Raw genomic sequence first — 72089 nt, 5'->3', positions numbered from 1 at the left:
CACACTGAACTATCGAGTAGTCATCAGCTTTGCTCTGCCAGACGTTCATAACTTCTGGTGTTGCTCTTGCAGCAGGCCTGGCACCTAGCGGTGCTTCCAGGACGTAATTCTTCTGTGCAGCAATGAGGATAATCCTCAAGTTACGGACCCAGTCCGTGTAATTGCTACCATCATCTTTCAACTTTGCTTTCTCAAGGAACGCATTAAAATTCAACGGAACAACAGCACGGGCCATCTATCTACAATTAACATAGACAAGCAAGATACTATCAGGTACTAAGTTCATGATAAATTTAAGTTCTATTAATCATATTACTTAAGAACTCCCACTTAGATAGACATCCCTCTAATCATCTAAGTGATTACGTGATCCAAATCAACTAAACCATAACCGATCATCACGTGAAATGGAGTAGTTTTCAATGGTGAACACCACTATGTTGATCATATCTACTATATGATTCACGCTCGACCTTTCGGTCTCAGTGTTCCGAGGCCATATCTGCATATGCTAGGCTCGTCAAGTTTAACCTGAGTATTCTGCGTGTGCAAAACTGGCTTGCACCCGTTGTAGATGGACGTAGAGCTTATCACACCCGATCATCACGTGGTGTCTGGGCACGACGAACTTTGGCAACGGTGCATACTCAGGGAGAACACTTTTATCTTGAAATTTTAGTGAGAGATCATCTTATAATGCTACCGTCAATCAAAGCAAGATAAGATGCATAAAAGATAAACATCACATGCAATCAATATAAGTGATATGATATGGCCATAATCATCTTGTGCTTGTGATCTCCATCTCCGAAGCACCGTCATGATCACCATCGTCACCGGCGCGACACCTTGATCTCCATCGTAGCATCGTTGTCGTCTCGCCAACTATTGCTTTTACGACTATCGCTACCGCTTAGTGATAAAGTAAAACAATTACATGGCGATTGCATGGCATACAATAAAGCGACAACCATATGGCTCCTGCCAGTTGCCGATAACTCGGTTACAAAACATGATCATCTCATACAATAAAATATAGCATCACGTCTTGACCATATCACATCACAACATGCCCTGCAAAAACAAGTTAGACGTCCTCTACTTTGTTGTTGCAAGTTTTACGTGGCTGCTACGGGCTTAGCAAGAACCGTTCTTACCTACGCATCAAAACCACAATGATAGTTTGTCAAGTTGGTGCTGCTTTAACCTTCGCAAGGACCGGGCGTAGCCATACTCGGTTCAACTAAATTGAGAGAGACAGACACCCGCCAGTCACCTTTAAGCAACGAGTGCTCGCAACGGTGAAACCAGTCTCGCGTAAGCGTACGCGTAATGTCGGTCCGGGCCGCTTCATCTCACAATACCGCCGAACCAAAGTATGACATGCTGGTAAGCAGTATGACTTATATCGCCCACAACTCACTTGTGTTCTACTCGTGCATAACATCAACGCATAAAACCTGGCTCGGATGCCACTGTTGGGGAACGTAGTAATTTCAAAAAAATTCTACGCACACGCAAGATCATGGTGATGCATAGCAACGAGAGGGGAGAGTGTTGTCCACGTACCCTCGTAGACCGATAGCGGAAGCGTTTAACACAACACGGTTGATGTAGTCGTACGTCTTCACGATCCGACCGATCAAGTACCGAACTCACGGCACCTCCGAGTTCAGCACACGTTCAGCTCGATGACATCCCTCGAACTCCGATCCAGCCGAGTGTTGAGGGAGAGTTTCGTCAGCACGACGGCGTGGTGACAATGTTGATGTTCTACCGATGCAGGGCTTCGCCTAAGCATTGCTACGATATTATCGAGGTGTAATATGGTGGAGGGGGGCACCGCACACGGCTAAGAGATCAATGATCAATTGTGTGTATAGAGGTGCCCCCCTGCCCCCGTATATAAAGGAGCAAGGGGGGGGGGGTTCGGCCGGCCTAGAGGAGAGGCGCGCCAGGAGTCCTACTCCTACCGGGAGTAGGACTCCCCCCCCTTTTCCATGTTGGACTAGGAGAGAAAGGGGGAAGAGGTGGAGGGGAGGAAGGAAGGGGGGCGCCGCCCCCCTCTCCTTGTCCTATTCGGACTGGGGGGAAGGGGCGCACGGCCCTGCCCTGGCCTCCTCTCCTCTCTTCCACCTAGGCCCACTAAGGCCCATTAAGTTACTGGGGGGTTCCGGTAACCTCCCGCTACTCCGGAAAAATCCCGATTTCACCCGGAACACTTCCGATGTCCAAACATAGGCTTCCAATATATCAATCTTTATGTCTCGTCCATTTCGAGACTCCTCGTCATGTCCGTGATCACATCCGGGACTCCGAACAACCTTCGGTACATCAAAACATATAAACTCTTAATATAACTGTCATCGTAACGTTAAGCGTGCGGACCCTACGGGTTCGAGAACTATGTAGACATGACCGAGACACCTCTCCGGTCAATAACCAATAGCGGAACCTGGATGCTCATATTGGTTCCTGCATATTCTACGAAGATCTTTATCGGTCAGACCGCATAACAACATACGTTGTTCCCTTTGTCATCGGTATGTTACTTGCCCGAGATTCGGTCGTCGGTATCTCGATACCTAGTTCAATCTCGTTAACGGCAAGTCCCTTTACTCGTTCCGTAATACATCATCCCGTAACTAACTCATTAGTCACAATGCTTGCAAGCCTTAAAGTGATGTGTATTACTGAGTGGGCCCAGAGATACCTCTCCGACAATCGGAGTGACAAATCCTAATCTCGAAATACGCCAACCCAACAAGTACCTTTGAAGACACCTGTAGAGCACCTTTATAATCACTCAGTTACGTTGTGACGTTTGGTAGCACACAGAGTGTTCCTCCGGTAAATGGGAGTTGCATAATCTCATAGTCATAGGAACATGTATAAGTCATGAAGAAAGCAATAGCAACATACTAAACGATCGAGTGCTAAGCTAACGGAATGTGTCGTGGGATAGTGACGGCAGATGTCCTCGAGCTAGGACTTAGTCGTGGAGCCATCGCAACTAGGAAGCTTGAAGGGGTTATGCGGGACAAGGAACACGAGGGTTTATACTGGTTCGGCCCCTTACGGTGAAGGTAAAAGCCTACGTCCAGTTTGAGGTGTTATTGATTAGGGTTAAGATCGCCAGGGAGCTAAACAGCTATGCCCGGCTCTTGATGAGATTGTTGTCGCCCTTAAACCGCTGCCGGGTCGTCCCTTTATATAGTGAGGCTGACGCCCAGCAGCCCTTAGAGTCCCGGCCGGCTCATAAGAGTGTCCGGTCCGGACTCTCAATCCTACTTGCCTTACACTACAAGTTCTACTATAATAACGATTGTAACTATGGGCCTTAAGCCGTATCCGGGTCTCAGCCCATCTCTGGCCCATCGTCTTGAAACTTGGCTCCGGGCTTCTGGCAATGACCATTCGAGTAACCCGGCCCCTCCTGGCGGGTGACTCTAAGGTCTATATCCTCAACATTAGGCCCCAGATTGACTTGAGCCGGCTCATGTCAATCTTCAACTCTGCCAACAGAAAAAATCTCCGGCTTACCATTCGTGTGAAGGCCATAACCCGGAGTGACGTCATCCTCTGGACTCCGGATAATCCGCCGTGACGTCATCCTCCATTAAGTCCGTTTTTTACTCCGCCAGATCCGCAACGGATCTTTGCTTTTACTGTCCTTCCGAAAATCGAGGCGTCGTGAGGGGGAGATAACCACGCCATGGTCTCCTTGAATCTCGCGCCCACTTATGACTTCGCCTTATAAATAGGCCGGCCCAACGTGCTCTTCCCACGCTCTCTTTCTTCCTCCTCGCGCCGTCGCCCTTCTGCCCGAGCTCTACCACTGCCGCCGCCGTCGCGCCCTTGATCTTCATCAACCCGGCCGCTGCATCACCCTGACTCGGACCAGATAACGGCGGCGACTTCCGCTCTTCCCCAACTCCGGTGAGTCTCCTCTGCCTTGCTAGAACAGATCTGTGGTAGAGTTCGTCTGTGTTCTTCATGTTCGTCACCATAGCCACAAGCTTCGGTAGTCCTTGTTGCCACTGTACTTGGTTGATCTTTAACCTTGCATAGAACCACTGCGTTAGATGTTTGAGATCCATTTCATCTGCAAGAAACCCTCTTTTTACTGCATAAGAACTGTGTTCAGCCTCAAGAACTTCTCCTGCCTCTGTTTTTTAGGTCTAGAAAATTTTCATTTCACCCGACCATTTTGATCCAAAAAAGTTACTGCAATACGTGAAACCTGTTTTACCACACTTAACAAAAACTGCAGCCCTCGAATCTTGGCGGCTTACATTTCCGGCTTAAAGAAAACACACGCCGTAGAACTTCCCGGTTTAAAGAGAACCATGCTCTGTAGAATCCTCCGGCTTAACTGTAGTAAAGCCGTAAATAACCAATTTACTCTGAACCCCCTACGGCTTAAATAACCCACCGTATCTGAATATATATCATTAGTCCCCTTCATAAGCCGCCATCTTAGTTTGAATGATAATCTCCGGCTTACAATTAACCCGGACATTTTTCTCTTTATCATAGAGCACCAACCTTCACCATGCCTCCCAAGGCTCCCATCACTTGCAACTAGATGAGATCCAACGTCACTGACGAGACCCTGGCCAACTTCGTTAAGTCCGGATATCTGCCCAAGAAGGAAGTGATGTCCTACCGTGCCCCTGATCCGTCAGAAGAAAGACCACAGCCGAGGGACGGGGAGGTAGTGATCTTTGCAGACCATATGAGCCGGGGCTTCGCACCGCCCGGCTCAAAGTTCTTCAGGGACGTGCTCAACTTCTTTGACCTTCGGCCTCAGGATATAGGACCCAACTCCGTATCCAACATCTGCAACTTCCAAGTCTTTTGTGAAGTGTATCTTGGAGAAGAGCCGAGTCTGCTGCTCTTCAGAGAGCTGTTTTATTTAAACCGCCAAAATGAGTGTGCCAACGGGCCAAGTCTGGAATTAGGTAGCATCTCCATCCAGCGGCGTAGGGACTGTCTGTTTCCTTACGCAGAGCCGCCGAGCCACCCGAAGGACTGGAATATGACTTGGTTCTACTGCCAAGATACGTCCCCGGCTGATGAGAACCCGCTGCCCGGCTTTCGCCCAACACGCCTAGAGCCGACTCACCCGCTATCCGACAAACTGACTGCCGCGGAACGCCAGCCTCTGCTTCCAACGATCAACAAGATCAAGGCCCTGCTAGGCAACGGTCTGAACGGAATTGATCTGGTCCGGGTCTGGATCTCATGGCGGGTGATCCCATTGAGCCGCCGCCCCGGCTTAATGTGTGAGTACACCGGGCGAAAGGATGACCCGCAGAGGCACAGTCGCAATGATCTTCCAGAAGACGTTGCGGAGGAAGAGACCAAGGCTCTTCTAAACGAGAGCTTGGCAGACTGCGGAAGAACCGGGCTAGCCCCCTTCTGCAAGACCAATCCAGCCCCAGCGGTAAGCCGCTGACTTTAACTTTTCAACTTCTTTTACATATCACCTTGATCTGAACCGTTTTAAGAATTCATTACTGTATTTCTCAGGCTGATGACAAATTCTGGCGGGTCAAGTATGACCATGAGGCGGCCAAGAAGGCCAGGAAGGCGAAGAAAGCCGCCAAGAAAGCCGCCCCTCGCAAAAAGGGAAGCAGGCCCACTGCTTCGGAGCTACTGCAATTAAGCGACAGCTCCGAGTCAGAGGTAATCGTTAAACCTTTAAATTCTTGTCATATTTGTTGTTTGTTTATGTCCGCCTTATCAACATTTGCTTATTGACAGGATGACACCGGCGCCAATAACCCGGTGGTTGAAGAGGTAATGTCACTTTCCTCCGACTCGGAGCCTTTGCCACAGCTGAAAGTCTGAAGGGTAACCCGAAATGTAAGCTTTTCACATCCTTTAGCTCATCAAGACCCTCAATTTCTTTTGAAGCAGCAGGTTCACGAAAGCCGGCGTCACACCCGGGCCCGCAAAGACACCGACCTCCCCGCCGGGTTACCCGACGCAACCAGGAAGCGTCGTACTGAGGTTTTTCTCACCTGTACCCTTTTCATCCGTTGGCGGGTGTTATCCGTCAGCCACTCAACTCTTCTGACTCTAATTATCAGGAGACCTCCCCATCTTCGGGTGACTCCATGCAGTCAAGTCTGCCGGCCTTCAAGACTGCACTCGGGTAATAACAATCTCCTTACATTATCTGTCTGTACTTACTCTTTGTGTGCCTAACACTTCTGTTTTTTCAGTGCCCAGGCAAAGCTCACCAAAAGAGCAAAGAAAACCAGGTCAGCCGGAGTGCCAGACTTGCCTGACCCGGAGGCGACGGCTCAAGAACCGCCGGGTTCCTCCGCCCCCGAAGCCACCATTCCAATGGACACGGCGCCTGAAGCCCCTGCCCCGACTACCAAGGCAACGACCGAAGCGGCGGTTAACCCGGAGGCCTCCGGCTCAGCCCCTCCAGCAGACGACCCGGACGTGGTAATCACCCGGACGGAATTCGTTGAGCTGGGGAGACCGACCGCGTTGGCCAAGTGCTCCACGAAGGGGGAGTTACTGCAGCCCCACCGGGTGAACCTAGACCTCTCCGGCTACACCGACTTGAGCATTGGAGAGCTCGTCTCTGGCTACATCAACCAAGTCCACAAGAGCCGGGACGCCGAGGTTGCCATGGTTAACCAAATCCAACAAAAGTCCGAGGTAACCTACTGTTGTCTTCTTACTTTACTGCATAGTCTTGAATATGTTGTAGACTTAGATTCCGGCTTACTCAACTGAGCCGGCAGTATGCAGATAGATACATTCAATATGCATTAGCCCCCAAGTGCCAAGTGTCTTTGCTTGGAAAGCGCTTGGGACTTATATAATGACTATTAATAACCCGGAAATATATGCAGGCTATTGGCAAGAAATTAGAGTCGGATCTTGCGGATCTCAAGAGCCGGCTGAAGACACAGGAGATGGAGACCCGGAAGGCAAACGCCAAGTTCGTCTCCAGCATCGCCGCTCAAGAGAAGCTGAAGACCGAATTTGATGCTGAGCGGAAGGCCTGGGCTGAGGAGAAGGCCGCCCTGGTGACCCGGGCGGAACAGGCGGAGAAGGCGCTCTCTGAGAAAGCCGCCGAGCTCTCCGGCCTAAAGCGCCAGGTTTCCCAAATGGTAGCCGCCATCTTCGGTAAGTCGCCTCACCGGCTTTCATTAAGTCTGTATATGTCATGATTCATCCTTGTCACCGGCTTATCTGATCTTGTGAAACAGGTCCCAGGAGTGCCAACCTCAACCAGAGCGTGGTCACCAAGTTAAAGGTCGTGTACACCCTGGTGGAACAGCTCTACACCGGGTCACAGCGTGCCTTAGCTGTGGTGGCCCTATCCAACGAGGTGCTAACTCATCTGGCCGAAGTCCTGCGCCGGCTCGCTGTTCTGCCGCAGCGGATCCAGGAGCTACGACGGGCCTCCGCGAGAGCTGGAGCAATTGCCGCGCTGAGCCAGGCCAAAGCATTCCTGCCAGAGCTAGACCCGGCAGACATCGCCCTGGGTTACCCAAGCCTGAAGGAAGACGGCTCAGCCTTCGACCAGAAGGACTTCGCGGCATGTGTGAAGGCTGTACGCCTGGTGGCCACCCTCATCGGGAACGACACCGACTTAACCAAGTACCAGCCGGGTTATGATGCGGAGAATCAGAGGATTCCAAGCCCTCGCTATGAAGCCCTCAATCTGATCCCGCCGGCTCGTCAGCACACCTTCGCCCCGGAGATTGACCCGGCCGGGCTAATTGACGAAGAAGCCCAGTTCGAAGCTCTCAGCGGCATCAACTGGAAATCATCGACCTTCGAGGTCCTGGGATCAGCCGGAGGAGAAGACAGAAATGAGCCGGGGACTTCCACTCAGCAGGCGTCATAAGTTAGCTGGCGGGTTATCAAACATTGTTCCACCTTTTAGACTTGAAGAGTTATTGTAATAGAATAGGTGCAACAGTTTATCCCTGCCGTGCCATCGTGCACGGTTGAATGTGAAAGCTCTTTGAATTTGTCTCTTTGATGTTTCTCCGGGTCATAACCATCCCGTTGTTTTTCTCAACCTCAAAAGGTGTCTTTAAATATCTGCATAGAAAGGCAAATCACAGGTCTCGAGGCGGCTTACCGCCCTGAGAATCAGGTGTTTGAGATAGACAACCCGGAATATGAATCAAACAAAAGACTGGTCCTTAATTATACTCTGAACATAATCGTAACAATCACACTTAACGGCCTGTAGGTATACTGCCGGTTTTAGACAACCCGGGTAGTAAGGTTGACACCTTAACTCTGATTTACTTGCCTTGATGACACTCATGACGTGCAGCTAACACTGTAAACCAAAGTTAAGCCGGCAAGTGAGACCCGGTCATGCATACCTCAGGGTAAACTTGTGAAAAAGCAGAAGAGCTTAGGGGCTTCCGGTTCGAATACGACCAGAGACCCGGCCCAAAGGGGTTAAGACAAGATTCGGATACGATCATATAGCCCCGAGTGGGTGTGGCGATGCCAATCAAGAGGGTACCGACAGCTATGTTCTCTTTGGTTCGAATACGACCCATGTTTGAACAGGAAGCCCCCAAGTGATTCTTAAAATTGTTTAACGACGCTGATTCGAATACGATCTACGTCGGTTCTCAGAGGGGTTAAACTATGGTTCAAATATGACCAAAGGCAACCTCCCAATGAGCTCGGCACATTGCCAATCAAATGGGTATCGACAGCTATGTTCTCTTTGGTTCGAATATGACCCATGTTTGAACAGGAAGCCCCAAGTGACTTTACTGCTTACGGCTAGATTCGAATACGATCATAAGCCGGATCCTCCTTTAAGTCAGCATGTAAAAAACAACACACATATATTTGGAGGAGAGAAAAGGACAGAGGTCCTGCTTTATTGCTTATCATAATATATACATGGCTGAGATAAATATGTACACCACGAGAGCCGGTAGCTCAAGTGTAGTAAGGCCGAAGCTGAGCTATGTTCCACGGCCGACGGGTCTCTTCCTCAGACTTACGCGAATCTTTATGTTCCCGAATATCAATGAGGTAATATGACCCGTTGTGCAAGTTCTTGCTGACCACAAAAGGGCCCTTCCCAAGGTGGGGATAACTTGTGTGCATCTGTTTGATCCTGGATGAGCCGGAGCACAAGGTCGCCTTCCTGAAAGACCCGGGATTTGACCCGGCGGCTATGATAACGGCGCAGGTCTTGTTGGTAAATCGCTGAACGGGCTGCTGCCACATCACGTTGTTCGTCCAACAAGTCCAGAGCATCTTGGCGCGCCTGTTCATTATCCGTCTCAACATAAGCCGCCACGCGAGGTGAATCGTGACGGATGTCGTTGGGGAGGACTGCTTCTGCTCCATAAACCATGAAGAAAGGCGTGAAGCCTGTAGACCTGTTAGGAGTAGTGTTGATGCTCCATAAGACGGAGGGCAACTCCTCCACCCAACAACCCGGCGTCCGTTGCAAAGGGACCAAAAGCCGGGGTTTGATGCCCTTCAGAATCTCCTGGTTAGCTCTCTCAGCTTGACCATTGGATTGGGGGTGAGCCACTGAGGAAACATCAAGTCGGATATGCTCTCGTTGACAAAACTCTTCCATAGCGCCTTTGGATAGATTGGTGCCATTGTCAGTTATGATGCTATGCGGGAAGCCAAAGCGGAAAATCACCTTTTTCATAAACTGAACCGCCGTGGCTGCATCGCACTTGCTAACTGGCTCAGCCTCCACCCACTTCGTGAATTTGTCAACTGCCACCAAGAGGTGGGTCTTCTTATCCTTGGACCTTTTAAAAGGCCCAACCATATCAAGCCCCCAGACCGCAAAGGGCCAAGTGATTGGGATCATCCTCAACTCCTGAGCCGGCACATGAGCCCGTCGTGAGAACCTTTGGCAACCATCACATTTACTGACCAAGTCCTCTGCATCAGCGTGAGCCGTCAGCCAATAAAAACCATGACGGAAAGCCTTGGCCACAAGGGATTTTGAGCCGGCATGATGGCCACAATCCCCTTCATGGATCTCGCGCAAGATCTCTTGACCTTCCTCAGGGGAGATACAACGCTGAAATGCCCCTGAAACACTGCGATGATGCAACTCGCCGTCGATAACAATCATTGACTTAGTCCGCCGGGTTATTTGCCTGGCCAGAGTTTCATCCTCAGGCAACTCTCCCCGGGTTATATAAGCCAGATATGGCATTGTCCAATCTGGTATGACATGAAGAGCCGCCACCAGTCGTGCCTCCGGGTCAGGGATAGCCAAGTCCTCCTCTGTAGGCAACTTAACCGAGGGGTTATACAGGACATCCAGGAAAGTGTTAGGCGGCACCGGCTTGCGCTGAGAGCCTAGCCGGCTTAAAGCGTCAGCCGCCTCATTCTTCCTGCGATCAATGTGCTCCACTTGGTATCCCTGAAAATGCCCAGCAATGGCATCAACCTCGCAGCGATAAGCCGCCATGAGAGGATCCTTAGAATCCCAGGTGTCTGATACTTGTTGAGCCACCAAGTCTGAGTCACCAAAGCACCTTACCCGGCTTAAGCTCATCTCCTTAGCCACCCGAAGACCGTGGAGCAAAGCCTCGTACTCAGCCGCATCGTTAGTGCAAGGAAACATCAACTGTAGCACATAATGGAACTTGTCACCCTTAGGGGAAGCTAATACAACGCCAGCCCCCGAGCCCTCCAGCTGTCTGGACCCATCAAAATGAATAGTCCAATAAGTGTTATCTGGCTTTTGCTCAGGTACTTGTGACTCTGTCCAGTCATTGATAAAATCCACCAAGGCCTGAGATTTAACAGCAGTGCGTGGCATATATTTAAGGCCATGAGGCCCAAGTTCTATAGCCCACTTAGCAATTCTCCCTGTGGCCTCTCTGTTTTGAATAATATCACCAAGAGGGGCAGAACTGACCACAGTGATGGGATGACCCTGAAAATAATGCTTAAGCTTCCGGCTCGCCATGAACACACCATACACAAGCTTCTGCCAATGCGGGTACCGCTGCTTGGACTCAATGAGCACTTCGCTGACATAATAAACCGGCCGCTGAACCGGATGCTCCTTACCCGCCTCCTTGCGCTCCACCACAATAGCCACGCTGACGGCTCGTGCGTTTGCTGCCACATACAGTAGCAAGGGCTCCTTATCAACCGGAGCAGCAAGGACTGGGGGCTCTGCCAGCTGCCTTTTCAGATCCTCAAAGGCGGTATTAGCTGCATCATTCCAGACAAAGTTATCAGTTTTCTTCATCAACTGATATAAAGGCATGGCTTTCTCACCCAAACGGCTTATAAACCGGCTTAAAGCAGCGATGCGACCCGCCAAGCGTTGTACGTCATTTATGCACGCCGGCTTAGCTAGGGAGGTGATGGCCTTGATCTTCTCCGGGTTAGCCTCAATGCCTCTGTCAGAAACCAAGAAGCCCAATAGTTTGCCTGCCGGAACACCAAAAACACATTTGGCCGGGTTGAGCATCATCTTATAGACCCGGAGATTATCGAAGGTTTCCCTTAAGTCATCTATCAGGGTTTCCTCCTTGATGGATTTAACCACAATATCATCCACGTAAGCGTGAACATTGCGCCCGATCTGTTTATGAAGACAATTCTGTACACAACGCTGGTAAGTCACCTGTGCACACTTGAGTCCAAAGGGCATAGACACATAGCAGAAGGCTCCAAAGGGAGTGATGAACGCCGTCTTCTCCTGGTCCTTAACTGCCATCTTAATCTGATGATACCCGGAATAGGCATCCAAGAAACTTAAGCGTGCACAACCTGCCGTAGCATCAATGATTTGATCAATACGGGGGAGAGCAAAAGGATCAGCCGGACACGCCTTGTTCAAGTCCGTGTAGTCCACACACATCCGCCAGGTGCCGTTCTTCTTGAGCACGAGCACCGGGTTAGCCAACCACTCTGGGTGAAAGACTTCAACGATAAACCCGGCCGCCAAGAGCCGGGCCACTTCTTCACCAATAGCTTTTCGCCTCTCTTCATTAAACCGCCGAAGGAACTGTCTGACCGGCTTAAATTTCGGATCAACATTGAGAGTGTGCTCAGCGAGTTCTCTAGGTACACCTGGCATGTCAGAAGGTTTCCATGCGAAGATGTCCCTATTCTCACGGATGAACTCGATGAGCGCGCTTTCCTATTTCGGGTCCAGATTTGCACTGATGCTAAACTGCTGAGACGAGTCACCTGGAACAAAATCAACAAGTTTAGTCTCGCCAGCTGACTTAAATTTCATTGCTGGTTCATTCTCTGTGGTTGGCTTTTACAGAGAGGTCATATCTGTTGGGTCAACATTGTCTTTATAAAACTTCAACTCCTCTGTGGCGCAAACAGACTCTGCATAAGCTGCATCACCTTCCTCACACTCCAGAGCCACTTTCCGGCTGCCGTGAACCGTAATGGTCCCATTGTGACCCGGCATCTTGAGCTGTAAGTACACATAACACGGCCGTGCCATGAACTTGGCGTAAGCCAGCCGTCCAAATATAGCATGGTATGGACTTCTTATCTTGACCACCTCAAAGGTCAACTTCTCCACCCTGTAGTTGTTCTCATCACCAAAAGCCACTTCCAATTCGATCTTGCCAACTGGATAAGCCGGCTTACCGGGTACCACACCATGGAAGATAGTGTTTGACTGGCTGAGGTTCTTATCAACCAACCCCATACGGCGAAAAGTCTCATAATAGAGGATATTGATGCTGCTGCCTCCATCCATGAGTACCTTTGTGAACTTATAGCCTCCCAGCTGAGGAGCCACCACTAAGGCCAAGTGGCCCGGGTTATCCACCCGGGGAGGGTGATCCTCCCTACTCCACACTATAGGCTGCTCAGACCACCGTAAGTAGCGTGGAACTGCCGGCTCAACAGCATTAACAGCCCTCTTGTGAAGCTTCTGATCTCGTTTGCACAAACTGGTGGTGAACACATGATACTGTCCACCGCTAAGCTGCTTTGGGTTGGTCTGATAACCCCCTTGCTGCTGTTGGTGACCTTGACCCGACTGTTGATTGAAGCCCCCTTGACCGTTCTGAGGACCGGAATTTGAGCCGCCGCCCGGGCCATGAAAGCCACCGGCGCCTGAGCCGCCGGCACCTAAACCGCCACCCGGGCCATTGTAGTTTTTAAAGGCCTTCATGATAGCACAATCCTTCCACAGATGAGTCGATGGCTTCTCTCTAGAGCCGTGTCTCGGACAAGGTTCATTCAACAGCTGCTCCAGAGAAGGCCCTGACCCGCCGCCTCAGGGAGGGGGCCTCCCCTTGCGTCGCTGGTTATTACCTTGAGAGTTGGTGTTGGCTACAAACTCTAGGCTGCCATCGGCCTTACGCTTGCCTCCTTCTTGGTTCCCCGGGTTAAACTGAAGACCCTTGCCATTGCCGCTCTTCTTTCCCTTCCCTGTCCTTTCATCGTCTGAAGGGGGATCCTTGGTACCATCAGAATCGGCGTACTTGACAAGAGCCGCCATTAGGGTACCCATATCGGTGCAGTCGCGTTTAAGCCGCCCGAGTTTCATTTTAAGGGGCACAAAGCGACAGTTCTGTTCCAACATTAAGACTGCAGAGCCGGCATCCATCTTATCTGATGAATGTATGATCTCCTTGACCTGGCGAACCCAATGGGTCGTGGATTCACCCTCCTGCTGCTTACAGTTAGTCAAATCCACAATTGACATAGACTGCCTACAGGTATCTTTGATGTTTTGAATGAACCGGGCTTTCAGCTCAGCCCAAGACCCAATGGAGTTCGGTGGTAGCCCCTTCAACCACGTGCGGGCAGTCCCATCTAACATCATGGTGAAATATTTGGCCATGGCCGCCTCACTAACCTCCAGCAGTTCCATAGCCATCTCATAACTCTCAATCCAGGCTGCAGGCTGTAAGTCCGTTGTATAGTTAGGCACCTTCCTAGGGCCTTTGAAGTCCTTGGGCAGACGTTCATTACGGATAGCTGGCACCAAACAAGGGACACCCCCGGTCCTGGTAGGGATACTCACATCAACAGAAGTCGTTGGATAAGCCGGGGGGGTCTGGTAAGCCGTTAATTGAGGCACCTGCTCCGCCTCCTGCCGCGCTTGGTCTGCTGCGTAAAAAGCTCCATTATGAACCGGGCCATGGCCAAGGGGCGGGTCATGGCGTCGGACATTACTTGAGCCGGTTGCTGAGACCATGTGCCGGCTATAACTCGGGCTCTGGCCCGGACGAGGGGTCGAGTGGATCCTGTCCCAGCTGTAGGAGTACGCCTCTTGCTGTGCCAGAGCCGTCTGCAGGAGTTCCCTGACCCGGCGGGTTTCGATGGCTGCCGAAGAGTCGCCGTCAACGGGGAGAGCCGCCAGTCGTGCTGCCGCTGCCACCATGTTCTCCAGCGGGTTATCATAATGACCCGGGGGTATTGGCATATACTGAGGCGGGGCAGGGGGCACCTGGGGAGGCCCCATCACCCGTGGCTGAATAAGGGGTCCGGACCCGGGCGCAATGACCCCTGGCGGGTTACTAGACCCTGCACCCGGCGTGTTGAAGAGATTGCGTGGATCGTAAACCGGTGGGAGTCGAGACTGGGCCTTCTGATGCCTCCTTCTCATGACCTCGTTGGCCGCGTTCTGATCCATCGTGAGTTGGAAGGACTGCGCCTGAATCAGCTGAGTCCGGGCGTCGAGAGCCGCCCGCTCCGCAGCCAGCCTGATTCCTTCTGCTGCAAGATCCTCTTTAGCTTTTATTAGATCCAATTTCAACTGTGCCACCTCCGCATCATGCTGGGCTTGATCTGCCGGGTCAACCGTGGCGGTTAACAGGGCCGTCATCTTGTCCGTGAGATCCATCAGCACCTGAGCCGGAGAAGGCACCGGGTTTCCCGATCCAGCAGCGGGGTTCTGAACAGGCTGCGCACCAGCCATAAAAACTCCAACCTGACTTGGCGGCTCAAAAAGGTCCGGAATACTGTCGCCATCGGAACACCCCATGAGCCTACCATCTTGAAGTTGGTACAACGAGTTTGACTCATCGATGGCCGACTCGCCGTCAGAGCCGGCGGCCGCCTCATCACCGGACCCAGATGGATCAAAGGGCCCTCCATGGATGCATCCCACAAAAGCGCGCCTTAAGGCAGGCCGGGCCCGGGCGGGTCGTGCGCGCTGAGCCGTTTCGATGAGATCGGCGCGGAGATCCGGCTCGGGGCCCGGCTCACCAATCTTGCCAATGAAGACATGAATTCCGCCAAAGGGGACCCGGTACCCGTACTCAATTGAGCCGGCGTCGGGGCCCCAGTCCGCATCGTCGATGTAGAGCTTGCCGCGACGACTCTTGGTCATCCGGCCTACAGCGTATCCCTTGAGCCCTTCGAAGCTGCCCTTCAAGAACTCAAATCCGGCTCGGGGCCCGGCTCACCAATCTTGCCAATGAAGACATGAATTCCGCCAAAGGGGACCCGGTACCCGTACTCAATTGAGCCGGCGTCGGGGCCCCAGTCCGCATCGTCGATGTAGAGCTTGCCGCGACGACTCTTGGTCATCCGGCCTACAGCGTATCCCTTGAGCCCTTCGAAGCTGCCCTTCAAGAACTCAAATCCACCGTGTGCTAGCCCCATGGTGGGCGCCAACTGTCGTGGGATTGTCACGGCAGATGTCCTCGAGCTAGGACTTAGTCGTGGAGCCATCGCAACTAGGAAGCTTGAAGGGGTTATGCGGGACAAGGAACACGAGGGTTTATACTGGTTCGGCCCCTTACGGTGAAGGTAAAAGCCTACGTCCAGTTTGAGGTGTTATTGATTAGGGTTAAGATCGCCAGGGAGCTAAACAGCTATGCCCGGCTCTTGATGAGATTGTTGTCGCCCTTAAACCGCTGCCGGGTCGTCCCTTTATATAGTGAGGCTGACGCCCAGCAGCCCTTAGAGTCCCGGCCGGCTCATAAGAGTGTCCGGTCCGGACTCTCAATCCTACTTGCCTTACACTACAAGTTCTACTATAATAACGATTGTAACTATGGGCCTTAAGCCGTATCCGGGTCTCAGCCCATCTCTGGCCCATCGTCTTGAAACTTGGCTCCGGGCTTCTGGCAATGACCATTCGAGTAACCCGGCCCCTCCTGGCGGGTGACTCTAAGGTCTATATCCTCAACAGAATGGGTCAAGTCAATCACATCATTCTCCTAATGATGTGATCCCGTTAATCAAATGACAACTCATGTCTATGGCTAGGAAACATAACCATCTTTGATCAACGAACTAGTCAAGTAGAGGCATACTAGTGACACTCTGTTTGTCTATGTATTCACACATGTATTATGTTTCCGGTTAATACAATTCTAGCATGAATAATAAACATTTATCATGATATAAGGAAATAAATAATAACTTTATTATTGCCTCTAGGGCATATTTCCTTCAGCATATTGATATCAGGTATCACTTCTTGAGAGATCATGTGGAGAAGGGTGATATTGACATTGCTCATGTTGGCACAGATAAGCAACTTGCAGATATTTTCACCAAGCCATTGGACGAAGCAAGGTTTTGTCAACTTAGGCGTGAACTTGGTATCTTGGAGCTTGACAACATTATGTGAAATCTAGTACCCATTCATGCATAAACTAAATGTCTTGTCTTGATGTAGGCATATATTTAGGGGGAGACACTCAATTCATGAGTACTCTCACCTTACATAATGCATAAAAAGAACAAACACTCTCAAAGTTATCATAGTTTTCGAACTAGGGTACTTTAACATGATGGAGTTGTGACCATGTGCTCAAAGTTTACATCTTTGTGATACCATGTTCCATATGCTCAAACATGGTGACCTTGGTCACCGCTTGTACAATGCTTGTCTGGACCTTTCCTTCTCAATATATTTTGGATTGTTAATACATCTTAGTATGGCCTTAGATTTCTCAGGTTTTCACCCTTATTAATCTCAAGAAAAACTTCTTGGCGGAGTCTATATCAAATTATACTTATTGGCCTCCTTCACATCTTTCCCTTGCCCTGCTCTTCTGTCCAGTGGCCGAACATCCGGCTCCCCCGCCGGACATCCAGGCCCTGGGATAATTTCCTTGCCACTCCAAACAATCATCAACCACTTCCAGTGGCCGGACATCCGGGCCTCAGCCGGACATCCGGGCCCTGAACCCATGCTGCCTGATTTCCTCGCGCCGGATATCCGGGGTTATACCCGGATGTCCGGCCCATTGCGTTGCTTCTTCTGTTCTCTGTCTACCGCTCGCCGGATATCCGGGCCTTGCCCCGGATGTCCAGCCCGTCGCCCGCAGCCACATATGACTGGGGAGGGGCGTGGGATTTGGGGGCGGTTACTCACTTCTTTCGCTTCTATCCACCTCTCGCCTCACGGCCGCCGCCGCCAGGCTGGCGCTCCGGTGCTGCCCCGACCCTCTCCATCGACCTCCGGCCCCGATCTCCTGCTCACGGATTCCCCTCCTCCCGATCTACGATTCTATCCAATCCATTTCTTGGGTTGTGGTGTGAATCCCTCGGGAGGGACCGGTGTACCGTGGATTCACCGCCGGAGTTCCTCATGGCACGAACCAAGAACTGCGGCCCCAATCGCCCCGTGCCTTCTTCCCGGGGTATGGATGCTATCTCTACTCCATTCTCTTTTATGGTGACCTTAGGGGTTCATTCTCTCATGCAAATCTTGGGATCTATATCTTTCTCGAGTTTTAGTGTCTCTTGCCTAAGCCTAAAAATCTCTCTGTGTACTCGGCTAATTATTTTATCCGTGTTCCTACTTGTTGGCTTCTTCTTATCGGAACCTATTCATTATCCTTTCCAGTTGATCGCCGGCAAGGCTCAACCGACTCCGATGAGCATGCTCGGCCTAAGAAGAAGAAGACCACCACCAAGAAGAAGAAGCGGGCACCATCCACCAGTCCGTCGGCCTCGGATCCAGATGATGCAGACTATGTTGGGGAGGAAGAGGATGACAGTGCACCAAGACAGTCTGTTGGACAGTCCAAGCCCGGTACTAGGAGGGCGCCGGTGCCTCAAGTTCGTGGTTCTGCAATGCCCATTGTCCATGGTCGTCGCATCTCCATGGAGCTTCCTGACAGTGGAGGTCGCCCCACTCACGACTTCACAACTGTGGGGGCGGGGCAATATCTTCAGTTCCGTCGGGATGTCAATCAATATGAGATGGTGGCTGATGCCGAAGATCCTCGGTTCCGGACTCGTATGCAGCAGGATCTCTATTCCAGTTTTGTCCATGGGTGTGGCCTTGCTCCTCACTCATACTTGGATCTAAACTTCCTGTGTGATAATCCTGCCATGTTCCCTCATGATCCGGTCAAGATCATTGATGATATGACTCTTGGTCCCGCAATGACCTTCAGGTGTGATTGGAGTGAAGCTGCCATTCTACAGTTCTATGCCACATGTTTCTTTGGTCCGGACAACACTCTCACTTGGATGACCGATGACACTACACTGAGCATCACCTATGATAGGTTTGTTCAGATTTTGGGTCTCTCCTGTGTTGGCCATTGCATCCACAGTATGGATCCAGAGTACAAGCCCAGAGGGATTGATGCTTGCTTGCCACTTGTAAAACCTCCCTCTCAGCTCACTGAAGAAGAAAAAGCATATCCAGTCAATGAGGTATCCATCTTCCGTGCTCCCTTCTTCATCCTCTATCAGTGTGTGCTTCGCACTCTCTACCCTAAGAAGGGAGATCGCTCGAGGGCTCGCAACTATTGCATTGACTTGATGGTTCGTATGCATGACAAACCCACTGAGCCTCTGGACACAGCCAATTTCATTTGGCATGAGATCCGTCTTTGCAGTTTCAGACACGCCAGTTCCCTCATGCTCCATTTATTCAGGCTCTGATTGATCACACTGCTCCCTTTGAGGTGGTTAAGTCAGCTATGCACTCCATTTGGAAGCCTCCTCCTCATATGCGCGTGGTGGCTACTGCTCCTACTCAGCCTAAGAGGTCTGCTGGTGGGAAGACAGCTGCTCCTACTCAGCCCATTGGTTCTTCTGTTCCATATTCCTCGACCGCCCCTCGTGGCCGTCTTGCATCATTCTCGGGTAAGGCTCAGTCTGCTATCATGAAGGCGGTCACTTTCAGCTGTCAGCAGAATCATGATGTTCAGAAGCGCCTCATCATCTCCAAGAATCAGCTCAAGCAGCGTCTTCGTGACCGTGGGAGCCCCGTGAGTGATGATGATCCTATTCCTGCGGCTCCATCCACCTCCACCTTCGGTTTCCCGTCTCATGATGAGTACCCAGAGTTCTTTGTTGCTGATGATGACATCCGCCAGGAGTGACCGAGACCGTTTAGTTCTTCGCCCCTTTTTTACTTGTTGCTATCAAAGGGGGAGAAGTAGTATCTTAGTAATATGGTCATGCTATGATATGTTAGCTATGATATGTTATTCCAACTTTATGTTGCTACCTATGGTACTTGTTCGTTTGAGACTATGTTATTTTCGTGTGGCCACTTGTTCGTCTGAGACTATGTTATTATCGTGTGGCCATGAAATGTTCTCAGTCTAATTGATGTGTTATGATGATTTCATATGTGAACTTTTGTGTTGGTCATCCTAATATATTCATCGCATGCACACAATGAGGGGGAGCTAAAAGCAAATTGTAACTAAACATATTTTGTATCCTTTTTGCTCTCATGATTGTCATTGCTAAGATTATTTATTATATATATGATACTACATGTATGATTGTCATCAACAAACAAAAAGGGAGAGATTGAAATTGCAATCATGCCCTTACATTATGTTTTGATGTTAATGACAATCTACATGTAGGGGACTAACAATGGTTGTGAAGTGAATCTTAGGTGTTGGTCCCCAGTTCGTCAAATTGTGTGTGGATCAAGAGCATACGAAGTGGTTTCTCTCAAGAATGAAGTGTTAAAATGATGTTACATTTTGTTTCCTTGAGTATAGGATCCCGCACTATTAAGAGGGGATCGATTGGGTTCGTAAAAGACTTGCTCTAGTCAAAATACTCCTTCCCATAGTTCTTTTTATCCATCCTTATCTTTAAATCATTCTGTCTCTGGGAGTGCCGGATGTCCGGGCCTCGTGCCGGATGTTCGGGCCGCTCTCCGGATGTCCGGCTCATGCCCCGGATATCTTGCTCTTGCCTTTGCCCTTTACAGAAGGTTGTCTATTTTACGCCAGATGTCCGGGTGTTCGCCGGATATCCGGGCCTTCCTGTCTCGCCGGATGTCCAGGCCCTTTCCCGGATATCCGGCCCCTTACTGCCCGTAAAACTGATATGTTTCTGTAAACGCTTGTGGGCTCCCCGGATATCCGGCTATCTTCCGGATGTCCGGGCTTTCCTGTTGTGCCGGATGTCCGAGCTTGAAACCCGGATGTCCGACCCCTCTGTTTCCTGCTCTGTTCTGCCTTGTTCTTCAAGTGGCTTGCCAGGCCGGATGTCCGGCCCCTAGCCCGGATGTCCGGCCTGCCCGTTCACTTGCACTACAACGGCCATATTTGTGCTCACACTATATATAGCCCTTCTTCTTCACAGGAGAGGGTTAACCATTCACTTTAAACAAACCCTAGAACACTTCTCACTCTCTCTCTCATTCCTCCACACCAAATCTTAGATCCCCAAGGGATTTGAGAGCTTTGGAGAGAAGTTGTCCGATCAAGTGATAGATCCACCTCTTCCCCTTCTTTGCACCTAAGGAATTCGTGATTTGAGCAAGTCTTGAGATTTTCCCCATCGATCTTGTTACTCTTGGAGGTTGGAGACTCCTAAGCGGTAGGAGTCTTTCGGAGAGGAATCGACCTTTCTGATTACCCCCGGAAAAGTTTGTGAGGGTTTGGAGACCACCCCAAGGTCTACCAGGCCTTCGTGGTGTTGTCTTAAAGGGAGAATAGGGTGAGCCTTCGTGGCGTTGGTGCCTTCGTGGTAACATCCACCTCTCTAACGGTGACGTAGCTTCCCTCCAAGGAAGTGAACATCGGCATACATCCTCGTCTCCCAAAGTTCCGGTTATTCCTAACCCTAACTCTCTACTTGTGGTTAATTGTCTCTTAGCACTTATATCATATTGTGCTTGTTTACTTACATACTTGTATACTTGTGTTACTTGTTTATCTTGCTTAGCACTTAGTACTACACTTGCAATTGTTAGGCTCACTTTCATATTCCGCATTAGTGCCTAAAATTGCTAAGTACCAAGTAAAATTTGTAATTGTACCTATTCACCCCCCCCCCTCTAGGTCCATCTCGATTCTTTCAAAAAGGACGACCCGAAGTTGTACCTTGACCTTATGACAACTAGAACCGGATACTTAATAAAACACACCCTTCAAGGTGCCAAATATAAACCGGTGATCGCTCTCACACAGGGCGACGAGGGGAGGATCTTGGTGAACTTACCATCTACTCTCTTCGACAAGACTAGCTATCCCCGTCTTATTCTGGCATTCTGCAGTTTAGTCCACCGATATTGCCCTTTACACAGATACTTTGGATGAGTACTCACGGTTGCTTTTCTCCCTCTTTTTCCTCTTTCCATTCTACCTGGTTGTCGCAACCAGATGCTGGAGCCCAGGAGCCAAACGCCACCGTCAATGATGACTCCTACTGCACCAAGGGTGCCTAGTACTACGTGCAGGACGCTGACAACGACCAGGAGTAGTTTAAGAGGATCCCAGGCAGGAAGCCTGCGCCTCTTTCAATCTGTATCCCAGTTTGTGCTAGTCATCTTATGGCAACTTGTTTAACTTATGTCTATACTCAGATATTGTTGCTTCCGCTGACTCATCTATGATCGAGCACTTGTATTCGAGCCCTCGAAGCCCCTGGCTTGTATTATGATGCTTGTATGACTTATTTTATTTTTAGAGTTATGTTATGATATTTTCCAATAAGTCCCTGATCTTGATCGTACACGTTTATGTGTATGATTAATGTACGATTGAATCAGGGACATCACAAACACCAAGCAGGCTTCAACAGGAGAAATGCACCCCCTCTCCCTACCTTAACAACAAATGCCATTTTTCAATGAAAATCCCAGGCAGAGGAGTACACAAGAAACCAGCAACCATGTCTGAGAGGTCCCCAAGGAAACAAAACCAAAACAGCAAAAAAAAACATTCAGTTGTCAAAAAAGATCGGAAGAATATTGCTTTAATGAAACTGCAGAAACACCCTAATCCAAAAAAAACACCCTAATCAATAAGCAAACAGAGATGCAAAACGCTATACAAACATATAGGAGCATTCTTTCAATCAGCCAAGCCTTCGTTATTACTTCTGGCATCAACATATTTATTCCTGGAGTCCACTTAGCCAGCTCGGTCAAAAGAAATTAAGAGTTCAGGAGGGTTGAGTAGTTCCAGGCATGCAAGGAACAGCAGTGATGGTGGAAGTGGTATTAGAGCAGGAGCAGGAGGTTAAGACCATCTCCAACGGATCCCCAAAAAACCCTTGGATTTGCCTACGCAACAAAGCGGCCAAGCGAGCTTCAACAGGAAAGTGCATTCAGATCTCCATTCTTTGTGGTAATCATCAGGCAGCTAACCAGAATGCTCAAAGGACAAGGCCAATATATTCAACTGCAAACATCAAGACAAAACAAGAAAAAAAATATTTCAAACAAGTTGTGCATTTTAGAAAAATAATACAGAAACCAAACAACTTTCTACCTAACAGAACTGAGCATTCTGTGCATTTGCCAAAAGCCTTCAAACTTCTGTATCTCCAAACACCATCACCAGAGCCCACCTAACCGGTTGCTGGAAGATCAGAGATTATATCTATAGAGTTGCACACATGTTCCAAATTACTCCTCAAAAGCAAGTTGCTACATTATTTAGGAATGAAGGGAGTAGGATCCACCACGGCAGCCTAAGCTCGGTGAGGTACAAAGGAGCTGAGAAAGCCTATATTCTGGCCTTTATCAGGCTGGCCATTTAGCCCATTCTACACACACATTCTCAGAGCCCATTTAGCCTGCTTTGTGCAATCTGCTACACTCTCCTTCCATTTATATAGGGGCTAATGCATTTTTCAAAACCGCCTTTGACTATTGACAAGATTAATAGTACATGAGATGTATAATGTGAAAATTATATCATTGGAAGCTCCTTTCACACACAAATTTGACCGTATGCTTTGTGTAAGTTGCATGTCATATATTATTAACATTTGGTCAAAGTTAGCCTCGAAAAACGCATTAGGCCCTATATAGATGGAAGGAGGGAGTACATTATTTAGGAATGGAGGGGGTAGGATCCACCATAGCAGCATAAGCTAGGCGTGCTTTGAAGGGCATTCAGGTCTCCATTCTTTATGCCATAGGTAATCATCAGGCTGGTCAAGCACAAAAGGTTTAGTATCTGATAAACGAATACTAGGCCAAACATAAGATACAGATCCAAACAAATCTTTCCATGATAACCACAGCAAAATACAGGCACTAAAGCATTCAAGGAGGGCACCAACTGTTCAGAACCCAACAAATATTTCCATGATGATTTCTACAGCAAAACACCAAGCAATAAACCATGGAAGGAAAACAGGCAGCCACAAACTATTCTAAAATGCACTTAAACAAGCATAACATGAATCTAGTGGGGGCATTCAACAATCTGCCAAAGCTTTTTGTGCGTACATGTGTGCATGCATGCATGTTGGGTTTTTTGCAATTTACTACTGAGAGAAACCCAGGCAAGAAACAAAGGAGGGGATGAACCAAGCACGCGGCCAAGCAACGGAGAAATGGATTCAGATTTCCATTTTTAGGCTAATCATCAGGTTTGCAATACACTTGACAACCCCCACCAAACACCAAACAACAAGTGCCTCAGACTAAGCCCCACCCAACACCCAACAACAAGTGCCTCAGACTAAGCCCAGGCGGAGGAAACACACACGAAATTAGCAAATATGTCTGAGGTACAAGGAAATTTTAAGGTGCACAAACCATAAAAGACAATACCAAACAGAAAAAGGAACAACATTCAGTTGCCAGAAAAGATCGGAAGAATAGAGCTTAGCAGAAACACCCTAATCCAAAAATGGCCAATTAAGCAAACAGAGTTGCAAAACGCTATAAAAACATATCGGAGCACTCTTTTGATCAGCCAAGCCTTCATTCATACTTCTTGCATCAACATATTTATTCCCTGGAGTCCACTTAACCAGCTCGATCAAAGGCAATTAAGAGTTTAGGAGGGTTGAGTAGTTGCAGGCATGCAAGGAACTGAAGTGATGGTAGTAGTAGTAGTAGGAGGAGGAGGAGGAGGAAGCAGCAGCAGCAGGTTAAGAGCAACTCCAACGGACCCCAAAAAACCCTTGGAATTGCCAATCCACCAAAGCGGCCAAGCGAGCTTCAACAGGGAAGTGCATTCAGATCTCCATTCTTAGTGGTAATCATCAGGCAGCTAGACCAGAATGCTCAAAGGACAAAGCAAATATATTAACTGCAAACATCAACACAAAACAAGAAAAAAAATTCAAAGCGGCGCATTTGAGAAAACTAATACAGAGCCCAAACAACGTTCTCAACTAGAATAATACTATTACAGAACTGAGCATTCTGTGCATTTGCCAAAAGCAATCAAACTTTTTGTCTCTCCAAAAACCGTCACCGGAGCCCAGAGTGTGCATACATGTTCCAATTAACTCCTAAGAGCAAATTGCTACATTATTTAGGAACAGAAGGAGTAGGATCCACCACCACAGCAGCCTAAGCTGCGTGAGCTTCAACGGAGCTGAGAAACGAATACTATCAGATATTCTAGCCTTGATCAGGATGGCAAAGCATACAAAGGTTCTGTATGTGACAAACAAATACTACAGATACTCTGGCCTTGATTTTAATATCTGCTAATCTTGCTCGAGTCCAAATATAAGTACTACAACTCACAGAAGTTACGTTCAGATCCAGTCAGATTTTCCATGATGATTTCTACAGCAGAACACCAGGCACTAAACCATGTAAGGTGGGCAGCACTAATATGGAGGGGGGCATACCATGAATCTAGTGGGGGGCATTCATCAAATCTGCCAAAGCCTTTTAGCTTTTGCTACTACACATCCATTCCCAGAGCTCATTTAGCCTGCTTTGTGCGGGCATGTGTGTGTGTGTGTGTGTGTGTTTGTAATGTACTCCCAAGAGAAACCCAGCCAAGAAACAAAGGAGGGGGAAGGCATCAATCAAGCACGGCGGCAAGTGGGATTCACTGAACCACCTACCTCAATCAACAACAAATGCCTCCGACTAAAACTTTTCAATGAAAACCCAGGCAGAATAAGTACTACAGAAGAAATTAACACGGGAAATCAGCAACCATGTGTGGAGGTACACAAGGAAATCTCAACATGCACAAACCAATGAGAGCAACAATATTCGGTTGCCAGAGAAGACCACAAGAATAGAAATATAAGGGCACTGCAGAAACACCCAATGACCCTCCAAAAACATACCCTAATGATCATTAGGCAATCAGAGTTGCAAAACGCTATAGAAACATATAGGAGCATTCTTTTGATCAGACAAGCCTTCATTCATACTTCAACATATTTATTCCCTGGAATCCACTTAGCCAGCTCAGTCATAGGAAATTAAGAGCATCTACAGCCAGACCCCCCACCCCCACTCCCCTCCTAGACGTCCAATGGAACACCAGTGATGGAGGTAGCAGCAACAGCAACAGCAGGATAAGAGCATCTCTAGCAGATCCCAAAAAAAAACCTGGAAGTGCCAATGTACCAGAGTGGCCAAGCAGGCTTCAACAAGGAGGTGCATTTAGATATCCATTCTTTGTACAATGCACACTATGGTAATCATTAGGCAGCTAGATCAGAATGCTCCAATGACAAAGCAAATAGATACATGCAAACATCAACATGAAACGAGAAAAAAACAACTATGATAAGAAGTTGTGCATTTGAGATAGCTAATACGAAGTCCAAACAAGTTTCTTTTTTTAGAGCGAAGGCTCAAGAAGAGCCCGGCTTTGAATTAACAAAGCCATCAACCGGCCAGGGATGACACAAGGCCATCGTTACAACCACTTAACAACTGCGAACAGCCGGAACAAGAAAGAAAAACAGCCGAAGCATCTTATGTAATAATACAAAACCAAGAATTCTATGCATTAGCAAAGCCTTCATACTTTTTGTGTCTCCAAGCACTCTCACCGGAGCCCAGCTAGCCATGTTGGTGGAAGATAATATATATATATGCATGTGTGCATGCATGTTCCAATTCAGCAAAAAGCTAGAACATCTTATATTTGTGGACGGAGGGAGTACATTATTTAGGAAAGGAGGGAGTAGGATCCACCACAGCAACCTAAGCTAGGCAAGCTTCAACGGAGCTGAGAAGAGCATTCAGACCTCAGAACTTCATTCTTTATGTAGAGGTGTAATCATCAGGCTGGCCAAGCACAAGGTTCCATAAAGATAAACAGATACTATTACATATTCTGGCCGTGATTCCCATATCTGCTAATCTTGCTATGTCCAAACATAAGTACTACAATTCACACATAAGTAATGTTCAGAACCCAACAGATATTGCCATGATGATTTCCACCGCAAAACACCAGGGCATTAAACCAATGAAGGTGGGCAAGCCTACAACAAGCATACCATGAACCTAGTGGGGGCATTCATCTGATCTGCCAAAGCCTTCATAACTTTTGCTTCTACACATCCACTCCCGGAGCCCATTTGGCCTGCTTCATGCGTACATGTATGTGTGTGTGTGTGAGATGCATCGATGGATGGGTGCACTTTGGGGGTTTTGCATTTTAGGAACCCAGCCAAGAAACCAGGATATTCGACAAGCACAGCGGCCAAGCAGGCTTCCACGGAGAAGTGGGTTCAGATCTCCGTTCTTGAAGATAATTATCAGGCTGGCAGTTCAGTGCACCCCGCTTATCTGAACAAGGAAGTGCCTCTGGCTAAAAGAAATCATTGTGAAAATGCTCACACTGTATTTACCACAGTTAATAGCACCTAAATCAAGATAAAAATGCAAGAGAAAAAGCTAAAAGGAAATTAGCATCAGAGATTCCCCTAGACTGATGCATCATTCGCGGCCCTGATTTGAAATCAGGAGCGCTGCAGAGTCCCTGTCTTCCTTATCGTCATTTGCTAATTATGTTTGTGCCGGATTTGTTGCAACACAAATTTAGCAAATTAAAATCCATAGGAAAAACTGCTAAGAATAGCAAACACCAGCGGGATTCATGTCCGTTCAGGCAAAGACTGAGAGAAGATACTGTGAATTTAGATTAGCATCAGCGATTCCCCTAGACGAATGCATCATTCGCGGCCCCGATCTGAGCCGGAGCCACTGCAGAGTCCCTGTCTTGCTATTATTATTTTTTGACAAGGCGAAACACTCCACCCAATTGATGCAGAAACAAAGCAAAGATGGTGCGGGAGGAAAGTGAGAATAGCATCAGAGATTCCCCTAGAAACCCTACCAAGAAAGAAAGAAAAGCATCTAGCGGAGCAGCTAGAATTGGATTCATATCTTCATTCTTAGGTTAATCATCAGGCTTAAACTGTATTCAAGGAAAACGCATCAAGGCTAGAATTGGATTCATATCTTCATTCTTAGGTTAATCATCGGGTCAACCTCGTACCTCAACAATAAAATGCCTCAAGACTGAGTATTTTCCATTCCAAAATGCTTAAACTGTATTCAATGAAAATGCAGGCAGAAGGAAGAAATTAACACAAGAAACCAGCAACCACATCTGAGACAACATAATCTCAAGGTGCACAAACCAATGAGAGCAACAATATTCAGTTGGCAGAAAAGATCACGAGAATAGAAACTTAAGGGCACTGCAGAAACAACCTACTGACCCTCCAAAAGTATGGCCAAATGGCAGCAGTTAAGCAATCAGAGTTGCAAAACACTATACAAACACATAGGAGAGCATTATTTTGACCAGCCAGCTCGGTCAAAGGAAATTAAGGCCTCCTTTGGTTCATAGTTAAGGAATATCATGGGAATAGGAAAATCATATGAAGTGAGATGACATGTATCTCAATTCCTATAAAACCTTGGAATTGCCAATGCACCAGAGTGGCCAAGCAGGCTTCAACAGGGAAGTGCATTTAAATTAACAGGCAGCTAGATCAGAATGCTCCAATGTCAAAGCCAATATATCTAACTGCAAACAACAACATGAAACAAGGAAAACGCAACGACTTGAAAGAAGTTGTGCATTTGAGATTAGCTAATACAGAGTCCAAACAACTCAACTAGAGTAATATTACAGAACCAAGAACTAGTCATTTGCAAAGCCTTCACACTTTTTGTGACTTCAAACACTCTCACCGGAACCCAGCCTGCCAGGTTGGTGGAAGAAGATATATATACATATGTGTGTGTTGTGCATGTATGTTCCAATTTACTCCTAAGAGCAAATTGCTACATTATTTATGGAAGGAGGGAGTAGGATCCACCACAGCAGCCTAAGCTAGGCGAGCTTCAAGGGAGCTGAGATCTCAGAACTTTATTCTTTATCCGAAGGTAATGTAATCATCAGGCTAGACAGAGGCTCCGTATTTGATAAACGAATACTCTTTAAGCACTCTGGCCTTGGTTCTCGTTTCTTCTAATCTTGCTATGTCCAAACATAAGCACTACAATTCACACATAAGTTAGTTCAGATCCAAAAATATTCGCATGATGATTTCTACAGCAAACCACCAGGCATTAAACCATTAAAGGTGGGCAGCCTCAAACTGATACCAAACACTACTTAAACAAGTACACCATGAATCTAGTGGGGGGCATTCACCCGATCTGCCAAAGCCTTCATAACTTTTGCTTCTACACATCCATTCCCGGAGCCCATTCGGCCTGCTTCGTGCGTACATGTGTGTGTGTGTGTGCGAGATGCATGCATGCATGCATGTTGCATGTTGCATGTTGGGGGTTTTGCAATTTACTCCTGAGAGAAACCCAGCCAAGAAACAAATGCCATGACAGGTCAAGCACGGCGGCCAAGCGGGCTTCAACGGAGAAATGGATTCAGATCTCCGTTCTCGAGGATAATCATCAGGCTGGCAGTTCAGTGCAACAACTTAGTGGCGAGTTGAAAGGAATTCATTGCAAAATGTCTGTACTGTATTGAACACTGTTACAGGCAGCTAAGTCAAAACAACAAAAGGAAAAAAAATGAAGAACAAGCAAGTGAAGTGAAAATAGCATCAGAGATTCCCCTAGACGGATGCATCATCCGCGCCCCCGATATGAAACCGGGAGCGCTGCAGAGTCCCTGTCTTGGTTATCGTCATATGCTAGTTATGCTTGCACCGGATTTGTTGCGGCACAAATTCAGCAAACAACGTCAGATTAAAATCCAATGGAAAAAAATAACCCAGCAAACACCGGTGGGATTCATGTCCGTTCAGGGCAAGACTAAGAGAGAAGAAACTGTAAATTAGATTAGCATCAGAGATTCCCCTAGACTAATGCATCATTCGCAGCCCCGATCTGAGCCGGGGCCGCTGCAGAGTCCCTGTCTTGCTTGTCGTCATATGCTAATAATTTCTGTTCACGAGGCCAACACTCCACCCAATTTATGCAGAAACAAATATGGCGCGTGAAGAAAAGTGAGAATGGCATCGGAGATTCCCCTAGACGGATGCATCATTCGCGACCCCCGATCTGAACCGGGGGCGCTGCAGAGTCCCTGTCTTGCTTGTCGTCATCTGCCAGCTCTGCTCGCGCGGCGAAACACCGCGCTTGGCGAAACCCTAATCCTCTTCTACAAAAAATAAGATCCCCGCAACACCAAAGGGGAAAGCGAAGAACGCATTGAAGAAGAAAGAGAAGAAGCTGGGAAATGCAGCGGGGACGAAATAGATCGAAGAATCATGGGGGACTCGATGTGAGATGGCTAATGGCTGGTGTGATTTCGCAGGGAGGACCCGACTCCAGGGGGGTGACGGCTGGAGACGAGTGAGGGCTGAGGATTTAGGGTTTGGAGGGGAGGGGCATATAAAGGGACAAGCTGAATGATAGCTGGGCTGGGCCTCGCTGTGTAAGAAGGCCGGAGTGATTTCTCCCGTTTTCTTTCGATCTCTTCTTCTCCTTTTCGGCTTACAAAGAAAAAATTCGACCCCCTCAAAAAAAAATCGGTCCCCTCAAAAGAAAACATACAGATAATTTGGCAACGCCTTTTCAGTGCGTCGTCTGAGTAAGACTTGCCGGCGCTGCCAACTTAATCGCTGCTGAAAAAAACTCTTATCCATAATCATCTGGGTCTTGAAGGGGGCAGCCACCCTGGCAAGGGCAACGCAACGGTGGAAAGATGGAGAAGAAGTGGCTTCAGCGGCGATTATCGAGGAAAAAAGCCCCGTCAGCATCATTAGGACGAAAACCACCTTGAATTCACCTCAAAATCACCCAGTGTGACATTTCTACCAGTTTTCTAAACGTTTAGGGTATAACTAATTCGGTTTTAGAGTTCAGGGGATATGGACCTATCAAGGAGGATTTTAGGGGGGAAACTGTACTTCTCTTGAAAAAACTAGATACCCCCTATTACAGCTCAAATTTTTTCCTAATGTTTTCGAAAAATAAGTTTTTTTGATAGAAAAAGGAACACATGTTGAAGTGAATTGATTTTCTCATGAATTAGGTAAAAAATGTACCTAATCATCTGTGTATGTGTGTGTCATTGTGTTTTTTTTTTCTCAAAAATGGTAATATATTAATATCATGACGATATCAATTACACCTGACTTTGCAACAACACGATATCAAGAGCTACTCAAGACATCAAGGATGTAAAAAAGTTTATTAAAAAATGACTTCTCTTTAGGCAAACAATGTACAAAAAATCTGGATTAACAAAGGTAGTCTTGAGTTAAGGCTTCTAGCACAAGAAGATATAACAAGTCACAGTTCACACATCCTACTGGGAAAATGAAGACGCGATCAAACGAAAGTGACACAGAAAACAATCTATGACAAAACCAATGTCTGTCACTGAACCAGCAGATGAGCACTAAAATTCACACAGCAAAGAATCATTAGCTGCAGATCAATTTTGTATACTGCTATACACAGGATTAGTACAAAGGTTGCACATAATGTGTATGACTGAATAGCAAAGGGAAAATGTTTCCTATTACACCGCTCTTGCAAACTCACCTCAAAAGTGCTCTAAAACTACACAAGGGTCTACGGAATGAACGAATCTCAGCTGAATCTGCTAAAACTTTCTGTCTAGCTGAATGGAACTATTGTCACCACTCTGTTCTTAAGAAGAATAAATGGAAGGAAATGAGTAGAGAAACAAAATAAAGAATCTGTGGCACTGAGGTGAAACTACTTTTGAGGTGAGCTCAGGCAATGCACATCTGCCATCAACTTCCTAGCTTCTACCAGGAAAGAACACCAAAGTTCAGACAAGGATGCCAGGTGTTGCATTTCACTGGTCACTGGTAAATAGGAAAACTCAATCTGCATAGACTGCCCAATTATCCGTCCGGGCCAGTGCATCCCATGCCTTAGGCTTCGTTCTGGCCAACACACGCTTTATTCAGGGGGCGGCAACAAGAATACAAAGCCCGAGTTCTCCCGGATGAGTGGGGGCGGTTCGATGTCAGATATGTCAATCTGCTGCATTGATTTGGATATGTCATCGACGGAGAACGGTATGCTGCATTTCAAAGTGCAGAAAGGTTAAGTAGGAGGCATTTGAGATGAGTTGTCATAGTATATGCAACTGATAGGAGTAGAGAGGTAGCAACCTTGAGTCATCATCCAGTAGAAACGAATTGCTTACAGGATTGTTGGAGTCTTCTGTCATCAATACTCTCATGTTTGATATGACCTAATTTTAAAAAATCATCTGTGATCAATTCTTATCAGGTTAGATGGAGCACAAGTATGAATACTGTGAAACATACCTCTGGGGACACGCTATGTGTTCCGTACTTGTCATCCCAGTACATAGTACTGATCCTGTATAGCTGTTGTATACTAAGTACCTGAACAGGATATTCAGGGTTGTTATAAAATTCCAAGGAAATCCAACTTTTCAAACAAAGGGACGTAATGAAAGACTTAATGTATTTCTCCACTCACTGGACAGAGGTCATGACTTATTTCGTCCAACGTTTTCTTTGGCTTTTGATGAATCACCTGGAAAAATGATATATGTGAGAGACATGTGTATGCAATTTGGCAAATGCGCAATACTGCAATTATTTGTATCAATTCTTGTATCTCAAGTGTTGAGGTCCGCAGTATGTCCCCAAAGTCGAAATTCCGGCTTGTGGTTTTTTCTCGGTAGGAAAACTTTTAAAGGAAAAATAATAACTAAAAGGGTGTCCATTCTTCTAACACAATATTACACGCATTTTGGTGTGTGTGAGAGATAATCAAAGGGGTGTTCCAGTCCGAACTCCAGAGTCATGTTGCAATCATTTTCTCATATCTTATCAGCAATAGCCTAGATACTTATTCTACCGAACAAATATTTGTGGAAGTCATGTTCTAAGAGCACATGAAAAGTCATACCAGGAAACCAATAGCTTGTCTAATATGTTTAAGCTCATCCCAGGCTGAACCTGCATACTGCAAGTACGAAAACACTAGATGAGTTAATCTCTAAAAAAACACTAGATGAGAAATCAATATTTGAGGCAGCTTTTTTACAACTATTAATCAACTCAGAAACTTCTTGGGGAAATGAACATGACAAAAATATCTTATTTGTACTTCGTTTTGCTGTTGATCACTGTAAATAACATAACAGGATTTAGGCACAGCTATATGGTCTAGAACAATATGCAGGACTAAAACCCATTCAGAAAAATAGATGCTACCATAGCTCTACTGCCCCTTATTTATTTACCTCGTCAGTAGCTCTATAGCACCAATGCTCAAGTTCAGCTAATCCTGCTTTTACGTACTCGCCGTTACTGAATGAGCAGCACTCCCTTCTTAATAGAAGACTGAAGATAGATAATAATCATATGAAGCTCAGTCAACCAATTCTGGTGTTTACAGGCAATCAAATATGTGTAGTTCATTATTACGTAAATATATTTTACCTGTTAAATAGCTGTACATTGATGAAGGAGAATATCTGAGTGAATACTTTCCGCACCAAGAATGGAGGAACCTGGGGCAGTGATACAAACAAGTAGGATTTTATTAGATACATCTTTAATCATGTTAAATAAACATACACATAATTATGAGTGATGGTATTACAATTTACAACTGCTGAAGATATTGCCCTAGTTATACATGAAATAAAAGGAAACAACAAACTAACATTGTTCACTTTAAGTATGTTCAAGAAATTTCCGAGGCTTTTCACAATCCCTTGCCAGTGAGCAATCAAAGCTTGCTGTGCAGCTGTATTTGTGTTTGAGCGAGAAGATCCTTTCATCATGCTTGCTCTTGATGTTCTTGGGGCCTGAATTGATGACGACAATAGCAAATATGATGCCAATTAAGCAGAAATAATGTACCCATATTTGTTATTCCACAAATAAAAGTCAAGCTAGTAAAATGACTATCATTCTCTGAACTTAGAAAGCATAGGCACCTGAATGCACAATCCGAGCAAAGGAGAGATCTCTTTCTTCAAATTATCCCGGATCATTCCATATATCTTCTCTACATATGCCGTAAGTTGCTGTTTAAACAGTAAAGCGGGATACTTGGCTTCCACTTGTCTCAGTGTCTCTACTCCACTAACCATGCTTCCATTTATTAGAGCAAGATTTACACCTTGTGGAGTCCCTCTGAAGCTCTGGAAAGAGAAAAACAGAATCACTCAGTAACTATTATGAAGCTTCTGTTAAAGAAGCAAAACTTGTGTACCTGTGTCATCCTTCCAAAAAGAGTAGCAGAGGACGACCGTCGACGCTGTGGAGCCATTCCTGTTGACCCACTCGCTTTCAGCGTCCGCTGAAGCAAAAGCAACAGCGTTGAAGCATTTGAGAGCCAATATGCTAAGACTTCATTATTGTCCTGTGTCTATAAAACACAGAAAATAGTAATTCAGCATTACTGTAGATAATGATAAATTGATAGTAAGGTTGAATCTCATGGTTAGAACCTCAATTGCATGTCCAATGGTCTGAATAATCCGATCAAAAACACTTGTCCGTTCTACTTCAAATGATCTCCAATGAAGAAGGCACTTGTATATAATACAAGCAGCAACTGGCCGATTCCCGGCAAATCCCAAATGCTGGGCTATGCACCTAATTAACAGATCTTGATTTTCCTGCTGCTTTTCATTTAGAGATTTCTGTGGCTTATCGTCTATGTCATATTCCTTTTTAGGAGAGGCTACAACAGCGGACTCCTGAAACACCAAAAGATTAAAAAAAAGATGGATATCAGTTTGATGCGCTGTCCAGGAACTCAAACACCCCCCCCCCCCCCCCCCCAATATATAGAGCATGCCCACTTACAGGAGTTATTTTTGAATCGCTAACTGATACATGACCACTTTCCGCATTCCTCTGCAAAAATTAAAAAGCAATGTATATTACCGATGTATTCTCCAAGATGGAACAAAGGATAAAACATAACTACTAACTGGCTCACCTGTAAATTCGACTTGGAACGTCCCGACAAAATTTTAGCTGGAGCCACTGAAACAGCTTGCTGACGAAGGACTTTATTTTCAGATTCTACATTAGATAACTTCTCCTCTAGCCTGAAGGAGAATATGCAGATAATATGCACTATGAGATGGAGACTCAATGTCGCATAACATGATGACAATGTACTTAGATATTAACATGGCTGTAATTCGGAGTCCGCTATAGAGAAGAAAGAGAAGGGATTACAGTATGCATAACAAGCAACATGTGAAAAGCTTAACCTTCTCAGATAGTCCTGAAATTGGCGTATTTTTACTTCAGTCTCTTCTATCTTCTTTTGCTTTTCTTCATTTGCTTGTGCTTCCTTGGAGCGTTTCTTTTCTAATTCATCCGCTCTTTGTTTTTCTGATTGAAGCGAGGTCTACAGGCAAATGAGTTGGGGTACATCACAAAATTATTGAAAGTGAATCATCAAATGAAAGTGCTTAGTTATCTGATAGTATTTATTTGTGCAAAATTACTGGACGAACCAAACATTAGGAAATTATGGTCAACAACTGCAATGGTGATAGTCTAGTAGATTGCGTACCTTAAGTTCATCTACCTCTGCTTTCAAGGTATGAACCTTCTCAGTGTCTTGGACTATAACCTCAGTTTCCTTTACCACAGGAGGTGCTTCCGCGATAGCCTTTTTAGCAGCTTCTCGTTCCTTTAGAAGCACTGCATTTGTCTCATCCAATTTAGCTTGCAGGGCATCCATGGAACTCTGAAATTTTGATAACTCCTGGGCTTTTGCTTCTTCCAAATCTGTCTGTATGCATATGAATTGATTTGTGTGAAATGATTGAAACGATCCATTGCACATCAAAAGTACTTCTGTGAAGCAACAGGTCAAAATTATAGAAAATCAAGTCATGATTGTAACACATTTTTCTTATTTTAAGTGTTTATATGAAGCGGAAGATATATAAAACAACAAAATAAGTAACATTGTACCCGCATTCGCTTCTCTAACTGCACACGCCATGTAAGCTCTTCCACTGTCTTTTCAAGTTTATCCTTTGCTTGCTTGAGTGCACCCGTTTCCCTTGCTTCCTGATAAGAAGATAATAGCAATGCATTAGAATAGAAGTGATAATTTTGTGCGTTGGTGCAACCTTATTACTGATTTCGTGAACTTAACAATACATAACTCTTGCTTCCTGAAGAAGATAATAGTAATGAACTATAAATGGTTTTGTGCTTTGAATGCACAGAAATTATGATTTTGCATGTCCCTTCATTAAGGGAGAATTGAAAACCAAAATCAGTACGTCGCAAACTTAAGTAACGCAAACAGCACGTTAATAGATCCAAAGGCAAAGGTATAGTGGCCTAAAACAAAAGAAAAATAGTTCACAAGTTGGATGGCAACTGAAACCCAAAATTCAGGACTGCAAGAGGCTATTAAGCATTGTTTAACCGAAGCTATCTATGCATTTCACTCTGGCCAGCCTCTATTATGTGTTTTTTTTCTTGATTGCTTGGACTAAACAATGAATCGAAGTAAATTCATTCTTTCTTCCTTCCAATTCATCAAAACACTCTCCTGTGGTGTTGAAGAACACGCTTTTAAGATTGATTCCGTCAAGATTAAAAGGACTCCGCAATCTGAGGTGTGCAGCCAGCGAGCTTCTCCATGCTATGATGTGTGCCCATATTTGGTGAACAACTAACGCTGGAAAAGATGAAGGTTAAACTATGAGGGGAAGAAACCCCCTAGCCTTCATCCTAAAGAAGATGGGAGGACTCAAACCCAGGTGGGCTGAGTGGAACCATGTCTCACCAGCCATTTTCTGTAGGAAACCTCCCAAGATGATGGGTCAACTATGATGTTGATGGCGCACCACACAGTGGCCTGATTTGGTAGTCCTCGTCTTTTAAAACTATCCGCTGCCCAACATCTACTCAGATTGCTTACCGCATTAAGTACTTGCAGTGCAAGGAGGCACAAGGGCCATGGCAAGAGGAAGGGGCCATTCATTGAAAGCGAGGTAGTCTACAGTGTTGTAGCACTTCCACAAATTTCAACTTCAAATATAACAAACAAAAAGGGGCAAGTTTGTTTGAATAGCGGTATTTATCTTTTCCATCTTTTTCCTTCTGATTTAATTTAGCACTTAACTCTTTTTGGTCAATTTGATTACTCTTAATGCATAATGGATCTGAACTCACAATTTTATACGTAGGTACATAGCATCAAGAACACAAATAGAATTTTCTTGGAAAAGTTTTATTTTGATTTGATGCCCACAAAGAAGAAGGCAGTTGCATGAGTACGCCACATAGGGATAATCACATAGGATTAGCATGAGTTGGCTTATATAACAATGTTATAAAACCGTAAAAACAGCAGGTATAAATAGGACTAGGGAACTTTAAAAATCTGATGATAGGCGCTCTGCCCAGCCATTAAAGGAATCAAATTCACAGCACCAGTCCCAGGTGGACACGCCAGTAAGGACTGGCTATTGATGTTGTATCATGACTAATATCTATGTAACAATAGTCCATGGACCTGGATATCCAGCGAACGCCAAATTTTTAGGCATGGCAAAACAAATGTTTTTCATGGCAAGTTGTGTTCGCTGAGGATGGCAAGTTTAGTTGGCGAGCATGGCAAATCCGCCTCAGTTCATTTTTTGCCAGGAAACTGCCGTGCTTGCAAACTGAGGGAATGTTTGGTTGCCATCCACACTTTGCCACACTTGTGTGCCACAAACGTGGCATGCCACAATTTTTGTGGTGGCCAAATTGGTCGCCACACTTGTGGCAAAAGTTGGCTAGCAACTGAGTCTATGACAAGTGGGGTATGTGACTGAATAAGTGTAGCATGCCACAACTGTGGCTGCAACCAAACATTTGCCTCAATTTGCCACACTTGTGGCACAAAAGTGTGGCAAAGTGTGGATGGCAACCAAACATGCCCTGAGAATTTGCCATCCTCGCACCAATACAAATTGCCATGAAAAGAAAAGCGTTCGATTTGCCATGTCTAAAATTCTGAAGTCAGATTTTTAGTCTTTCCGTAGTTCAATTTACTGTGGTAATACACATACCATTTTAAGTTTCCTGAGTTCTTTCCTTGCAATCCTTCCCCGCCATCTGCATTGTGCAACAATGGCTGCAGCCTTTAACTTCTTATGGTATGAATGAGCTCGATGGCACCTATAACGAGCCTGTAACAGAGAATCAGGACTTTAGGAATATATCATGTGTTGAGCCAGTAACAAGCTGCATAGCAGTTCTCCTAGGATTTTACCGAACCCAGATAAAAACAAGAGCTGCATAATTGTGTAGTCTTATTATATTGGAAGAACTGAAGGGCACCTGAATTGTAACCGCTGCCTTAGATCGCTTTTTATGTCTGAACTCATTCCTTGCTGCCATTGCACGCAATGCTGCTTGTATTACGAGAACTGAAGAAACTTGCAGTTTGTAGGACCTCCTAGCCTGATGCCCACGTTGGTTTTTCTGAATTTTGACAGAAGCTGCTTGCCTCCGCATGCGATCATAGAGTTTACAAGCCAATGTTCCTAAAACACAAAGTGTGGTTTTAGCATTATTGGTAAAATGAAAATTCACCTGGTCTACAGTTAAGTACAAGCCAAACAGACCTCTCCAAACTGCCTGAAAACATACAGATGCCTTCCTCAAAGAAACAAACTTCTTCCGCATGATATGTGTTCGTATTTTCCCTTGAATTGTTTTTGCAGCAACACTGAGAACTTCAGTTCTTCTAGCATCTAATTCAGCCATCTGTCCGGCTCTCAGAAAAACTTTTGTTTTACCTATCTGAAAAGTACAAACAAGTGTCAGTGTAAGCTAAATAATTAAATTCTGACGATATTGTATTTGCCCATTTTTTTCTGCTAGCACTGTAAGGCCACCCTGCATGCGATAGTCTGACAGTTCAAACCTATATAAGCTACAAATTAGTCCGATAGTTCAAACCTATATAAGCTACAAATTAAGCAAGTAAACCAGTTTTGTTACAGTATTTCCTTTACCAGATCATTAATATTTATCCAATGTATGCTAGGCATTCAAAGAAGATTGAACATTTTCAGTTCAAAAAAAGAAACAGAAGATTGAACATTTAATAGAAAGAAATGTGCCAAGGCAGAGATGAATAGTTAAGATTAGTTACCTGAAAGCCTATAAGACCCTTCTTTTCCAGAATCCTCTTGCATGCAGCCTTTTCATCACAACTATTGAGATACAAAAAAGAAAATCTTAGCTATTATCACTTTTATATGCAAATAAAAACTCTTGATGATGATTCAGTGATGTTAACTACAAATCTGCATGACTAATAAGAACTTACTTTCCTTCAATGGCATCTGGAGCGAGTATTCCAAAACGATGCAAAAACTCATAAAATGTGCGACGTGTAGGATAACCGGCACAACTGATCCTGATTGCCTCAAGTACACCCTGATGATACATGGCATGCAATTAAATGGAACTTTGTGAGATAGATCAAGCCTCCATTAAACTGCAGTACAGTAAAAAAAAACAGATAATAGGTCAGAGGCACTTACACCACAACGCAACTGTTGCATAACATTGACATTCTCAAAAATTGCCGGTTTTAGGACATTGTTTGGCTTAACACATCTGATATAATGAGGTTCGGTAGAATTTAATGTGTCCATAAGAGCTTGAAGTTGTTGCTGCCACACAAAAGTTGGTAAAAATTAGTCATGCATAATAGTATTACTGAAGAAGAAATAGAGATGCTGATAGGTAGATATAGAACTGGCAGAAAATTCTAAAGGATAATCATGCAGAACCGAAAGAGGGGGGAAACCTTGAAGCGTGCACCAATCGAAGAAAACTTCGAGGATTTTGATGTTTCCTCTGGCGGAGGAGGAAATAATCCTGCGATAAAGGAGCATCTAGAAGCGCTCAGTAGCTCCTGGTGCTCTGCCACAACGTAGTCTTTGTTTTTGTCAAGGAATTGGTCAGACTGATACAGCACCTGCATACCGCAAGTATAAGTATTAGTTAAAACCCGACAATATCCTGGAGCAATTGAATTTAATGAATAAAAGCTAACCTCTCCAGCGTAGTGAGCGATTGCAAAATCTGTGCGAGATAGCTTAGGTTTGACAAACCGTTTATGCTTTTGAAAAGTCTGGTACAGCTTCTGGGCAAAGGTCTCGTGTGTTGACTTGGGAAACATACTGAAGAACAGTTAAATAGACAACAATTATAACATAGTTTTGCATCTTAACGACGGCCATTAATTCAAATATTCAACTGAACATACACAGTAAAATAGAATTGATTAAATGAACAAAGCAAAGATATGGTAAGCATACCATGCCTCATCTAGAAGTGCAATAACGCCACCAGGTTTCTGCCGAGGGATATTTCAGTAATACATGTAAAAGAAATGAGTGAGCATCAATTGCAAAACTGATTTTAAAAGATGTAAAATAAGCACAAGAAAAAGACGTGTATTTGCCTGCCTAAAATAGGGCTTCTCTGGTTACGCAAACTTGTGGAGGCTAGTCGGCACTAAAGCTCTACGAGCCCTGCCGCTGCAAGTATGACCTCCAGACAATGTGGGGTCTTACTTTTGCTTATTCTAGGCTTGCTTAGTTTAGCCTCGATTGTTTCTTTCTTAACTTTTATTCATTTTTCGTCTTTTGGTCGAAGACAGCATGACTGGTTTGTAAATGGAGTGCTTCATTTGATCGAGGAAAAAAATGATTGATCTTGTTTTAACCTTGCCAGCCTTGCCCATTAGGTGAAGCTTAACTTTGGCCAAATAGGCACTAACTGAGAAGTATTGGATTGCACTCTACAGCAGCACGACCATATCAGCATGACTGATGCCTACCAAGATAAACTATGATAAACATGCCCTATTACAATACTTGAGATTTCCCATCAATATACTGGATGCAATTAAACTGATTAAGATCTTACAAATCCTTTATCCATTCATGTACAATGGTTACACATACCTTCTCAATAAGATCAAGAACATCTTGATTATCGACAAACTCAATATAGCTCCAATCAATTTGTTCTTTAGTGTATTCCTCTTGCTCCATCTTAAAAACGTGCTGAAAAAGATCATAGAGGCACCTTTCAAGTAAATATATGTTCTTTAGTTGTCAAACGGCTATGGGTGTTTGGTGTACATGAACCATTTCTTGTGAGCAAGTGTTACCTGATTGAAATGTTGCTGTAATTTCTCATTTGTATAATTAATACAGAACTGTTCAAAACTGCAGAAAACATTATTTGCCAATTTGTGAGAACAATCTAGTGGATTATAAATACAATGCTGGACCGCAGTAAATCTGTACATTTTACCTGTTTGACTTAAAGCTCTCAAAACCATAGATATCCAGGACACCAATAAGACATTTAGAGTTAGCATCTTGCCCGATGGAACTATTAATTTTATCAACAAGCCTGCAATATAATGATGGGTTGAAACAATGAATGCAATCTTTCTCCCGTGTTGCAATGGAATTTGGACACGTGTAACATATATATGTAATAAAGAACAAAAGGACACTATTCTATACCAATCGAACAAGCGGGAATATATTGTCTTTGCAAAACCATCCCTGCTGATAGTTGCGCTGTAAGGATCAAGACTCCTTTTTATAACCTCCTCTGGTGTTACCATGACACGCTTACAGAGAGCATCTGTAAAAGCTCCAGGATCACACCTGACATAGAATACAAGGCAATCATTGGAGCTTGCACGTAGTAATACCATACATTAGAGAAAGAACTAAATAAAGGTAGTTACATAAGGAGTTCAGCAGCTGTTTCAAGATGGAACTTAGATTTGTCATCTTTCAAAACTGAGGAATCAACTTCTTTCCCCTTGGCAAATTCAATGTTGCCAATATGAAGAATAGCTGCAACCACCCTGAAAATAGCATCCTGAAGACAAATTAAGTGCAAGCAAGTGAGAAATAAAATCAGTTCAGGCAGCCACCAATCATATCAAAGAACATATAGGATTGAGTTACCTGTTCCTGGGTACTGATACCAACAATATCCATTGCTCTTCTGGTAGCCAAATATTCACGAGCATCACTGACCCCAACCAAATCGTAGCAATTTGATTTATTAAGATAATGATAAGTCCTAGGATTTTCTAATTTGTACTTATCAAGTTCCTGAAAATTGAATGCCAATGCAGATTATTTGTGTTAGGTACCAAATCTCAAGTTAGTGTAAGAAAACACCAACAGTGAGTTCATTGAGACCCACAAGAAGTACCGAAGGAGAATATTGATCGTTACCTCCTGTGGTGCCGCACAAAGGAGATAAAAGCAGTGGTAGTTGCGTTCAGGATCAGAAATTTGGCATACTCGTGACCTTTCAAGCAGGTATGTTCTGACAGCAGCACCTGAGATCCTCCCATGCTTATCAAATTGAATCTCAACAAACTTACCAAATCGACTGCACCAAACATTGGGACACATAATGAGATCGGAACATATATATACACCACCATGATTTGGAACCATGCAAGTAAACTTATACACGCAGTTTTTTTTTCTAATCTGGCCTACCTAGAATTGTTATTTCTGACAGTCTTGGCATTGCCAAAAGCTTCAAGGACTGGATTTGACTGCAGATATAAGAATTTAAAATAGAAAAGTTCAATTGATGCATTAATAACTTAACATTACAACTGTCTTGCATGGCTAAGTACTGGCTGCCTTACTTCAAGAACTTGTTGTTCTACTGTTCTTCCTTCTGTTGCAGCGCGGCCACCCAAATAGGCAAGATACTGCATAAGCATTTTTGTTGTTTCTGTTTTACCAGCACCACTCTCACCACTCACGAGAATAGAGTTGCTCCTTCCTTCATGAATCATAGCCCTATTACATGTAAAATATAACAATGAGATCAACCAGTCCTCTGAGGAAATACTAAAGCAGTTTTCAGCTATGTTTACTTACCTGTATGCAACATCTGCGACAGCAAAAACATGCGGACTTAACTCACCAAATGGTGCACCCTTGTACTGTTGCATCATATGTGAGTCATATAAATGTTGCAATCTTTGGAAAGGATTCACAGCAATGAGAATATTTCCAGTGTATGTCTGCCCAAACGAAGACATATCAGTCATAAGAAACATTACCTGAGTTCCAAAAATTAAACTCAAGACAGTACAGCTAACATAATGGCATATCTAGAGCAAGTGGCCAAGCAGCAAGCAGTAATAAAGATGAACATACATAGATTTCATTAAGTTCATATCTGGTGGCCAAATTCTGCAAAACTCCTGGCTCATGGAGATAGGAGAGCTTTGTCATGTCATCAACTCCACCAGCAGCTGCTTCCATATCTTTGGGATATAATTTCGACAATTTTGAAACGATCTAAAATTGTGACAGTAAACATAAGTATCGGTATTTTATCAAACTGAATGCCCATAAGTACCAGTATTATACAACACAACTTACCTTTTTTCCATTGGCTGCTTGGATCTCAGCCTCGTCGCCATTGATCTTAACAACTTCTCCATCGACCCAAGCAACATCAGGTTCTTCAGCCCACACATGTGAGCCTACTATAATATTAACTTTCGTCCCCTAGAAATGAAAATATACGTCTCTCAATTATGCTAGCCTCTGAATAAACGATGACAATGCGTTTGCATTTCACAATGCCGAAAGGTTGCAACTCTGAAAATAATAATAAGAAGAAGAAGAAGAAAGAATTCGCTTGGATCCGAAATCTATTGCCTAATCAGGAACCTAGTCTCAATCCATGCAATGCAATGCTAGGCATAACTCTACCGAATCCTTGGGTAAAAACTATGCAACCAATCACCACGATTCAGAGTTTCAGACCGGGGAAAAAAGGGGAACAATCGCGACCCTGGCTAAACACCGCTTTGCCACTGCATTTTACTCGAGCGGTCGCAAAGCGCGCGAGGCGAGTTTACCATTTCGCCGGCCGGTGGAGGATGATCAGTTGGACGCTGTGGGCAACGGGGCGGACGAACTCATATCCCTCTTCCCCGCGCTCGTGCTCGCCGGACCCCCTCAGTACGCCGTCGTCTTCGTCGTCCCGTCGTCGCCGCCGCGCGCTTCGGAGGAGGGAGAGGTGGTGGTGCGGTGCAAAAGCGGGGGAGTGGGGAGGGGGAAGGGGATGTGTAGAAGGCAGGCGGTGTGGGGTGGAGAGGGTGCAGTTCGTGGAGCGGCCATGGCTGGCCTCGCCTCGATCTCTGCGGGGCGCCATGGATTAGGGGCGGAGCTGGACATGCGGCATAGGTTGAGGTTGAACCCCCGAATTCCGGGAAAACAATCCGCTATTAGCAGTGTGAGTGAAACACAGGCACACCCCAGCCAAACACAGGACCTGTTGCATTCCTGTTAAGGGCTCATTCGGTTAGGAGGATTTCATAACATAGAAATTAGGACTAGTATATGAATTTTATAGGATGGCACTTGCCATTCTAAATAATTGACTCGCCTCGTTTTTATGCGCAAAATGAGCTTTGAGTAGATGTGTAATTTCCTTTAAAAACACAAAAAATGAAATAGTATTCCTACGAAATTCATGTACACATTTCCTACAAACCGAACGCATCTATAGGAAATTTTCCTGGGGGATCCTTGTTCCTATGTGTTTCCTATGAAAATCCTCCAAACCGAATAGGCCCAAAAAAACTGTACAAGGAGTTCGCTTCTCTCCTCCTTTTGGTGTTTAGGATGTGAAGTTATCCATCAAAACAAACCCCCAAATGTCCAGCGGCATGTTTGGACGTGTACGTGGAGAGTGCTAGTGGAGCTGGCCATCCAACTTTATGCTCCCTCCGTTCCTAAATATAAGAGCATCTCCAGGCGTTCGGCCCCCCAGGGCGCCGAAAATGAGCCGCCTGGGGGCGAGCCGACGCTAGATTGGCGCGTGGGGGTGACTTTGTTCCCAGTCGTCGGCCCACAGGTCGCCCTGGGTTCGGCGATATTCCGTACAAATATATGCAAACCCGGCGATTTTGGCACGAACTCAGCGAAACTTCACTGAAATTTGTACAAAAAACATGAAAACATTCAAACTACGTCTAAACTACGCCAAACTACGCCTAGCCGCCACCGCCGCCGCCATCCGTCGTCTACATGCCGACCTGTAGAAGCGGGTGTAGTTGCCGCCGTTGCCATCGTCGTCGTCGCGTGCCTCGCCTGTGCCGCCGCCGTCCCTGCTGCAGCCCTGGCCAGAATCGCCGAGCGCGGTGGGGCGCTGGACAGCCCGGCCTCGTCCTCCCCGTCGCTATCAAGGACGATGACGCCGCCCTCCTCGCGCCCGCGGCGCCGGGCCTGGAGCTCCGCGTATGCCCGGCGCTGGTGGCGTACCTGCTCCCGGACGTAGTCCTCCTTCGCCCACTTGAGGGCGGACTCGTCGTCGGGGGCCGCCATCTCGACGTGCTCCGGCTTCACCGGGTGCAGCCCCGGCTCGAGCTTCGGCCGGACCAGGCGGAGGGAGCCGCGCGGGGAGTGCCGGGCACCCTCGTTGATGACGAGGGCGCCGCTGCGGGTGCGGCGCCCGAGCGGCGTCTCCTCCGGCTCGGGCTTGGCGGGGCGGAGCGCCGGCGAGCCGGAGCCCGACGACGAGGACGACCCCGGCTCCATCCGCCGCGACGTCCAAGAGCTACCACGACGGCGAGAGAAGGACGGATCACCGTTCCACGCGAAGGGCGGCAGCGGCAGGTTCTACCGTCGATGAGCACTAGTGTGTGTAGCTGCGCCGTCAGCGAAGCGAACGGGGTGGCGGGGAACACTGCGATCGAGAGGCGCCACCTGGGCGGCATGAGCGGCCCAATGCTCAGCGCGAGCTCGGCGAGCTCTGGCCATGGGTGGGGCGAAGCGAGGGCAGGGCATGGTCGATGAAAAACGGAGCTTCGACACTGATGTCTATTACACAACCTTTCTTCTTGTAGACGATGTTGGCCATGGGTGGGGCGAAGCGAGGGCAGGGCGTGGTCGATGAAGAACAGTAGCAATTTTCCCTCAAGTGGATGACCTAAAGCTTATCAATTCGTGGGAGGCGTAGGATGAAGATGGTCTCTCTCAAACAACCTTGCAACCGAATAACAAAGAGTCTCTTGTGTCCCCAACACACCCAATACAATGGTAAATTGTATAGGTGCACTAGTTCGGCGAAGAGATGGTGATACAAGTGTAATATGGATAGTCAATATAGGTTTTTGTAATCTGAAAATATAAAAACAGCAAGGTAACTAGTAACAAAAGTGAGCAAAAACGGTATTGCAATGCTTGAAACACAAGGCTTAGGGTTCATACTTTCACTAGTGCAAATTCTCTCAACAATGATAACATAATTGGATCACATAACAATCCCTCAACGTGCAACAAAGAATCACTCCAAAGTTTCTATCGAAGAACGTAGGACAAAAACCTGCATCAACCCATATGCATAGATTACCCCAATGTCACCTCGGGAATCCATGAGTTGAGTGCCAAAACATACATCAAGTGAATCAATAGAACATCCCATTGTCACCATAGATATCCCATCGCAAGACATACATCAAGTGTTCTCAAATCCAATACTCAATCCAACATAACGAAACCTCAAAGAGCAAGACTCAATTCATCAAAAGAAGGTAGAGGGGGAGAAACACCATATGATCCAACTATAGTAACAAAGCTCGCGGTACATCAAGATCGTGCCAAATCAAGAACACAAGAGAGAGAGATCAAACACGTAGCTACTGGTACATACCCTCTGCCCCGAGGGTGAATTACTCCCTCCTCGTCATGGAGACCGACGAGATAATGAAGATGGCCTCCGGTGATGGTTTCCCCCTCTGGCAGGGTGCCGGAACGGGCTCCCGATTGGTTTTTCATGGCTACAGAGGCTTGCGGTGGCGGAACTTCCGATCTAGGGTTCTTTTCGGAGGTTCCTATATTTGTAAGAATTTTTGGCGTCAGAAACAAGTCAAGGAGGTGCCCGAGGGGCCCACAAGCCCTTAGGGCGTGCCTAGGGGGTAGGGCGCATCCCCCTGGCTTGTGGACTCCTCGCGACTCTTCTAGTTCCGGTGCTTCGGGGGTCTCTTTTGGTCCATAAAAAAACACCGTAAATTTTCAGCTCATTTGGACTCCGTTTGATATTCCTTTTCTGTAAAACTCAAAAACAAGGAAGAAAACATAAACTGGCACTAGGCTCTAGGTTAATAAGTTAGTCCCAAAAATAATATAAAATAGCATATTAATGCGTATAAAACATCCAAAACAGATAATATAATGCATGGAACAATCAAAAATTATAGATACGTTGGAGACTATCAAGCATCCCCAAGCTTAATTCCTGCTCGTCCTCGAGTAGGTAAATGATAAAAATAGAACTTTTGATGTGGAATGCCACCTAACATATTTATCAATGTAATCTTCTTTATTGTGACATGAATATTCAGATACATAAGATTCAAAACAAAATTTTAATATTGACATAAAAACAATAATACTTAAAGCATACTAATAAAGCAATCATGTCTTCTCAAAATATCATGGACAAAGAAAGTTATCCCTACAAAATCATATAGTCTGGCTATGCTCCATCTTCACCACACAAAGTATTTCATCGTGTCTGATTTCGGGTTCCGGCAAACCCCTTGAGGTTCGAACACTGGGGTGCGCGCGAAGATCTCTCCCTACCTAATCACACCCTCACCCTCACTGTGATCTCAAAGCCTAGCTCGTCGAACTCGCAACACAAGAGACACAAGATTTATACTGGTTCGGGCCACCGATGTGGTGTAATACCCTACTCTAGTGTGGTGGTGGTGGATTGCCTCTTGGGCTGATGATGAACAGTACAAGGGAAGAACAGCCTCCTGAGGAGAGGTGTTCTTGTGCTCGATGAACTTGTGCGGGTGAGGATGGTCTCAATCAGTTGCCTCCTACTGTGGTGGCTAGTCCTATTTATAAAGGCCTTGGTCCTCTTCCCAAATATTGAGCGGGAAGGGATGCCACAACGGCCAGTTTGAAGGGGGACAACTAATACAAGCTATCCTGACAAAAGTAGTCTTCGCCTGCCAAAGGCTCTGGTGGTGACGCCGTCTTGAGCTCCACGGTGACCTCCGTCCTACCGTCCTGCTGGTCTTGGTCTCGTTGCACCGATATGGAAACCTTTGCTTGATGTCTCGGGACTCCTCGCCTGCGCTTGCCCCTTTAGCACCAAAGAGGAAACGAGGACACTGCGCGCGCTGGCGCCCGCCTGGCTCCAGTCGTCATGGCTTGCGTCACTTGAACCTCGCGAGGTGTCCCTTGCCTTGATCTCTTCGCCCCTCGCGAGCCAGCCTGGTGAGGCCGCTCCCGAGGAGGTATTGTGTCGTCCGCCTCGCGAGGCTTGGCCCTCGCGAGGGTCTTGAGTGTTGGTTGGTGAAGATGGGCCGTACGGGGCCGCTGGGGGAGCCACGCCGTGGGCCGCAGGCAGGCAAGTCTGGGGACCCCCGTTCCCAGGACGCCGACAGTAGCCCCCGGGCCCAAGGCGCGCTCGACTTGGCTTCGAGGCGAAGCCAAAGGGCAAGTGCGGAGCGCCGCGGGCCCCAACAGCCTGCGACCTTGGTCGACGTGTGGCGATTGATTGGACGTGGGCGTCTCCGCTTCTCCACGCTGCCTCGGCAACTGCCCGTCTGACAAAAGGCTGGCACGGGCTACGCTTGCCTTCATTGCTTTCTTCCGCCTTGCTCCAGATCCCCTTTCTCGCCCCTCGCTTCTGAAATATCCAGATATGCTCCCATCCCCTTCCGAATCAGTGACCAATGGCGCCCCGGAAGGTCAAGGCTTCTTCGACGCCCGCCTGGTACGAGCCGGCGCTGTATGCGCCCAGTGTCTCAGAGAAGAACCTCGCCATCACGCGCCTACTGACGGCGGGAGAGAGCAACGAGAGGGGGAAGACCGAGCTCCGGGCTGGCTCTGTTGTGCCGGAGCCTGCGAGGAGCACCTTCCCCCCTTCTTCATGAGCAGCGTTGTCGCGGGGCTGGTTCCCCCCTTCTCCGACTTCTTCTATGAGGTCCTTGGCCATTATGGGCTGCAGGCGTTGCATCTTCATCCCAACTCTGTTCTCCTTCTGTCGATCTTCGCCTTCTACTGCGAGGCGTATGTCGGCGTGATGCCGTCCGTGGCTCTGCTGCGCCACTTCTTCTTCCTTCGCATCAATGATGGTCGTACCTCCGGGTGCGCCAACTTCATCGCGGCCGGCAAGGCCAACTCGATCTCGAAGGCTGGGAAGAAGGCCGACAGCTTCAGGAGCAAGTGGGTCATGATGGACGCCAAATGCATCCACCCACGCTTGGTGCTGCCAACGGAGATGCCCCAGTCTAACGCGGGGTGGTCTCGTGCGAAGCTCACTGATGACCGGGCGACGTCGGTGCTGGAGAAGATGAACGCCCACCTGAAGCCGGGCAACGCGAAGGCGGCGAAGGTGACAGGGGCCATGCTCCTGAGGGAATTCATGATGCTGCGCGTGGCCCCGCTTCAGGCGCGTATGCGTCCCTTGCTTCGCCTGAGCCCGGAAACCTTGCCTGACGAAGAGCTGACCGTGGCTCTCCGCCTCCTGGTCGGGGACGACCAGGAATACCCGCCGAGTGCCTTCGTTCCCTTGTTCCTTCGCAAGGACGGGGCACAAGTTGCGGCCGCCATGCCCACCTTTGATGGGCGCGGGCTGGTGCCGCCGGCGCCCCCTGGAGCCCCGGTGGCGGCGGCGCCGGTGGTCATGTCTTCTGACGACTCTCGCAAGGAGGGGGAAGAGGAGGAAGACGAGGAGCGCAACTAGGAGGCGACCCCCGAGGGGATGGGGGAGACCTCCCCCTTGCGCAAGGCTGACCTCCTCCGCACCATGCCTAACGACGACGAGACCGATGATCTCCAGAGAGGGGAGCCGCCCGTGATCCCGACGAGGGGAAGGTCGGCATTGGTTTCCCGAGATGATGCTCCTGTTCTGACGCCGCCAGGGGCTGCTTCTGGTCCATCTGCTGCTCCTTCCTCCGTCCCCGGAGCCCGTGCACCCGCGCCCCAGGCTGGGAGGCTCTCGGGCTTCAAGCTTAGCAAGAGGAGGGTGGACTACACCGCGGTGGACCAGTAAGTGCTCTCGCCTTGTTTCGTTCTTGCTTCTGCTGCTTGTCCTTGACGCCTCTCCGCTGTGCGATCAGGCCGACGCCTGCGGCGAAGAAAAGGAAGGAGGAGGCGGTGGTGCTGCTCGGGACCAGCCAACCTGCTCCGGCTGCGTCTCCCTCCATGGAGAAGGGCAGCATTGGCACTCATGTTTCTCCGGCTCGGTCGTCCTCACGAGGCCTGGGGAAGAATCCTCGGGAGGAGTCAGCCCACGTGGCCCCGCTGGCTCCGGAGGCACCGGTGTCCGGCTCGGCTGCTGAGGTCTCCAAGGCTCAGGAGCCCCCAGTCTCCCAGGCTGTGGTGACGATACCTTCTCCTCCTCCTCCCGCTGCATCGCTGATTCCAGGTCCTTCTGCCTCCCCTGATGTCTTGGAGCGCGCCCTTTTGGAGATGGCCCAGCTGCGAGAAGATCTCCAGGGCGCCGACTCCCACCTGGTAGCCGGGCGCCTGGAGCTGGTCCCTGGCTGGCTTCATTCTGATGTGTCTGTTCGAGCGACGATGAGCCAGGCCGTGGCGACCTCCGAGAAGGAGAAGCAGGCCGCCGCCCAAGCCGCAGCTGCTCGCGAAGTGGCGCTGAAGGATGCCAAAGTCGCCCAGGATCGCTGCCGGGGGCTGGAGGCCGAGCTGAAGACCCTGCGTGACAAGCGTGTGGAAGAAGCTCGTGGCCGCGAGGCGGAGGAGGAGAAGATGAAGGCTCGGGAAGACGCCATCAAGGGTCGCGACGCCGAGCTGGAGCAGTCGCCGAAGGTGCAGGCCGCTGAGCGCGGCCGGCTGGAGGAGCTGGAGCGGAAGGTGAAGGCGGAGAAGGCCGAACTTGACGCCAAGGCAAAGGTTCTGGCCGAGGACCGCGCGACCTTCGCGCTCCTCGAGGAGAGGTCTCGCGTGGCGCTGAAGGCACTCTATGAGAAGGGCTTGGAGAAGCCGCTGACCACCGACGAGGACGGCCCCGCCCAGCTGCTTCCCTACTTGGTCGAGGCGCTTGAGGAAGTCGTGAGTGGCATCGGCCCATGGCAGAGGAAGAGGCTCGCGTCCTTTCTTCAATTGCGCTGACGCGCGTCTTCAGCCACCTCCATCTTCGCGATCCTACCGCCCGCCTTGACGAGCTGCTGGAGCCTGTGGACGACGAGCGCTACGCAGCCGCTACCGCAACCGTGAAGGGTCAGGTGGAGGCCCTGCTGAAGAAGTTTCGCGCCTTCGCTCCCACGCCTTCGGCCGGTGATGCTACTAATCCTGCAGCCCCGGCTGGTGGTACGGGTGGAGGCGACGCCATCAAGTAAGGAGCGCCTCTTGCGGGCGCCGGCGGTGTCCAGGGATGACTTGCTTGCGGCTCCCTTCCTGTTTAACTCCTGCAACATGCATCGTGCCTCATGGAGGCGTTTAAACTTGCGTTTGGTATTGTGAGAACAATATGTATTGTAATATTTGCTTTGAGATTTTGCGATTTCCTTCCTATTTGCTTTACGTTCTACGTCGGCAGAGCCCGGCCCCGCGCATACCTTAGCCGTCGTTGGGTCGTCCGGAGACCGGGACGAGACCAAGGAGTGAGGGGCTACGTGGCCAGTTAGGCTCCTGAGTCGCGATGCTCAGGAGTCCCCCTTGACGCGCAAACGACCTTCATACCTTTGCCCTCGCCGAGGCTCAGCTCGGGAGGGGCGCGCGACGACTAGGTCCAGGGGACCTGGTTGGGTGGCGAACGCTTGGGCGTGACCCGAGCGCAGCACCCGTGCCCAGCACCCTCGCGCGACTCTCTTGAGGGGAGGTGTTACGATGAGGCCGGACACTGAGCTCAAGGGCTCCCTGAGGTTGAAACGGCCGTGGGGCCGCCCTCAGTTGTTTATCACCAGCGCGGAGCATAGCGCTTCCGCACTTGCACGGGCATAGCCGCTCCTCGACAGTGTCGACGGCCAGCACGGAGCATGGTGCTTCCACTGGTACGTGGGAGGGGACTCCCTACTTCGGAGAGCCCCCGGGGCGTGTACAGCCCCGCCCTGACACGTGGCTTGCACGGCAGGGCTAGACGAGGTGTGTCTGGGCACTCGTGACTTCGTGAGCCAGTGCGGGACTCACGAGGCCCTACCTCAAGGCGGGTTGCGCCTGGTCTTGATTCTTGATGACTGTGGTGGCCCTGTGAGATGGTTAGACAACCTGCGCCGAACGAATCTCCTAAGGCTATCGCATGAGAAGGCCAAGAACCAACGACCCCAGGAGGTGACGTGAACGGGGCCGGCCCACCAGACAGAGCTCAGCCGTTGGATTTATCGACGCTGCAGGGACGGGCCCGAGCACAGACGCCGTGCCTGGCCTCCTTATGCGAAGGATCCTGAAGAAAGACGCTCGGCGCGCGGCTCCCATGGCGGGTGACAATCAAGCAGGTGATAGCCATAGATAGATTACGCATGGAAAGTGAACTAGCTCAGATAAATGTAAGAACGATACATGCCACTGGGCTAGACCCGAGCGGCTTGCGGATGATGCAGCCTGAGGGGCGCCCCCAACAAGGTAAGCTAAAGACGTAAAAGGGTACATGCCGCAGGGACAGACCCATGCGGCCTGGGAATGATGCGGCCCGAGGGGCGGTCCCAGCTAAATGAACTTGGAAGATGTCACCTGGTTCAGTTGTTGAAGGAATGTTGGGGCAGCTGAAGATGCATGGTGAAGGGCTTGCTCCTCACGAGCCACCGGGGCCCTGAGCCTCGGGAGGCTCTGGGGGGCCAGGCGGTTCCTTGAGGACCGTCTTCATCTCCGCCAGGACTGCGTGGTGCCTGGCCTCCTGAGCCACCAGGATGCTCCGCAGGTTGCGCTGGAAGGTGGATGCCACGCTCGGCAGGCCAAAGGGCATGCGAACGTAGCTGTGAGGCAGGCCCTCGCAGCGTCCCACGCGCGAAGGCCAGAAGAGCTCCTGAGATGCGGCCCTGTTGAGCCCTGGGATGTCGATGCAGACGCGCAACCCGCCATCCTCGCCTGGATGGGGAGCCGCGCCAGGTGAGTGGCGATCGCCGCGCATGGCCCTTGCTTCCTGCAGTTCCTGAGTGGTCTTGGCAATGAACTCCTGAGCGTTGGGCGCTCCTCGCCCGATGTCTCCCTGAGGGAAACATGCCGCGAAGCACGCCTCCAAATGGTGCCCGAGCGCCTCCCTCGTGATATTGGCAAGGTCAGACGTCCTCCAGAAGAGAGCCCCGAGCCCTGCCTGAGGAGGGCGCTGGGCGCGCCTACCTATGCGAGGGATGGAGGCGCCCCAGGCGCGGGCGCCAATCCTGACGAGGCGCCACTTGCGGCGCCGCTCTCCTAAGTCCCAGCGCGGAGTAGCTGCTTCTTCTTCTTGGGGGCGACCTCAGGAGGGTACTGTGCTGCATTGTTGTCGGGGTCTTCGGTTGACGCTGCCTGGAAGGCGCGCTCGAGGGAGCACACCCCATCTCTTTCTTCGCAGGGGACTGTGATGATCCCGCCGCTTCCTGGCATCTTGAGGACGTTGTAGCCGTGGTGCGTCACTGCCATGAACTTGGCCAGGGCCGGGTACCCGAGGATGGCGTTGTATGGCAGACGGATGTGGGCGACGTCGAAGTCGATGAGCTCGGTGCGGTAGTTGTCGCGCTGTCCAAAGGTGACAGGGAGGCGGACCTGCCCTATCGAGGTGGTGGAACCATCGGTTACTCCTGAGAAAGGCTTGGTAGGCTGGAGCTGGTCGTATGGCACTTGGAGGCTGTCGAATGTCTCGACGGACAGGACATTAAGCCCTGCGCCGCCGTCGATGAGGGTCTTGGTGACTTGCACGTTGCTGATGACGGGCGAGCAAAGCATCGAGAGGGCGCCAGCGATGGCCGCGCACTTGAACTGATCTGCCGAGCTGAAGGTGATGGCGCACTTGGACGACCTGAGTGGGCGCGTGGCTTCGAGCCTGGGGAGAACTACGTTCACCTCGCGAGCAAACTGCTTGAAGATATGCTGAGAGGCTGGGGCTTGAGCTCCGCCCAAGATGCAGGCGATAGCACGCGGCTCCTGGAAGCCCCCAGCCCCTTCGTCTTGATGGTGTCGTCGTTCCTTCTTGGTGGTGGAGGCAGCGGAGGAAGACCAGCATTGCCCTGGGGGTGGTCCTCGCGAGGCTGATCCCTCCAGGCACCTTCGCGAGGCTGATCTTGCCAGCGGTCCTCACGAGGCCGGTCACGCCACTCCTGGAGAGGGCCACGGTCTTCCCAGTATCCTCCGCCACGTCCTCCTCCTCGGCCGTAGCCCCGGTCGTTGCGCTCGGGGCGTCGACCGAAGCGTCCGTCTCGAATGGCCCTGAGCTCTTGAAAGTCGTTGGTGTTGTGGTTGTGAACGTTGTGGAAGGCGCAGAATGGTCGACTGCTCTTGGATGACTCGGGCTGGTCCCGACCGTGTTTCATGTCTGGCTCCGCCGCGAGCACGGCCACTCCCTTGCGCTTCACGTCCTTGGCCTTGGCCTTCTTCTCCTCGGGGTCAGCAGCTGGGAGCTCGAGGAGGGAAAGGCGCCCTTCCTCAGCTCTTGCGCACTTGGTCGCTAGGTTGAACAGCTCCAAGGTCGTGCACAACTCCTCGTGGATGGTGAGCTCCTCCTTCATCTTGACGTCGCGGACGCCATCAGAGAACGCGGAGATGATGGCCTCGTCTGTCACCTTGGGGATCTTGAGGTGAACATTGTTGAAGCGCTGGATGTACTTCAGGAGGGTCTCCCTTGGCTGTTGCTTGATGCGGCGCAGGTCACCCGCGGCCGGAGGGCGGTCGCGAGTACCCTGAAAGTTGGCGACGAAGCGATCGCACATCTCATTCCAGGAGGAGATCGAGCCCGAAGGCAGGTTCAGGAGCCACGAACGAGCGCCGTCCTTGAGAGCCATGGGGAACCAGTTCGCCATGACTTTCTTGTCGCCGTTGGCCGCCTCGATGCTCAGCTCGTAGAGCTGCAGGAACTCCACGGGGTCAGGGGTGCCGTCATAGCGAGGAGGCAGGTCTGGCTTGAACTTGTCCGGCCACGCGACGCTACGCAGCTCGGGGGTGAAGGCGCGGCAGCCCGCGGTGGCCACCGGGACCCTTTGTTGATGTGGAGCCTGCCCTTGATGTTCGCGCACCGCCACCGCAGGCAGCGCATGGTCTTGTCGTAGTGGTGCGGGGAGCACGGGAACGTTCTCTTGCGGCCGAGGGATTTATTGGCAGCTTCTTTCCTCTCGCGCGGGTGCCGGACGCGGTGGGTCGCGCCGAGGGGCCGCGCACCTTGGCGCCATGACGCCGTCTTGTGGCAGAGGTGGTGGAGGCGCTCCGTGGGCCACATCGCCCGCAGCTGGCGGAGGGCGAGCCAGCGAGAGAGATGGCACGGGAGAGCCCCCTGCGGCGATGATGAGCTCGGCGATGCGGTCGAGCCAGTCCTTGTAGAGGTCGTCGACGGGGCGGTAGCGCACGAGCTCGCGTGCCATGAGCACCGCGGCCTGCGTGTCCATGGGAGCGCGACGAGCGTGAGACGACGAGCCGGCCGAAGTCAGCGACGGGGTGGCGGTGCGGCCGTCCCGCCGCATCGAGGGGTGTAGCAAGGATGCTTGCTGCTCGTTCCCCGCCGGGCCGATGGCGGCATTGGCGGCAGGCGACAAAGAACGACGGGGAGGCCCGTCAATAGGAGCCGTCTGAGCGACGCGGGCGACGAGGGCGGCCCTGCGCTCAGCACAGGCTCGACGGGCATCCGACATGGAGGCGATGAAGTGATGGGACGTGGATCGGCGGAAGGAAAACTCCGGCGCACCCCTACCTGGCGCGCCAAATGTCGGATTTCGGGTTCCGGCAAATCCCTTGAGGTTCAAACACTGGGGTGCGCGCGAAGATCTCTCCCTACCTAATCACGCCCTCACCCTCACCGCGATCTCAAAGCCTAGCTCGACGAACTCGCAACACAAGAGACACAAGATTTATACTGGTTCGGGCCACCGATGTGGTGTAATACCCTACTCCAATGTGGTGGTGGTGGATTGCCTCTTGGGCTGATGATGAACAGTACAAGGGAAGAACAGCCTCCTGAGGAGAGGTGTTCTTGTGCTCGATGAACTTGTGCGGGTGAGGATGGCCTCAATCAGTTGCCTCCTACTGTGGTGGCTAGTCCTATTTATAAAGGCCTTGGTCCTCTTCCCAAATATTGAGCGGGAAGGGATGCCACAACGGCCAGTTTGAAGGGGGACAACTAGTACAAGCTATCCTGACAAAAGTAGTCTTCGCCTGCCAAAGGCTCTGGTGGTGACGCCGTCTTGGGCTCCACAGTGACCTACGTCCTACCGTCCTGCTGGGCTTGGTCTCGTTGCACCGATATGGAAACCTTTGCTTGATGTCTCGGGACTCCTCGCCTGCGCTTGCCCCTTGAGCACCAAAGAGGAAACAAGGACACTGCGCGCGCTGGCGCCCGCCTGGCTCCAGTCGTCATGGCTTGCGTCACTTGAACCTCGCGAGGTGTCCCTTGCCTTGATCTCTCCGCCCCTCATGAACCAGCCTGGTGAGGCCGCTCCCGAGGAGGTCTTGTGTTGTCCGCCTCGCGAGGCTTGGCCCCTCGTGAGGGTCTTGAGTGTTGGTTGGTGAAGATGGGCCGTACGGGGCCGCTGGGGGAGCCACGTCGTGGGCCGCAGGCAGGCAAGTCTGGGGACCCCCGTTCCTAGGACGCCGACACATCGTGTACAACCCCTATGAAAAGCTAAGCAGTTGTTTCATACTTTTAATGTTCTCAAGCTTTTTCAACTTTCACACAATACATGAGCGTGAGCCATGGATATAGCACTATAGGTGGAATAGAATATGGTGGTTGTGGAGAAGACAAAAACAAGGAGAAAAGTCTCACATCAACTAGGCGTATTAACAGGCTATGGAGATGCCCATCAATAGATATCAATGTGAGTGAGTAGGGATTGCCATGCAACGGATGCACTAGATCTATAAGTGTATGAAAGCTCAAAAAGAAACTAAGTGGGTGTGCATCCAACTCGCTTGCTCACGAAGACCTAGGGAAATTTTGAGGAAGCCCTTAATTGGAATACACAAGCCAAGTTCTATAATGAAAATTCCCACTTGTATATGGAAGTGACAACATAGGAGACTCTCTATTATGAAGATCATGGTGCTACTTTGAAGCACACTAGATCATTGATGGCGTGCGTTCCCGCGCCCGTCTATTGTTCTGATAGAATGATAGTCATTTTCACTCATATATATTGGCATAAAATATGTATGTTTATTTTATCCACCCAAGAAGAACATGCTACTTACTTCCATAAGTGTCTATTTCTCCATGTTCATATCAGGATGTACCAGCAAATCTAAAAGAAAAGATTGGAAGTCAGAATTATTTCAGATTACAATGAAGAAAAACCATGTTCTTCAAATCATGTTAACTAGTACAACCAATCCATGCTTTATAGCATATAAGAAAACATGTCTACATAAACAAGAACACATCATTTATTGGCACACCAAACAAAAAATACAAATCAACACACATATATACCCAAAACCAGAACCCTGAGTATATGGGACTCCCCAAAGCTGCTACAGTAGATCAAGGTCTTATGAATTGTAGTACTTTGGGGGGGGGGGGTGTAGAAAGCCCTTGTCATTTTTCATTGGGGAATGAAGGGAGTACTATACATCATTTCAACTACCATGCTTTGCTTTCTGCTAGTACGCCTTTGCAATTGCATTGCGTCTTAAGGTGTACTTGCTCATATTTTTGAGGTTGAAGAATTCCATGTGATCTACAATAAGAAAAAAGATCTTAATCAGAATATCCAATGTGAGTAGGTTACCTTGAAACAATCGGTCAAGTTCGGTTACATGCCAAACATCTTACAATTTCTTACATGGAAGTATCAACAAAGTGGTTAATAGTAAGCTAGATTAATCAAGGAAATAACTACATGGGTACTCTCCCGAGGAAAGCGATTATAATTGCTCCCTATTAAGCAATAACATGGTGTATACTGATGAAGCAAACAACAACACTACCCAAGGAGGGTCTTTCCTAATATAAGTAAGAGAACAACATCTATCAATTGAGAATCCTAAATTGAGTATTATTATGGAACTGTCCTTACTATATCTTTGAAGTTGGGAAAATAAAACATGTGTATCCAATGAGAATTGCCTAAATTGATTAGTTCTCAGTGCATGTGCATGCATGTATATGTGTCCATGATAATTATGATAAGTCGCACATGCTAATGGTGGAGCAAAATTAGGTACCTACTTTAATACATATAAGAATATATTGAGATATAGTTCGCAAAAGAATTTAAGATAAATAACCACCATCATACTCTTCTTTCAAAAGAACTTTACCCAATTTTATAAATGAGATATACCTAAAGTAAATGGTGAATAAGATCGCAACCATCCACTTGATGCTAAGTATGAAGAAAATCCTTTATAGAACAACTGGTAATATTAAGAACTCACTTGCTCAATCCAGGGGCTGATGCATTCAAACAATGTGAGTGCTAGCTTGTATCATGTGGAACAGACCAAATCTTCAAAAACTATTAAGTGTGAAGAAAATCCTTTATAGAACACATCATCGCTCTTTGGTACAAATTAATCACATGGAATAAAACGCAGAAGTGAAGCAGGTTGGTACAGGTCTACGATCAGGGCATGGTAAATCTAGACATAGATAGGAATTCACCATGGATAAACTGGATATAAATAGGAGTAGCATGTTTTCCATGTCCCTGGCATACAATATTTTGTGGTAGTTCTTCATGTTTCATACTGTCTTTATTTTTCATCCTAAAAATTTCCATGCATCATTTTTCCTGTTTCTTTTGAAGTTGTGCCAAAAAATAAGAATTGAGATTGAGGAAATTATATAAAGCAAGTAAAACCAGCGTAAAGAAGATCTTAACTGGCAGAAAATGCATATATATTACCTCAACTTCTCACCCAACTAAAATGGATATCTCCCAATTTCAGTCCAATTGCTGCACACTATATTAGAGGAATGTTATTGGAGTTTGTAATTAAACAAACGGGATACTTCATGTGAGATTGCTTTATCTAAAGTAAAGCTATAGACATATTTTCCCCTAATGTAAGTGCACACTTCTGACCTTAAAAAGGGAAATATTACAAGTAAATTATTTAAGTACACATCAGAGATGGAATATCAAGAAAACATACTGACCAACTTCTCATAGAACATATGCATAGATAGTACTATAATTCAAATTGATATCATGTACCATGAATAAACCAAGGTTTCAATCTTTCGAGAATGCAACTTTTCTCAACCTACAAAATTTAGTAGTACGTGTATATAGCAATCAGATTTCAGGTAGATGGAAATTAGGTGGAGAATATAATAATAGTTGCTTAGCTTATCTTCCGTTCTAAAAGTATATTGATGAATCGCTGGATTTAATATTCGAACATGTAGGCTATCTTATTTTTCTTATCAACACAACAATGAGATGGAGGAATCTACGCATTCGGATGCGGTGGTGTGATGAACTGATGGCATGCTCGCATACTTACCAACACAACAACCAGATGGAGGAATCTGCGGACATTCGGCTGCGGTGGTGTGACGAACTGACGACCTGGTTGCAATCTCACATACAAGATTGGTTCTTGCCCTGGTCATGAGAGGAGGACGCAACGCAACTGTGATGAGGAAGGGGCGCACACGCTGGTTGCGGTCCTGATCCGCGGTGTTGTTCGCCAGCGCTGCAATGGCGTGTGTGTGTGTGAGAGAGAGAGAGAGAGCTCACCTCGAGCCTGAAGGGGGGCGTTTCGCCACCGCCGCCGCCAAGCACGGTTAGGGATGGGGAGGCATGTTGTGAGAGAACGTCGTAGAACTCAAAATGAAGCGATGGTTCGTGTTCCACGTGAGGTCTAAATGGGCTTCGCTTCGAGTGAGAACCAGGCCCAGTTAACCAAAGGCCTTCAGTTTTGTTACGGGAGCAGCTGCCCATTCCTCCGGTGCCAAGACTTTGATCGAACGGCCAAAAACTTTTAGAAGTGCAAATCTGATGGTCAAAAGCACTAATGGTCTAAGAGGGCTAGAACAGTGCTCAGTTATAATTTGAAGCACAAGTGTGGAAAAAGTAGTAGCATTGTCCCTTCTCTCTTTTTTTTTCATTTTTTTTATTTTGGGCTCTTTGGCCTCTTTTTATTTATTTAAGTCTGAAATCTCATCCTAACTTGTGAGGGAATCATAGTCTCCATCGTCCTTTCCTCACATGGGACAATGCTCTAATAATGATGATCATCACACTTTCATTTACTTATAACTCAAAAATTACAACTCAATACTAGAACAAAGATATGACTCTATGAATGCCTCCGGCGGTGTACCGGGATGTGCAATGATCAAGAATGGCATGTATAAAAGATATGAACGGTGGCCAAGCCACAAATACTATGCCAACTACATGATCATGCAAAGCAATATGACAATGATGGTATGTGTCATAATAAACGGAACGGTGGAAGTTGCATGGCAATATATCTTAGAATGGCTATAGAAATGCCATAATAGGTAGGTATGGTGGCTGTTTTGAGGAAGGGTATATGGTGGGTTTAATGCACCGGCGAAAGTTGCACGGTACTAGAGAGCTAGCAATGGTGGAAGGGTGAGAGTGCGTATAATCCATGGACTCAACATTAGTCATAAAGAACTCACATACTTGTTGCAAAAATCTATTAGCCATCAAAACAAAGTACTACACGCATGCTCCTAGGGGGGGTAGATTGGTAGGAAAAGACCATCGTGTTCCCGACCGCCACTCATAAGGAAGACAATAAAAGTAAATAAATCACTCTCCGACTTCATCACATAACCGTTCACCATACGTGCATGTTACGGGAATCACAAACTTTAACACAAGTATTTATACCAATCCACAATTACTCACCAGCATGACTCCAATATCACCATCTTTATATCTCAAAACAAATGCAATGAATCAAACTTCTCATATATTCAATGCTCTTTAGATGAAAGTTTTTATTATATCCCTCTTGGATGCCCATCATATTAGGACTAAATTCATAACCTAAGCAAATTACCATGTTGTTTAAAGACTCTCAAAATAATAAAGTGAAGCATGATAGTTCAACAATTTCTTCAAAATAAAACCACCGCCGTGCTCTAAAAAGATATAAGTGAAGCACTAGAGCAACTGACAAACTACTCCAAAAAGATATAAGTGAAGATCAATGAGTAGTCAAATAATTAACTAGCTATGGGAAGACTCTCTCTCTCTCTCATTTAAGAATTTCAGATCTTAAGTACTTTATTCAAATAACAAGCAAAACAAAATAAAATGACATTCTAAGGATAGCACATATCATGTGAAGAAGCAAAAACTTAGGCTCAACCGAGGCTAACCGATCATTGTTGAAGAAGAAAGGTGGGATGTCAACCGGGGCAGTCCCAAGCTTAGATGCTTGAGACTTCTTGAAATATTAATTAGGGATGCCTTGGGCATCCCCAAGCTTGAGCTCTTTTGTCTCCTTAATTCCTCTCATATCACGGTTTCCCTAAATCTTAAAATTTTCATCCACACAAAACTCAACAAGAACTCGTGAGATAAGTTAGTATAAATCCATGCAAAACCTTATCATTCTCTACTGTAGAAAATCACTAAAATTATAATTTGACATTGCATACCAAATGCCTCTGCATATGTAATACTCCCATCCTCAAATAGAATCACTAAACAAGCAAACATAACAGCAATCTGTCTAAACAGAACAATCTGTAAAGAATGCAAAAGTTATCATACTTCCCTAACTCCAAAAATTCTGAAAAATTACCACACTGTAGAAATTATGTTTTTACTCATTGTTACAAATTTCAAGATTTTATCACATTCCGACTTTCCAGAAGAATTCAGACAATGATAGAAAACTTTCTGTTTTCAAAACAGCAACATATAGACTTGCAAAATAAGCATGGTAAAGGCTATACTTGACCTTTTTATTGAAATAAAAGATGGAAAACATTACTCTAAATAACAGCAAGCAAATCCTAATAAAATAAAATGACGCTCCAAGCAAAACACATATCATGTGACGAATAAAAATATAGCTCCAAGTGAGGTTACCGATAATGTTGGAGACGAAAGAGGGGATGCCTTCCGGGGCATCCCAAGCTTAGTTTCTTGGATCTTCCTTGAGTATTACCTTGGGGTGCCTTGGGCATCCCCAATCTTAGGTTATTGCCACTCCTTATTCTCCTCATGTCGATATCTCACTCAAAACTTGAAAACTTAAATCACACAAAACTTAACGGAACTTCGTGAGATGGGTTAGTTTAATAAAGCAAATCATTCACTTAGGTACTGTCAAAGACAAGATTCATAATTGTTTCCACATAATGCCTACTGTACTCTATCATTTCCACAATTTATATCGAGCAATATAAGCCATAGAAACTAGAAAACAAACAAACTATGCATTGAAAACAGAATCTGTCAACAGGACAGTCTGTAATGATCTAAAAACTTCGTATACTTCTGTAACTTCAAAAATTCTGAAAAATTATGAAAATATAGGAAATTCGTATATCAATCTTGTGCAAAAAATTCAGATCAAAATCACGCTTCTATGAGTTTCTAAAATTCTGGCAATGAGCGCAAAAGTTTCTGTTTTTTAGCAAGATCACATCAACTATCACCATAGACCATCCCAAAGGCTTTACTTGGTACTTCATTGAAATAAAAGCTATAAAACATGATTACTATAGTAGCTTAATCATGTGGATACACAAAAACAGTAGGTATAAGTATTGGGTTATCTCCCAACAAGCTCTTTTCTTTAATGCCTTTTTTTAGCTAGGCATGACGATTTCAATTATGCTCACATAAAAGATAAGAATTGAAACATAACGGGAGCATCATGAAGCATATGACTAGCACATTTAATTCTAACCCACTTCCTATGCATAGGGATTTAGTGAGCAAACAATTTATGGGAGCAAGAATCAACTAGCATAGGAAAGAAAAACAAGCAATACTTCAAAACTTTCAACACATAGAGAGGAAACTTAATATTATTAAGATATGTAAAAGCATTTGTTCCTCACTCATAGTAATTTTCAGTAGCATCATGAATGAATTCAACAATATAAGTATCACATAAATCATTCTTTCCATGATCCACAAGCATAGAAATTTTATTACTCTCCACATAAGCAGATTTATTCTCATGAATAGTAGTGGGAGCAAACTCAACAAAATAACTATCATGTGAGGCTTGATTGGCATAATCCAATTGAAAATTAAAATCACGATGAAAAGATTCATGGTTATCATAATTCTTTATAGCATACATGTCATCACAATAATCATCATAGATAGCAACTTTGTTGTCAAAATCAATTGAAACCACTTCCAAAATAGTGGATTCATCACTAAATAAAGTCATGACCTCTCCAAATCCACTTTATCAATATTGTGAAAAGATTCAACACCCTCCAAAATAGTGAGATTATTACCTAGAGTTGACACTCTTCCAAACCCACTTTCATCAATATATAATCATCATAAATAGGAGGCATGTTATAATCATAATAAATTTGCACATCTAAACCCGGGGGACTAAAAATATCATCTTCATCAAACATAGCATCCCCAAGCTTATGGCTTTGCATATCATTAGCATCATGGATATTCAAAGAATTCGTACTAACAACATTGCAAGCATGCTCATCATTCAAAGATTTTATGCCAAACATTTTATTGACTTCTTCTTCTAACACTTGAGCAGAATTTTCCTTTCCATCATTTTCACAAAAGAAATTAAAAAGATGAAGCATATGAGGCAACCTCAATTCCATTTTTTTGTAGTTTTGTTTTATAGACTAAACTAGTGATAAACAAGAAACTAAAATATTCAATTACAAGATCTAAAGATATACCTTCAAGCACTCACGTCCCCGACAACGGCGCCACAAAAGAGCTTGATGTCTACGATGCAACCTTTCTTCTTGTAGACGTTGTTAGGCCTCCAAGTGCAGAGTTTTGTAGGACAGTAGCAATTTTCCCTCAAGTGGATGACCTAAGGTTTATCAATCCGTGGGAGGCGTAGGATGAAGATGGCCTCTCTCAAACAACCTTACAACCGAATAACAAAGAGTCTCTTGTGTCCCCAACACACCCAATACAATGGTAAACTGTATAGGTGCATTAGTTCCGCGAAGAGATGGTGATACAAGTGTAATATGGATAGTAGATATAGGTTTTTGTAATATGAAAATATAAAAACAGCAAGGTAAATAGTAACAAAAGTGAGCAAATACGGTATTGCAATGCTTGAAAACAAGGCCTAGGGTTCATACTTTCACTAGTGAAAATTTTCTCAACAATAATAACATAATTGGATCACATAACAATCCCTCAACGTGCAACAAAGAATCACTCCAAAGTTTCTATCGGAGAACGTAGGAAGAAAACGTGCATCAACCCCTATGCATAGATTACTCCAATGTCACCTCGGGAATCTGCGAGTTGAGTGCCAAAACATACATCAAGTGAATCAATAGAACATCCCATTGTCACCACAGATATCCCATCGCATAACATACATCAAGTGTTCTCAAATCCAATACTCAATCCAACATAACGAAACCTCAAAGAGAAAGACTCAATTCATCACAAGAAGGTAGAGGGGGAGAAACACCATATGAACCAACTATAGTAACAAAGCTCGCGAGACATCAAGATCGTGCCAAATCAAGAACACGAGAGAGAGAGATCAAACACATAGCTACTGGTACATATATACCCTCAGCCTCGAGGGTGAATTACTCCCTCCACATCATGGAGACCGCCGGGATGATGAAGATGGACTCCAGTGATGGTTTCCTCCTCTGGCAGGGTGCCGGAACAGGCTCCCGATTGGTTTTTCGTGGCTACAGAGGCTAGCGGCGGCAGAACTTTCGATCTAGGGTTCTTTTCGCAGGTTTCTATATTTATAAGAATTTTTGGCGTCGAAAACAAGTCAAGGAGGTGCCTGAGGGGCCCACAAGCCCTCAGGGCGCGCCCAGGGGGGTAGGGCTCGCCCCTGGCTTGTGGACTCCTCGGGACTCTTCTGGTCCAGCTCCGGTGCTTCGGGGGTCTCTTTTGGTCCATAAAAATCACCGTAAATTTTCAGCTCATTTGGAATCCGTTTGCTATTCCTTTTCTGTAGAACTCAAAAACAAGGAAAAAATAGAAACGGGCACTGGCTCTAGGTTAATAAGTTAGTCCCAAAATAATATAAAATAACATATTAATGCATATAAAACATCCAAAACAGATAATATAATAGCATGGATGGATAAAAAAATTATAGATACGTTGGAGACGTATCTGACACACCCCCTACCTGGCACGCCAAATGTGGGATTCAGGTCTCCGCAGACCCAAAAAGGTTCGAACTCTGGGGCATGAGCGAAGATCCGAACCAACCTAAGCCTTGAGCTCGCCTCCCCACCCCTAGCTACATCGAGTTCGTGTGTGCGGGGAAGGAAATGAACACGACAGTTTACCCAGGTATGGGCCACCTTGCGGTGTAAAACCCTACTCCTGCTTTGTGGTGGATTAGCCTCACGAGGAGGTTTGGGGATGAACTAGTACAGTGGTTGAGCGACCTCGCGAGGGCTCAAGTGGTGAGAGTGGAATGGATCCGATCCCCTTTTACGATGGTGGCTAACTGCTACCTCCTGAGCACTGCGTTGATTTTCCCTTGAAGAGGAAAGGGTGATGCAGCAAAGTAGCGTAAGTATTTCCCTCAGTTTTTGAGAACCAAGGTGTCAATCCAGTAGGAGGCCACGCACGAGTCCCTCGCACCTACACAAACAAATAAATCCTCGCAACCAACGCGATAAAGGGTTGTCAATCCCTTCACGGTCACTTACGATAGTGAGATCTGATAGATATGATAGGATAATATTTTTGGTATTTTTATGATAAAGATGCAAAGTAAAATAAACAAATAAAAACGGCGCCAGAAATAGCTTGTTGTCGGGAGATTAATATGATGGAAAATAGACCCGGGGGCCATAGGTTTCACTAGTGGCTTCTCTCAAGAGCATAAATATTTACGGTGGGTGAACAAATTACTATTGAGCAATTGATAGAATTGAGCATAGTTATGAGAATATCTAGGTATGATCATGTATATAGGCATCACGTCCGAGACAAGTAGACCGACTCCTGCCTGCATCTACTACTATTACTCCACACATCGACCGCTATCCAGCATGCATCTAGAGTATTAAGTTCATAAGAACAGAATAATGCTTTAAGCAAGATGACATGATGTAGAGGGATAAATTCATGCAATATGATATAAACCCCATCTTGTTATCCTCGATGGCAACAATACAATACGTGCCTTGCTGCCCCTACTGTCACTGGGAAAGGACACCGCAAGATTGAACCCAAAGCTAAGCACTTCTCCCATTGCAAGAAAGATCAATCTAGTAGGCCAAACCAAACTGATAATTCGAAGAGACTTGCAAAGATAACCAATCATACATAAAATAATTCAGAAGATTCAAATATTGTTCATAGATAAACTTGATCATAAACCCACAATTCATTGGTCTCAACAAACACACCGCAAAAGAAGATTACATCGAATAGATCTCCACGAGAGAGGGGGAGAACATTGTATTGAGATCCAAAAAGAGAGAAGAAGCCATCTAGCTAATAACTATGGACCCGAAGGTCTGAGGTAAACTACTCACACTTCATCGGAGAGGCTATGGTGTTGATGTAGAAGCCCTCTGTGATCGATGCCCCCTCCGGCGGAGCTCCGGAACAGGCCCCAAGGTGGGATCTCACGGGTACATAAGGTTGCGGCGGTGGAATTAGGTTTTTGGCTCCGTATCTGGTAGTTTGGGGGTACGTAGGTATATATAGGAGGAAGAAGTACGTCGGTGGAGCAACATGGGGCCCACGAGAGTGGAGGGCGCGCCTGGGGGGGGGGGGGTAGGCGCGCCTCCTACCTCGTGGCTTCCTGGTTGATGTCTTGACATAGGGTCCAAGTCCTCTGGATCACGTTCATTCCGAAAATCACGTTCCCGAAGGTTTTTCCGTTTGGACTCCGTTTGATATTCTTTTTCTGCGGAACTCTGAAATAGGCAAAAAACAGCAATTCTGGGCTGGGCCTCCGGTTAATAGGTTAGTCCCGAAAATAATATAAAAGTGAATAATAAAGCCCAATAATGTCCAAAACAGAATATAATATAGCTTGGAGCAATCAAAAATTATAGATACGTTGGAGACGTATCACTAACCTATATTTATAGTGGCATCGGTCCTCTTCCCTCAAAACTTAGGCGGGAGGGGATCCCACAATGGCTGATTCGAAAGGGGACAAGAAGTACATCTAATCCCGACGAAAGGTGGTCTTCGCCTGCAAAGCTTCTGGCCATGACGCAACGGTGGGGTCAACGATGACATCCTTCTTGCCGAGCTCGTGGTCTTGGTCTTGTTGCGCCGGAATGGAAACCTTTGGGGCCTTCCTCGGCAAACCGCGTCTGTCCTTGCTTCCTTAGCAGCGAAAAGGGAAACTGCCTCCTCTGCACGTGCTGGCGCCCGCCTGGCCTTGGTCGTCATGGCTCACGTCATCGTAGCCTCGTGAGGCTGGGTTCCTGCATAGAATTCTCCACTCCTCGGGAGGCAACCTGAAGGGCCGCCCCTATGGAGGTCCTGACGTTGCCCTCCTCATCAGGCTGGATGCCCCCGCGAGAGTCTTGCCTTGGAGGGTCTTGCAGTTGGGCTGTACCGGGTCGTTGACGGGCCCACGTGCTGGGCCGCAGGCAGGCAAGTCTGGGTACCCCGAACCCAGAACGCCGACAGGTGGGAGCCCCCACGGGGCCGTGGAGCGGCGCGCTAGGAGACTCCGGGGGGTGTACAACCCGACTCATTATTACGTGAGAGTGTCACGGGTAGAACTTGCGGAGATGATGGATGTTCCAGGCATTCTTGACGGGGACCCCATCCTCCGCCTCCAGGTGCGCGGCGCTAGGCCTAGAGACACGGGTGACCCTGAACGGCCCCTCCCACATGGGCGAGAGCTTGTGGAGGCCCTCCCTTGAGAGGACCCACCTCAGGACAAGGTCTTCGACTTCGAGAGTCTGGGGGCGGATGTCGCGACAATGGTAGTGCTGCAGCGCCTGCTGGTACCTCGCGACACGGAGGGAGGCTTGGCGACGAGCCTCCTCTCCGAGCACGCGATCAGTTCCCTGTGAGGCATCCTGACGCGCCTCGTCAAATGCCAAGACTTGCGGGGAGCCATGCTTGACCTCGTGCGGGAGGACCACCTCAGCCCCGTAGACAAGGAAGAACGGGGTCTCGCCGCTGGGCTTAGTCGCGGTGGTGCGGACGGACCACAACACGGACTGAAGCTCACCGAGCCAACCCCTGCCGCAGGCCTCAAGCTTCTTCTTGGAGCTCCTTGTCTTGAGTCCCCTCAGGACCTCCGTGTTGGCGCGCTCAGCCTGGCCGTTGCTCCGCGGGTGTGCCACCGAAGCGTAGCATATCTGCGTTCCAAGGTTAGCACAATATGTTCTGAAGAGGTTGCTTGTGAACTGGGAGCCATTGTCAGTAATGATACGGTTGGGGACACCGAACCGGCTCCCGAGGCCCTTGATGAACTTGACGGCCGAGCCGACGGGGATGGTGCGCACGGGCTCCACTTCCACCCATTTGGTGAACTTGTCGACGATGACATAGAGGTAGCGGCAACCGTCAGCTGCCCATGGGAAAGGGCCCAATATATCCAGCCCCCAGACCGCGAAGGGCCATGAGAGCGGGATGGTCTAGAGACCTTGCGCGGGCTGATGAATCTGCTTGGCGTGGAACTGGCAGGCCTCGTAGGATCGGACCAGCTCGGTGGCATCGTGGAGCGCCGTAGGCCACTAGAACCCGCTGCGGAACACCTTTTCCATGAGGGTGCGAGATGAGGAGTGGTGCCCGCAATCCCCACCGTGGATGTTGGCCAACAGCTCGCGCCCCTGCTCCTCGGATATGCACTATGGCGAGACGTGTTGGTGCGTCTGCTGTACAGATCGCCGTCCTGCAAGCAGTAAGCAGTGGCCTGGCGGGCCACGCGTTCTGCGTCCTCCTCCTTCTCCGGTAAGGCACCGCGGAGCAGGTACACCTTGGTCCAGTCGCCTGCCTGGGGTTCCAGTGCCAGGAGCAGGCAGGCTCCCGAGGTTGGGCCACAGGCTGGGGCACCCGAGGGCGGGGCCTAAGGCGGTTCTTTCCGGAGTAGCGTCGGGCCTGTAGCCGGGGGCGTGGCTGACGGCTTGAAGAGCCTCTCCTTGAAGACGTCAGGCTTCTGAGGCTAGCGGCAGGATTCCCTCTTGGCGATGTCGTCTGCTTCCTTGTTCGCGCCACGCGGGACGTGCTGCAACTAGCCTAAGAAACTGTAAGAGCCCCAAAATTGGGTTATCAATTTTTGTGCTGTTATTTCTTCCTGGCATTCCTTTTCCAAATCTTTCTCCTGAGTTTGCTGGATGACTCTGATAATTCTTGTCATTTTCAACTTTTCTAAATCTTGCTCATGTCTTTGTTAGTGGGCAAGACCTCATTTGCACCATCTCAAACTCTCTCATAATTCAAATTCCAAAATTTGGAATTTTGATATGTCCCTTGTGATTACAAAGGAGCCATCACTTCTCTTGATATGTTGATCCTCCAAATCTTCTCAGAGATCCTCCTACACCTCTAACCTTGGATATGCAAAAATATTGCTAAGTCTTATGCAATATTTTCCATTTGAGATTTATTCCTTCTTTTGCCTTTCTTAGGAATTAAATCCAAAGGCATAGCTAGCCATCTACAAAATTCATGCAAATTTGTGGAGATGATATTTATGCCTAGTCCTAGCTCTGGCAAAAATATTGGCCATAACTAAATAAGGAAACTTGCCTTTTTCCTATTTTAAGCCAATATTCCATTTCTGCCACTTTTCAAAGGAGCTATCATTTTTATAGCAAGGAAAATTCCCAAATAATTTGTGGAGCTTCTCCTTGCTATAACTTCACCCTTTCCATCATTATCTCATGTTCCACGGTTCGAAAAATGAGCACATGATCCAATGCAAGTTTTTGTCCTGTTTGAAAATTTGCAAAGGAAGTGCTTGAACCCTTGCTCCATTTCAGCAGAAATTTGGCAGGGTGGTTAATGTTGATAAGTCACCTCTGGATACCAAAAACCAGCTCAATCCCTTCATCCAATCTTCCTCTGCATTTTTCCCAAGTTTCTGACCAGATTATCACTTTGTGAAGGAAGTACCTTCATGGAGTGTCCAAATGGGCTGAAACTTCCCCAGATCCTTCTATATCTCAGGTCATTGTTCTCCACCCATTTTCAGCCATTTCCAGGTAGCCATTTTTCCCCCAGCACTTTCATGTGCATTTCTGGCCTGTTTGGCAATTTGCACAATAAGTACCAGCTACACTCATTTTCTGGAGGTGATATTTTGGCTCTAGAATCATCTTGGTACTTGATCACATCCCTCCAAGTCACAGGTCCAACGGAGCTCTGCATTGACTTATGTCATCATCAAACACTTGCCTGTTCAAAACTGTTCCAGCAAGTTTCTCTCCCCACAGTGCATCCCAGCTGATTCCAGGCTCATATCTTGTCTAGTTGGGTAGTGAGCCATCTGTTTGACATGATTTGGCATTCTGGAGGTGGCCATGACACGTTTGGCCGTGGTGATCACGAGTGATGTCAGCCGAAAACGATGGTCTAGCCACTGTTGGCGTCGGCAGGTCTGCTCCAGCCAGTTCTGACTCATCCGAGCATGTCCAACAGTTTCCCCTCGGCGTCCTCTTTCCTTTGGACCTCTTTGCCCCTCCGATTTCCTCTCCGGCGTGCTGTCCCCGTCGCCGCATTGTGCGCACCCGTGAGCGTCGTCGTCTTCTTCGCCTCTGTCCTCTTCCTCCTCGTGACACTGGCCGCTGCTCCTCTCTGTGACCCTCTGCAGCTCGTCTGCTCCCCCTCGTCGTGTTCTCGCCCCTCCCCGTGACCTGTGAGCACGGCAGAGCCGCGGCCGGGCTCGCCCGGCGGCAACCGGCTCGAGTGCACCTTGCCCAAGCTATATATAGCCTTCCTCGCTCATCCAATCTCACCATGAGCTTCTCCCCCCCTCTCCACCCCACCCCAAGCTACCCATTCGTCCCTGGAGTGCCCCCGACCTCCACCATCGCGATGGCCGCCGCCCACTATCCATCCCAATTCCGGTGACCTCATGCTTCCCCCACTGTTCCTCCACCACCCTCGCGTCACCTTGAATCCGGCGAGCCCCTCCAGCGCTCGTCCCCTTCCTCTCCCCCACTGGAGCACTCTACTCACCGGCGGCCGAAGCCCCTCTCCGCCGCAGGCACTGCTGCGTCCTCTGCAGCGCTCCTCGGCGGCAGAGCTCGCCTCCATCTGAAGCGCCTTCTCCTCCTGAACACCTGGGTAGGCCGCACGCCTCCTATGGTGGCCGGAGTCGCCGACACTAGTCGTCGGGACAGGCCGCTCCCTCAGCCAGCAACGCGTCGAGCGGGAGGAGGAAGAAGGTCAGGGCCAGGCGGGCCCCACCATGCGCGGGCCCCACTTGTCATGGGCAGAGGAGATGCCACCTCAGATAAGTGGAGACGCCTCGGCCTCTTTGCGCTTTCTGTTAACTGAAGACGTATTGTTTGAAATACACTTTCTATTTTTCAGCCCAGCCAGCCGAAGGGTTACATTGTGAACGTTCACTGTTTTAGCCCTTTTCTGCCTAAAAAGTGAATGGCCACAACTTTGTGCTCATAACTCCGATTGAGGTGATTCCAACGCTCATGTTCTCTGTTCGTCGAGCTCTTTCCGATGGTACCATTTTCTTGATGTTTGCGCATTCCGAAAATACCCATTTTCCCCTGCCCTATATCCAGCTCCTCTGAGAAGGAACCCTTCTCCCACTACAAGAAATATGTCAACTTGCGACCCTCACTATTGGTCACTGAAAGGTCATTGATTTTCATTTGCGACCTTTTTTTGACCAAAAACAGATGGTCAAAAGCTGGCAGTCGTAAACTGAAATTAACGACCTTCTTTGTGAGAAGGTCGTGGAAGGCCACGACCAAAACAAAAGGTCATGGATTCTATGACCTTCTATTTTGGTCGCTGGCTGTCTGCCCAGGCCACGTCGGATCCGACGTGGAAATCTGACATGGCAAAATTGCGACCAATTGAGAAGGTCGTTGATAAGATTCAGCCCGTTCAATTCGACGTTCTACATGGGCCGAGCCCAACAATTCAGCCCATTTAATATTTTTTTCTCTTTAACTTGGGTTACATACATGGGCTTGACCCAATAATTCGGCCT

The 72089-nt window shown here is 47.6% G+C and overlaps 1 protein-coding gene and 4 pseudogenes across 1 annotated transcript; all 5 read right to left on the bottom strand.

The window, feature by feature from the left end:
- Nucleotides 1–27033: 27033 nt before the first annotated feature.
- Nucleotides 27034–27133, bottom strand: LOC123171764 (uncharacterized; annotated as a pseudogene).
- Nucleotides 27134–29202: 2069 nt separating this feature from the next.
- LOC123171766 (uncharacterized) lies at nucleotides 29203–29302 on the bottom strand (annotated as a pseudogene).
- A 144-nt stretch (nucleotides 29303–29446) lies between these two features.
- On the bottom strand, nucleotides 29447–29545 carry LOC123171765 (uncharacterized; annotated as a pseudogene).
- Nucleotides 29546–29619: 74 nt separating this feature from the next.
- Nucleotides 29620–29719, bottom strand: LOC123171767 (uncharacterized; annotated as a pseudogene).
- Nucleotides 29720–31019: 1300 nt separating this feature from the next.
- Nucleotides 31020–43933, bottom strand: LOC123164281 (myosin-11). The gene is made up of 38 exons (XM_044581697.1): nucleotides 43568–43933; nucleotides 43083–43211; nucleotides 42855–42998; nucleotides 42573–42718; nucleotides 42335–42491; nucleotides 42180–42238; nucleotides 41907–42066; nucleotides 41631–41780; nucleotides 41405–41541; nucleotides 41175–41321; nucleotides 40957–41058; nucleotides 40811–40868; nucleotides 40602–40703; nucleotides 39951–39988; nucleotides 39686–39812; nucleotides 39437–39607; nucleotides 39168–39299; nucleotides 38951–39060; nucleotides 38774–38834; nucleotides 38241–38418; nucleotides 37954–38159; nucleotides 37683–37802; nucleotides 35581–35679; nucleotides 35174–35395; nucleotides 34866–35005; nucleotides 34586–34697; nucleotides 34450–34500; nucleotides 34089–34340; nucleotides 33851–34006; nucleotides 33573–33779; nucleotides 33297–33440; nucleotides 33070–33140; nucleotides 32871–32970; nucleotides 32534–32590; nucleotides 32099–32155; nucleotides 31921–32001; nucleotides 31762–31844; nucleotides 31020–31670 (listed from the first exon to the last, which is right to left on the bottom strand). Exons 1-38 carry the CDS (start codon nucleotides 43568–43570, stop codon nucleotides 31547–31549), a joined length of 4593 nt encoding a protein of 1530 aa, XP_044437632.1. The 5' UTR covers nucleotides 43571–43933; the 3' UTR covers nucleotides 31020–31546.
- Nucleotides 43934–72089: the final 28156 nt, after the last annotated feature.

The sequence above is a fragment of the Triticum aestivum genome, chromosome 7D (genome assembly GCF_018294505.1).
Source record: "Triticum aestivum cultivar Chinese Spring chromosome 7D, IWGSC CS RefSeq v2.1, whole genome shotgun sequence".
Classification (NCBI taxonomy): Eukaryota; Viridiplantae; Streptophyta; class Magnoliopsida; order Poales; family Poaceae; genus Triticum; species Triticum aestivum.
Note: the sequence above shows the minus strand (reverse complement) of the source record. Positions and strands in the feature narration are given on the sequence as shown.

Bases quoted from the DNA above. Each gene is read 5' to 3' on its own strand.
- LOC123164281 (XM_044581697.1), bottom strand. The intron at 39,061-39,167 runs GTAAGTGCCTCT...ATGTATCATCAG, and splicing joins TGCAACAGTTGCGTTGTGGT to GGTGTACTTGAGGCAATCAG. The intron at 38,835-38,950 runs GTAAGTTCTTAT...GTATCTCAATAG, and splicing joins CCAGATGCCATTGAAGGAAA to TTGTGATGAAAAGGCTGCAT.